Below are 72,089 nucleotides of genomic sequence, written 5' to 3'. Positions count from 1 at the left end.
TGATGGACCAATGCTGCTCGGCAGAAGGTGGATGGAGAAGATCCAGTGGAAGTGGGAAGATTTCACCCCTCCAGCGATCGAAGCCCTCTGCACTCAGAGGCAAAGCAAGCCCTCAGCTAAGGGTGGACCCAGCACCGATGAGCTGACCAGCATGGCACCCGAGACACAGACTGCTCAGCACAACTGCATGGAGATGATCCAGCTGAAACGACCCGAACCCACCTTCCAGGTTCCAGTGACAGGACTCAGGAGGGAGAAAATCGGATCCAGCAGCGACTTCCCAACTGCGGAGTCAGAACCGGGGGAGAAGAGGATCGCCGCAGTCGACATCATGGATGAAGAAAAGATGGCGCCCGCACCACGAAGCGATGCGCTGAAGATAAAGATGGCTGCGGCCAGACCACGAGGTGCAGCGCTGAATGGAGCAACACGTGGCACCAAACGGAGAAGCGAATTGGGATAAAGCAAGCAAGGATCTCTTAAAGGAGGCCTGCAACACACTACAATTAAAGGGACAATTCCACACAATTAAGCAATGTAACAAGAATTGTAAGTTAGAGACTAAAGGTGTAATGGATTATGTAATGTGTGTAACTGAATATGTAAAATGTGTAACTGATAATCGGCATTGTATACATGCAACCAGCGAGGAAAAGTCACGCGATTGTGTACAATGTGTAATTGATGATTTGAACTGTGCATATGCAACCAGCGAGGAAAGGTCGCGCGATCGCGATCGGACCCCTAGAGTGTCCATCATAAAGTAAGGAAAAACTGTGCGGTGCAGGATTCCACCACACGCAGCCAATGCAGCGGGCAGACACCCATCGGGTGCACACAGCTCCAGCAAGCTACCCAATGCAGTAGCCTGCATCCCAGGGACCAGAGTCATGCACCACGAAGTGTGGCCACAAGCAGCCAACACACACGAGCTGCGAAGCAAGCGATCTCAGCAGGGCAAAGGCAGTGGTGCTGATACCATGTCCTGGGTCGGCTCCATCTCTCAGGCAACCGATGGCACCAACTGTCACGAGCCTCAAGGAGCAGACTGCACTAAGGCCATACCCCTAGATGTTGGGTCACCTGCCACTGTTTCCCCAGAGGAAACAAGCACCGGCCAGGATCTTAAACCAAGCGACGCTCAGGCCAGCGAGTCAACGGTTCCCTGTGCACTGCTAGACGACAGCTCCTCAGGGAGCAGCTCAGACCCAGGACGTAAAGAAAAGGACGGGGGGTGGGGGGTCACAGACATCTGTGAACCTGCCCGACACTAGGGACCATGCAACAGCCCCGAGAGTAGGCTATGCGAGCCAACCGGCTTCCCACTGCCAGCACCGGGCACTGAACCGCCACAGGACTGCAGGGACACCACCAACCAGCAGCTCCAGAACTAGTGAGTCCTTACGCACCGGGCACCGCATCGACAAGGCACCTAACACTCTTGTCGCACCACGGAAGCACACAAAAAAAAATGCAAAACCCACTTGCCTGAACTTGTATGTATATGAATGCCAGGAGCCCCTGCTACACCAACGTGGGATGGTGGGGAGAATGGAGTGGTCAGGAACACACACACAAACAGCAACCACCAGCACGCTAATGCACCAACTATCCACCCAAGGTTGAGCCGGCCCGTTAGGGATCTACCATACAGAACCCATATAGAGCTAAGCCCAGAGCATAGATAATGCATAGGCGATTTGCACTGAGGGTTCAGGGGGGAGTGATGTCAGGTATCTTACATAGCCACTATTGGTACTCTATCAAGGTGTGCCACCAGAGGGCACAGCAGTGGGAGACTTGTAGGTTACCTGTACAGGTCTGCCTGGCCTAGTATAAAAGGCAGGCTACCAGGTGTGATGCTCACTCTGGAGTTACCTAATAAAGGACTAAGATCACTACAGTTCAACTACAACACACTGCATCGTGGAGTCATTGTTAGAGCATCTAAGGACACAACATGTACCATTTAGCACTGCCAAACTCCCTTGTTGTCTATTTTCTAGCCTCTGCTTCCTCTGCCTTCCAAATTCACTTTCTAATTTTCTGCTTTCCAATTCCAGCTTTGCTTCTCTCTCTTCTGAATCTACTCTCAGGTTCCCATCCTTCTGCCAAGCTAGTTTAAACCCATCCCAACAGCACGAGAAAACCCCTCCCATCCTCCCCCCCGCCCCCGCCGTAAGTATATTGGTCCCGGCTCTGTTGAGGTGTAACCCATTCGGCTTGTACAGGTCCCACCTCCCCCAGAAACGGTCCCAATGCCTCAGGAATCTAAAGCCTCTCCTCGTTCTTCATACCAAAATTATAATTTTGCACTTTTCCATGTTAAATTTCATCTGCCACGTGTCCGTTCATTCCACCAGCCTGTCTATGTCTTCTTGAACTCTCTCACTATCACTGTTAACTATACTTCACTATCCTTCTCACTGTTCACTATCCTCTAGGTCAAGGAATAGAATGTGGCACAAAGAGAAGAAAAGAAATAGACAAAAATAGCTTTAAGATAACAATTCAGGTCCTGCATGGAGTGATAAGGCACCGTCAATTAAATATTGTATGAGGAGCACATTGTTATTCCTAATCTGTAAAAATGATATTGTCCATCAAATTGAACATACTATGGTGGGATAAAATATCCAACACTGAGGTTCTGACATAGACAAATACCAACAGCATTAAGATGTCGGATGAAGAAAGTATAGCTGCACTGGATCAGCCATACAGCGTGAATAGTCAAGGATGTCATCCCAAAACAGATCTGTTATTGTGAGCTGTTATTGTGAAGGAAGGATATGAAGCCATAGTAACCAGCATAAACTGCTCAAAGACATGTTCAAGTGAAACATGGTCAACTGTGCAGAGCCAAAGCTAGGTATCTGTTGGATTCCTATTCTGTTGGATTCTATTCATGACATCATCCATGAAGGAGTGGCACTCTTCAAAATCAGTAGTTGGCAGCTTTGTAGCAGAAAGGAGAAGAGAGGAAGACTCATCTGAAAGCTCAACCTTGCAAGTATGACCACCAATGCTACAAATTCTCACACATCCATTGGCATTGCTAGCTACTTGTTGCACACTTAATGAAGGGAGAATGGAAACATTAGTATGGCCTGTGACTTTCATTGCCGTGTTCATGAAATTCAATGTACATCACTTTGAGGTATCTAATGGTGCACTGGATTAAATTATGATAATACTGGTAATTTGCCAGTTTATGAAATTAACTACTTGATCTTTGAAAATGAGTCCAGCTTAGATTAGTAGTAAATCCACCCAAATCATTCAATATAGGGTGCAAATCTAAACTCATTAAGAAGCCACTACTGTTTTTCTCAATTGGCAACAATTTAATACCAAAGTTTTGGTTTCAAAAAAGGAATTTTGTGTTGCTTTGTCATCAACAAATGTGAAAATAGTGGGTTAACACATAACTAGCTAACGTGCATTCCAATTGAACAGTTAATGGTTTCAACTCAGAAAACAGTATGGCATTTTATTGTTACACGAATATAGACAGATTGCTTATTTGGCCCGATTTTATAATCAAGTAAAAGATTTACCCTCAAGCATATTCAGATATACTTTGTGGTTTCATAATATTGTCAACTGTTCCTTTTAAGTAACTTTTAAATTACTCTCGGTCAAACAATCCTAACACTCGGAGTGACGTTAAGAAGTGGCTGAGTGAATTAGACACAGCAAAGGTTATGGATTCTGACAGCATCCTAGTTATAGTGTTGCAGGCCTGTGCATCAGAACTAGCTGCTTCCTAGCCAAGCTATTCCAGCTGTGACACTGGTACCTATCTGACAACGTGGAAGATTTCCCAGATATGTCAGGATAAATCCAACTTGGACAATTACTGTCCTATCAGCCTCCTTCCAATCATCAGCAAAGCAATGGAAGAAATCAATAGTGCTATCAAGTTGCCCCTCATCATCACTAAACTACTCACTCACACTCAGTTCACAATCCACCAGGATGACTCAGCTTCAGCTGACATCATGGCCTTCATTCAGATGTGGACACAGATGAAAACTGAGAGCAACTGCCTCAACAAAAACACAGCATTTGACCGAATATGGCACCACAAATTTGTCGTAAGACTGACGTCTATAGGAGTCAAAGCAACACCCTTTAGTGGCTTGAATCGTACCTGAAACACAGGAAAATGGTCAGGGTTGATGGAGGCCAACCATCAAAGCTCCAGGATCTTACCGCAGAAGTTTTCCAAGGCAGTACTCTCGACCCAAACATCTTCAGCTGATTCATCAATGACCTTCCCTCTTTCACAAGTTCATGAATGGGCTATTTAAAGACAATTCTACAATGCCCAGCTCCATTCACAACTCCTGTGGTAATGAAATAGCCCAAAACAGCCTTTGGTAGCACTCGAATAACACCTAGACTTGGGTGCTAAGTGGCAGATAAGATTTGCACTACATAAGTATCAAGTAGAATCTATCTCCAACAAGAAAAGGCTCACCCACTTCCTCCTGACCTTTAACAACACCGCCATTGCATGCTCCCACACTTTTGACATCTTGCAGGTCATCACAGGTCAGAAGATTAACTAGACCAGTCATATCAACAGTGTAACTACAAAAGCAGGAACAAAGGCCCCATCTCCTGACCCCTCAAAGCCTCCCAACATCTATGAGGCTCAAGTTAGGAGTGCTCACCTAGCTGGGTGCAGCCACAACAATGTCCAAGAAGCTCAAGACGATCCAGCACAAAGCAATTTGCTTCATCATTGATATAATCAATAGATTAAATATGTTCTCCTCCACCACCAGTGCATTGCAGCTTCAGCATATCATATGCAGAGCAACAACTTGCCAACCTTCTGCAACAGCACCTCCCAGCCCCACAACTTGCACCACTGAGAAAGAAAAGAGCAGAAAGATCATGGGAACACCGTCACCTCCAAGTTTCTCTCCAAATCACATATTACCCTGACTTGGAAATATGTCACCATTCTTTCATCTTGCAGGGTTAAAATCCTAGCATTCCCCACCTACCACCACCTTCAAGTAGAAGGCCCACCACCACCTGCTCCAGGCAATTAGAGATGGGAAATAAAATGTGGCCTTGCCAATGTCACCCACATCCCATGAACAATAAGAAAATTAGATCCTGTTCTCTCCAATATAATTTCTGTGCACAATACCTAATCTTAAGCCAATTACAAAAATTCAATATAAGGCTATTATTACAATGACAATATCAAATTAATTAAATGCTTGCTTCTCCACAAATTCTCTCCATCACTCTTCGCCTCCTCTGTTTTCTCCCGTAGCACACACATTGGGCAAAACATTGACGCAGCTGAGCGTTATTTTTGCCAATGCTGCTGCCATAAACTGAAAGGCTGGAAGTTTTCTGGAGTCTATGTGGACAGGATTGAAGGCGGGTCGGAAGTGAAAGTTGAAATAACTTGGAGCAGGTCGGGAACCCATCGTCATCCCGACCCCACGTGCCTTTCCCTCAGGGGCATTTGCCAGTGTGGCAGTGACCCAAACTGCAGAGGCGGCCGAGCTAATTTAAATGATTATTAGGTACTTGTCAGACTCTTAAGCATCTTTTTAACCCTACCTTTCAAGTTTCACTGAATTTCCACGGGAGTTACGCAGCTCGGGAACCATGTCTGTGAACCTGAGGTGGAAGTTCGGTGGCCATTGGTCCAACTCATTAATGGAAAGCACCATAAATACTCCCACCTGACACCTGGTTACTTTGCTAAGGCAGATACAGTTGCTGACTGCATTGTCAGCAGAGATTTAAATTTCTAGAGGTTGCAAGTGTACTCAACAAAGTCGGGGTCCATTGTCAACTCATTGGTAGGACTTCTCACATCATTGACAGATTGCTTCTGCCATTTATATTTGACCTGCCATCTATTACATCAGCATGGGTGCCACCTATACTAACCCACCTTGGTCCTCAGAATCCGAACATGATGAGAACGAACACCAGCAGCACTAGACACACCAGCAACACCAACAACAACACCACCAACCTTCTCCTCAACTACTTGATGCTCCACAGGACAGAGAGCATCAGCGCAGAGTTGCACCATGACGGAGACGGTACCCCCAACACAGGGTATACAGGGAGAGGATGAGCTTCCTCAACATGACTGAGCAGCAATGGCAGAGGAGGCTCAGGCTGTCGCACCAGGTCATCGTCTGCAAAGTCACCAGCGATGGCAACTTTGCAGATGAACGCCCGCAGATGCATCACACAGGTCACTGATGCTCTGTTTGACAAGTCAGCCAATAATATCAACTTTGCCACTGATGAAGTCAGTGTTACTGAGTGAGTGCTAAGCTTTGCCGCTCTGGTTGGCTTCCCACGGGTGCATGATGTCATCAACTGCCCACATATCACCATCAGGGCACTCCATCATCTCCCAGGAGTCTTTATCAACCGCAAGGGTTTCCACTCCCTCAATGTGCAGCTCATCTGCAACCATAGGAAGATCATCATGTATGGGTACGCCAAATTCCCTGGCAGCTGCCATGACTCTTTCGTCCTCCCTCAGCTCTTCGCACCTCCAAACAGATTTTCCAGCTGGCTGCTTGGAGACAAGGGCTATCCACTGAAGACATCGATCATCGTCTGCTGAGCACAGCACAACAAAACGCAGCTGCGGGGAATAACGATGCATGAGGAGCAAGGCTGTGAGTACACAGCCTCTTCAGTGGAGGAGGAGGAGGGAGAATAGGAGGAGCATCAGCTAGAAGATGAGGAGGGGGAGGAACAGGGGGAACCTGCGGTTCAGATCCCACCAGCACCCGAGCACATTGCTGCCCGGGAGGTCAGGGATAGCCTCATCGTGGCCAGATTTACTTAACTTCAGACATTACACCCATATGGCTCCCATTTGCTGTGCCAGGCTTCCAACACCCCACAGCAACACCATAAAGCATCCCTACAATGACCACGCCATTCCTTTTACATTGACCACCATTGCTGGAGGTAACGTTATGTCTCACCACTCACTCCAACTCACTAAGCCACTTCCAAAGTTGCAGACAGAATTGGCCATGACTGAAAAGTGGTGAAAATAATAATTTTTATCTGTGACATCAGATTAACGGAAACTTCACACAAACAGTTATTAAAACACCCTTGTGCATCGACTTGTGTTTCAATGTTCTCTGATGCATGTTTCTACGAGGTACTACCTCTGTGACTTCAGCAGAGGTAGGGGCAGCCTACTCACTTCCCTGCTGTGACTGCATAGTCTTGGAGCCTGTGAATGCCCCGTCAAAGTCTGCTCCTCCTGCAACTGTGCAGGGGCAGACTTAGCCATCACGATCCCAGGAAGCATCTGCGGCTCTGATTGAGCGGAGGCAACAGAGAGAAGTGTGAGTGCTTTGAGCAGAGCCCCCACTTACATATCCCCTCTCACCATCACCCCTCTCATGGGCCACCCACACTTCCCTGCTAGCAAGGAGGTAGAGAGCACCTTGCTGCACAGTTGTGCGGCCATGAGGACCCAAGACTACGTTGACAGGCTGCCTCCCAGAAAAGAGGTGCATGGGCATCTACCATCTATTCTCCATAGATACCATGTGTTCTTGTGAATGGCGCATTAGCTGTTCCATGCAGTTGGCTATCCTTTCCATGGAAGAGCCTACAGTTGCCATTGCCTGCGATATGGTGGTGCTCATGTTGGTGATGGACTCCTCCATTCTCTGCACATTTGCAGACATCGCGATCACAAAACCTGTCAAAGCCTCCTGCACTTCTTGCTGCATCTCCAGGAACACCCTCTTTCTGGGTGGCCCCCGAGGTTCAGCGTCTGCCGGCAGCTGAGGAGAGCTGGGAGTATCCTACACCCTCCAGCGAGGAGTCTCCACTGCTGTCCCTGTCTCCACCATCTGCTCTTGCCCACTTGTGACACACCAAGTGACAATACTACTCTATCTCACGTGGGACACACTGACTTGTGCGTATCTGCACTGGTGCTGCGTGCACTTATGTCTGTTGACAGTGCACCCTCAGAGGCTGGAGGCTCCTCTTCCTCCTGGACAGTGGCGAGGACTTTTGATGGACCTGTGGGAGAGTAAAGAGAATCCATTATACAGATGATGAACATTCACTGGCTGCTGACATCAGTCCCCATATGAGTGACTGCTGTATACCATGAGGCTGTATGAGATGTAGTTCTGTCACTAGGTTTCTGAGCTGTCCCCTTCTCTCTGTCTGTCTCCCACCACCAGCTGCTTTGCGACTCCTGATATTTCCAGGGTGAGTGCCTCTGCTGCAGTTAAGGTGGCCAATGATGGAGGGCCACTTCCAGTTCTCTCCCTCTCCCTTTTATTGTGGGCTCTCTTCTCCTGCAAGGAGGGAAAGAAGAGATGTTTGAGTGAGAGTGATGGAATGAGTGTAAGGAATGGATGGGTTACATATTTAGGGGATTGTGTGTTGTTAGTTGATATGATTGAATTAGGATGAGGATGAGTGTGAGGGTTGGTTAGTCAGATGGGGATGTGATAATGTAGATAGAGAGAGAGGGATGGGTGGATGTGCAAGGTATGTTGGTGTGAGTAAGGATGTACCGGAGCAGGCTTGGGAAGGCAGAGTGATGGGGATGGGATGAAAGGCACATCAGAATGAAGTTATGCGGCTTTGCACTCACCTTTCCTGATCCAATAAGATAGAATCATAGGGCCCCGGGTTTGGGTGACTTACCGCCGAGGTCTCAATATTTTCTGGGCGCTCTCCCTCCGAGCGACTTTGGTCAGGTCCTCACGGCGACGGGGAGAGAAGACCACTGGGGAGCGTCTGCTGGCCTCCGATGGCATGCACCAGCGTGCAACGCCCACAAAAATCCTCCCACCCGCTGAGTCCCCAGATTGGTCCGGGCGGTCCTCCGCTCCCGCAGCAGAAGAGATCGTCACGTGGAGGCAGGTCTTACTTGGACGGTAAGTATGAAGACCTGCAAAAAAAGGTTAGTGCACTTCTTTTCTTTATTTCTTTTACGGGGAGTTTGGTCGATGGGGTCCTCTGAACGATTTCTGGTCGTTTTATTTAATTGTTTTGAACATTTTTTATTTTTGCCATTTCCCCCCGCCACCCCCCCACCCCCTCCCACCCCCCCACCACCTCCTCCCACCCCCTAACCACCTCCCACCCCCCCACCACCCCCTCCCACCCCCTAACCACCTCCCACCCCCCCACCACATCCCACCCTCCCACCCCCCACCACCCCCCCACTCCCTCCCACCCCCACCGCCTCCCAACCCCGCACCCCCTCCCACCACCCCACCCCCTCCCAACGCCCCACCCCCTCCCACCCCCCGCCACTCCCCCACCCCCTCCCACCCCCTCCCAACCCCCCACCCCCTCCAACCCCCCCCCCACCACCCCCGGGCCCGAATTTATCCTCGGCGGTACTTTGCCGAGGATCGCATTTGCCATCTAGAATGGGACCTACCGCCAGCTGCCACCCAGAATCGGCATGTAAGGCCCATTTTTTCCACCAGGCGGTTTTTCCTACATTTTTTCACCAAACTTCAGCCCAGAGTACCATCAGGATCTTTGTGGTCCTTTCGACGGTACTTGGGCAGAAATTAGGTTTCACTAAACTCGGGCCCATTGAATCAGACATTTACAGCACGGAAGGAGGCCATTTCGGCCCATCGTGTCCACGCTGGCCGACCAAGAACAATCCAGCCTAATCCCACTTTCCAGCTTTTGATCTGTAGCCTTGTAGGTTATGATACTTTAAGTGCACGTCCAAGTATTTTTTAAATGTGGTGAGGGTTTCTGCCTCTACCACCCTTTCAGGCAGTGAGTTCCAGACCCCCACCACCCTCTGGGTGAAGAACGATCCCCTCATATCTCCTCTAAAACTTCCCCCAATTACTTTAAATCCATGTCCCCTGGTTGTTGATTCCTCTGCCAAGAGAAACATAAGAACATAAGAACATAAGAACATAAAAATTAGGAACAGGAGTCGGCCATCTAGCCCCTCGAGCCTGCTCCACCATTCAACAAGATCATGGCTGATCTGGCTGTGGACTCAGCTCCACTTACCCGCCCGTTCCCCATAACCCTTAATTCCCTTATTGGTTAAAAATCGATCTATCTGTGATTTGAATACATTCAATGAGCTAACCTCAACTGCTTCCTTGGGCAGAGAATTCCGCAGATTCACAACCCTCTGGGAGAAGAAATTCCTTCTCAACTCGGTTTTAAATTAGCCCCCTAGTTCTAGTCTCCCCAACCAGTGGAAACAACCTCTCTGCCTCTATCTTGTCTATCCCTTTCATTATTTTAAATGTTTCTATAAGATCACCCCTCATCCTTCTGAACTCCAACGAGTAAAGACCCAGTCTACTCAATCTATCATCATAAGGTAACCCCCTCATCTCCGTTATCAGCCTAGTGAATCGTCTCTGTACCTCCTCCAAAGCTAGTATATCCTTCCTTAATTAAGGTGACCAAAACTGCACGCAGTACTACAGATGCGGCCTCACCAATACCCTGTACAGTTGCAGCAGGACCTCCCTGCTTTTGTACTCCATCCCTCTCGCAATGAAGGCCAACATTCCATTCGCCTTTCTGATTACCTGCTGCACCTGCAAACTAACTTTTTGGGATTCATGCACAAGGACCCCCAGGTCCCTCTGCACCACAGCATGTTGTAATTTCTCCCCATTAAAATAATATTCCCTTTTACTGTTTTTTTTTCCCAAGGTGGATAACCTCACATTTTCCGACATTGTATTCCATCTCCAAACCTTAGCCCATTCGCTTAACCTATCTAAATCTCTTTGCAGCCTCTCTGTGTCCTCTACACAACCCGCTTTCCCACTAATCTTTGTGTCATCTGCAAATTTTGTGACACTACACTCTGTCCCCTCTTCCAGGTCATCTATGTATATTGTAAACAGTTGTGGTCCCAGCACCGATCCCTGTGGCACACCACTAACCACCGATTTCCAACCCGAAAAAGACCCATTTATCCCGACTCTCTGCTTTCTGTTCGCCAGCCAATTCTCTATCCATGCTAATACATTTCCTCTGACTCCACATACCTTTATCTTCTGCAGTAACCTTTTGTGTGGCACCTTATCAAATGCCTTTTGGAAATCTAAATACACCACATCCATCGGTACACCTTTATCCACCATGCTCGTTATATCCTCAAAGAATTCCAGTAAATTAGTTAAACATGATTTCCTCTTCATGAATCCATGTTGCGTCTGCTTGATTGCACTATTCCTATCGAGATGTCCCGCTATTTCTTCCGTAATGATAGCTTCAAGCATGTTCCCCACTACAGATGTTAAACTAACCGGCCTATAGTTACCTGCCTTTTGTCTGCCCCCTTTTTTAAACAGAGGCGTTACATTAGCTGCTTTCCAATCCGCTGGTACCTCCCCAGAGTTCAGAGAATTTTGGTAGAGTATAATGAATGCATCTGCTATAACTTCCGCCATCTCTTTTAATACCCTGTTTTGCATTTCATCAGGACCAGGGGACTTGTCTACCTTGAGTCCCATTAGCCTGTCCAGCACTACCCTCCTAGTGATAGTGATTATCTCAAGGTCCTCCCTTCCCACATTCCCGTGACCAGCAATTTTTGGCATGGTTTTTGTGTCTTACACTGTGAAGACCGAAGCAAAATAATTGTTTAAGGTCTCAGCCATTTCCACATTTCCCATTATTAAATCCCCCTTCTCATCTTCTAAGGGACCAACATTTATTTTAGTCACTCTTTTCCATTTTATATATCAGTAAAAGCTTTTACTATCTGTTTTTATGTTTTGCGCAAGTTTACTTTCATAATCTATCTTTCCTTTCTTTATTGCTTTCTTAGTCATTCTTTGCTGTTGTTTAAAATTTTCCCAATCTTCTAGTTTCCCACTAACCTTGGCCACCTTTTTCGCGTTGGTTTTTAATTTGATACTCTCCTTTATTTCCTTGGTTATCCACGGCTGGTTATCCCTTCTCTTACCGCCCTTCTTTTTCACTGGAATATATTTTTGTTGAGCACTATGAAAGAGCTCCTTAAAAGTCTTCCACTGTTCCTCAATTGTGCCACCGTTTAGTCTGTGCTCCCAGTCTACTTTAGCCAACTCTGCACTCATCCCACTGTCGTCCCCTTTGTTTAAGCATAGTATGCTCGTTTGAGACACTGCTTCCTCACCCTCAATCTGTATTACAAATTCAACCATACTGTGATCACTCATTCCGAGAGGATCATTTACTAGGAGATCGTTTATTATTCCTGTCTCATTACACAGGACCAGATCTAAGATAGCTTGCTCCCTTGTAGGTTCTGTAACATACTGTTCTAAGAAACAATCCTGTATGCATTCTATGAATTCCTTCTCAAGGCTACCCCGTGCAATTTGATTTGACCAATCGATATGTAGGTTAAAATCCCCCATGATTACTGCCGTTCCTTTTTCACATGCCTCCATTATTCCCTTGATTATTGTCCGCCCCACCGTGAAGTTATTATTTGGGGGCCTATAAACTACGCCCACTAGTGACTTTTTCCCCTTACTATCTCTAATCTCCACCCACAATGATTCAACATTTTGTTCATTAGAGCCAATATCGTCTCTCACAATTGCCCTGATATCATCCTTTATTAACAGAGCTACCCCACCTCCTTTCCCTTCTTGTCTATCTTTCCGAATTGTCAGATACCCCTGTATGTTTAATTCCCAGTCTTGGCCACCCTGCAACCACGTTTCTGTAATGGCCACCAAATCATACCCATTTGTAATGATTTGTGCCGTCAACTCATTTACTTTGTTTCGAAAGCTGCGTGCGTTTAGGTAAAGTGTTTTAATACTAGTTTTTAAACCATGATTTTTAGTTTTGACCCCTCGTGCAGCGCCTTTATATTCATACATATTGTCCCTTCCTATCACTTTGTGGTTTACACTTACCCCAGTGCTACTCTGCTCTGTTGCCTCCTACCTTTTGCATTCTTTCTTGGGGTCCTGTTCATCTGAGCTCTCACCCACTCTAACTAGCTCAGAGCCCTCTCCTAGATTCCGAATACAACTCGCATTGAGGCACCGATCTTTCAGGCTTGCCTTTTTATTACACTTTGACCCTTTAGAATTTTGCTGTACAGTGGCCCTTTTTGTTTTTTGCCTTGGGTTTCTCTGCCCTCCACTTTTCCTCATCTCCTTTCTGTCTTTTGCTTCTGTCTCCATTTTGTTTCCCTCTGTCTCCCTGCATTGGTTCCCATCCCCCTGCCATATTAGTTTAACTCCTCCCCAACAGCACTAGCAAACACTCCCCCTAGGACATTGGTTCCGGTCCTGCCTGGGTGCAGACCGTCCGGTTTGTACTGGTCCCACCTCCCCCAGAACCGGTTCCAATGCCCCAGGAATTTGAATCCCTCCCTGCTGCACCACTGCTCAAGCCACTTGGCTGCTGCTGCCCTCCCCTGATGAGTCATCCCCCTCAACAGTACTCAAAGCGGTGTATCTGTTGGGGATGACCGCAGGGGACCCCTGCACTACCTTCCTTGCACTGCTCTTCCTGCTGGTCTTCCATTCCCTATCTGGCTGTGGACCCATTACCTGCAGTAAGACCAACTCGCTTCACGTGCTACTCACGTCATTCTCAGCATCGTGGATGCTCCAGAGGGAATCCACCCTCAGCTCCAACTCGCAACGCAGACCGTCAGGAGCTGGAGGCGGATACACTTCCCGCACACTTAGTCGTCAGGGACACCGGAAGTATCCCTGAGTTCCCACATGGTACAAGAGGAGCATATCACGTGACCGAGCTCTCCTGCTATGACTTAACCCTTAGATACATTTAATTTGGCGACAACACTGTTAACAAGTTACTTACTGATATAAAAAAGAAAAAGAAAAGCTAGTCACCAATCACCAGCCAATCATTTACCCCTTTAGCTGTGACGTCACCTTTTGATTTCTTTCTACTTCTTTTTTGCTTTTTCTCCCGACTGGAACTGCACAAGCTCGCCTCACCACACACCTCAAGCTCCCACCTCCGATCTGCTGCCGCCTCTCGCAACCTCTGGGCCTTTATAGGCCTCTCCACGCACCTCGAGCTCCCGCCTCCGATCTGCCGCCGCCTCTCGCAGCCGCTGGGCCTTCTTATCCACTCTGTCCAGGCCCCTCATAATTTTATACACTTCAATAAGGTTTTCCCTTACAAAACTTTCCAGTCCTGGCAACATTCTTGTAAATCTCCTCTGCACCCTTTCCAGTGCAATCACATCTTTCCTGTAATGTGGTGATCAGAACTGCACACAGTCATTTCATTTCATTCCTAGGCAGTCCCTCGGAATCGAGGAAGACTTGCTTCCACTCCCAAAGTGAGTTCTCTGATGGCAGAACAGTCCGATACGAGAGCCACAGACCCTGTCACAGATGGGACAGACATTCGTCAAGGGAAGGGGTGAGTGGGGCTGGTTTGCCATGCGCTCCTTCCGCTGCCTGCCTGTTCTTTGCATTGGGACTCGAAGAGCTCAATGCCCTCCCGGATGCATTTTCTCCACCTTGGGTGGTCTTCGACCAGGGTCTCCCAGGTGTCAGTGGTGATGTCGCACTTTACCAAGGAGGCTTTGAGGGTGTCCTTATAACGTTTCCGCTGTCCTCCTTTAGCTCGTTTACCACGAAGGAGCTCCGCATAAAGCATTTGCTTCGGGAGTCTCGTAGCTGGCATGCGATCTATGTGGCCTGCACAGCGAAGCTGATCAAGTGTGGTCAGTGCTTCAATACTGGGGATGTCAGCCTGGTCAAGGACACTGATGTTGGTGCACCTGTCCTCCCAGGGATTTTCAGGATCTTGCAGAGACATCGTGGATATATCTCCAGCGACTTGAGGTGCCTTCGATACATCGTCCATGCCTTGGATCCATACAGGAGGGCGGGTATTACTACAGCTAGATGCGGGAAGAATGTTCCCGATGTTGGGGAAGTCCAGAGCCAGGGGACATAGTCTTAGGATAATGGGTAGGCCATTTAGGACTGAGATGAGGAGAAACTTCTTCACTCAGAGAGTTGTTAACCTGTGGAATTCCCTGCCGCAGTGAGTTGTTGATGCCAGTTCACTGGATATATTCAAGAGGGAGTTAGATATGGCTCTTACGGTTAAGGGGATCAAGGGGTATGGAGAGAAAGCAGGAAAGGGGTACTAAAGGAATGATCAGCCATGATCTTATTGAATGGCGGTGCAGGCTCAAAGGGCCGAATGGCCTACTCCTGCACCTATTTTTCTATGTTCTATGTTTCTATGTCTACAGCCCTGTAGACCATGAGCTTGGTGGTAGATTTGAGGGCCTGGTCTTCAAACACTCTTTTCCTCAGACAGCCGAAGGCTGCACTGGCACACTGGAGGCGATGTTGAATTTCCATATCAACGTCTGCCTTTGTTGATAAGAGGCTCCCAAGATATGGGAAATGGTCCACGTTGTCGAGGGCCATGCTGTACTCCAGCTGTGGCCTAACCAGTGTTTTATACAGTTCAAGCATAGCCACCTTGCTCTTGTATTCCATGCCTCAACTTATAAAGCATATATTCCATATGCCTTCTTAACCGCCTTATCTACCTGGCCTGCTACTTTTAGGGATCTGTGGACCTGCACTCCAAGGTCCCTTTGTTCCTCAACACTTCTTAGTGTCGTACCATTTAATGTGTATTCCCTTGCCTTGTTAGACCTTCCCAAATGTATTATCTCACACTTCTCCGGATTGAATTCCATTTGCCACTGTTCTACCCACCTGACCAGTACATTGATATCTACCTGCAGTCTGCAGCTTTCTTCTTCATTATCAACCACACAGCCTATTTTAGTGTCATCTGCAAACTTCTTAATCATACCCCCAACATTTAAGTCTAAGTCATTGATATATACCACAAAGCAAGGGACCCAGCACTGAGCCCTGCAGAACCCCACTGGATACAGCCATCCAGTCACAAAAACACCCATCAACCATTACCCTTTGCTTCCTGCCTCCGAGCCAATTTTGGATCCAACTTGCCACTTTGCCCTGGATCCCATGTGCGATTACTTTCGTGATCAGTCTGCCATGTGGGACCTTATCAAAAGCTTTGCTAAAATCCATATACACTACATCATATGCACTGCCCTCATCGACCCTGCTGGTTACTTCCTTGAAAAATTGAATCAAGTTAGTCAGACACAACCTTCCCTTGACAAATCCATGCTGACTGTCCTTGATTAATCCATTGCTTTTCAAATGAAGATTTATCCTGTCCTTCAGGATTTTTTCCAATAATTTTCCTACCACCGAGGTTAGGCTGACTGGCCTGTAATTACTCAGTCTATCCCTTTCTCCCTTGTTAAGCGAAGGTATAATATTAGCCATCCTCCAGTCCATTGGCACCACACATGTAGCCAGAGAGGATTGGAAAATGATGGTCAGAGCCTCTGCTATTTCTTCTTTTGCTTCTGTTAACAGCCTGGGATACATTTCATCTGGGCATAGGGATTTATCCACTTTCAAAGCTACTAAGCCCCTTAATATTTCCTCTCTCACTATACTTATCTCGTCTAATATTTCACACTCCTCCTCCCTCATTCCAAAGTCTGCAACGCCCCTCTCTTTTGTGAAAATGGATGCAAAGTATTCATGAAGAATCCTACCCACATTTTCCATCTCCACAGATTTCCTTTATGGTCTCTAATAGACCCCACTCTTTCTCCAGTTATCCACTTGCTCTTAAACTTTTTATAAAACATCTTTGGGTTTTCCCTGACTTTTACTTGTCAACGTTCTTTCATGCTCTCTCTTAGCTTTCCTGATATCTTTTTTAATTGCACCCCTGCACTTATACTCCTCTAGAGTTTCTGCAGTGTTGAGTTCCCGGTATGTCATAAGCTTCCCTTTTTTTCTATATCGTACCCTGTATGTCCCTTGAATCCAGGGGGCTCTAGATTTGTTAGCCCCACCCTTTTTTTTTTAAAAAAAGAAAATTCTTGTTCTATGCCTTCAGGATCTCCTCCTTGAATTCCTCACACTGCTCTGGCACTGATTTACCATCAAGTAGCCGTTTCCAGTCTCCTTTGGCCAAATCCCATCTCAGCTCAGCAAAATTGGCTTTACCCCAGTTGAGAACTTTTACTCCTGGTCCCCTTTGTCCTTTTCCATAACTACCCTAAATCTTAGTGAATTATGATCACTAGCACCAAAATGTTCTCCCACTGATACCCCTTCCACTTGCTCCTCTTCATTCCTCAAAACCAAGTCCAGAACCGTCCCCTCCCTTGTTGGGCTTGTTACATACTGGCTAAATAAGTTCTCCTGAATGCATGTTAGGAATTCCGCACCCTCTGTACCATTCACACTACCTTATTCCCAGTTAATATTAGGGTAGTTGAAATCCCCCTCTATTGCAGCTCTAGAGTTTTTGCACTTCACAGCAATTTGCCCACATATCTGTTCTTCTATCTCCTTCTGATTGCTTGGGAGTCTATAATACACTCCCAGTAGTGTGATCGCCCCTTTTTTGTTCTTTAATTCAACCAATATGTTCTCGTTTGATGACCCCTTCGAACATATCATCCCTTCTCACAGCTGTAATTGTTTCTTTAATCAATACTGCGACCCCCTCCTCCTTTTTTTTAATCTCCCTCTCTATCCCATCTGAAAATATTAACTAGGAATGTTGAGCTGCCATACCTACCTTTCTTTCAGCCATGTCTCAGTAATAGCTATAATATCGTACTCCCAAGTGTCAATCTGTGCTCTCACTCATCTGCCTTAATTCCTATACTCCTTGCATTGAAGTATATACCATTTAGTATTGCCAAACTCTCCTGTTGTCTATTTTCCAGCCCTAGTTTCCTCTGTCTTCCAAATTCACTTTCTACTTCTACTTCTCTGGTGCCCAATTTCAGCTTTGCTTCTCTCCTCACTGAATCTATTCTCCGGTTCCCATCCCCATGCCAAGCTAGATTAAACCCTCTCCAACAGCGCTAGCCAAACCCTCCTGTGTTATACTGGTCCCGGCTCTGTTGAGGTGCAACCCGTTCGGCTTGTACAAGTCCTACCTCTGCCAGAAATGGTCCCAATGCCTCAGGAGTCTAAAGCCCTCCTGCCTGCACCATCTCTCCAGCCACGTATTCATCTTCTCTATCCTCTTATTTCTGAACTCACTAGCACGTGGCACCGGCAGGAATCTGGAGATTACTATTTGAGGTCCTGCTTTTTAAGCTCTCTCCTAGCTCCCTAAATTCTGCCTGCAGGACCTCGTTGCTTTTTCTACCTAAGTCATTGTAACCGATATAGACCAAGACCTCTGGCTGTTCTCCCTCTCCCCCTAGAATGTCTTGCAGCTGCTCGATAACATTCTTGACCCTGGCACCAGGGAGGTGTCATACCATCCTGGAATCATGTCTGTGGCCACAGAAATGCCTGTCTGCTCCCCTGACTATTGAATCCACTATCACTATTGCTCTTCCATTCTTCACCCCCCGGTGCAGCTGAGCCACCCATGGTGCTGTGGACTTGGCTCAGGCTGCACTCTCCAGAGGTACCATCGCCCTCACCAGTACTCAGAACAAAATACTGGTTGGAGAGCGAGATGGGCTCAGGGGACTCCTGCACTACCTGCCTAGTACTCCTCCTCTGTCGGGTGGTCACCCGCTTCCTCTCTGCCTGCACATTCTTAAGCTGCGGGGTGACCACCTCCTGAAACATGCTATACACGAAATTCTCCGTCTCGCAGATGCACCGCGGTGACTCCAACACGGAGCTCGAATTGCTGCAGCTGGAGACACCTCCTGCACACGTGGTCGTCCAGGCTGCGCGAAGCATCCAGGACTTCCCACATGCCACAGGATGTGCAATCCACAGGACTGAGCTGCCCTGCCATGCCTGTGGTTAATAGACTCGGAACTATCAAGCCGAAATAAACTCCAAAACGTAGTAAAACATACCCAGCAATCAGTTGATTTAATTAATGAGGTTTTTTAGATTAGAAATATCACTTATCTATGTTTACTTTTTTAAGTGATTTTAATCTTCCCCAAATTACCACTCTTTCCAAATTCCCAAATAAATCACTTTGCTTAAGTCCACTCCCTTTAAGATCTCTCTGTACAGACCATTCTGTGCTCTGAAAAACTGTTGACTTTTATACTCTTTGGAGCTACACTCAATTTACGTGTTGACTCAGCTCTCCTATTCTCTGTGATTAACACCTATTCAAGACAAACACTTAAAGCTGACTGACAGTTAATTGCCACTGGCAGGCAACTTCTGTTAACTACAGTTTAACGTTCTAATTTTAAATCAAAATGTTAAACTAGATTTCACTATGTACAGCTTCTACTTACCAATACTTACCGGAAATTCCCACTCTTTCCAAATTCCCAAATAAAGTACTCTGCTTAAGTCCACTCCATTTAAGACCTCTCTATGAAGTCCTCTCAGTGCTCTGAGATCACTGAAACGTTTCCAGTACTGCACCTAGGTCCTTCTGACAGCATTCCTGCTGTTTACCACCTCTGTAATCTCCAACCATACACCTTTGGTCTGCTGGGATGTCTCTTCTGCCCATCCAAAGGAAAGAGGACCTCCTTATGTGCTCTCACTCCCTTCACAAGCATATGGAGGGAGCCATCTGAGAACCTGGGTATAGCCCTCTGTCTCTGTGCAGTCAGGTTTCCAAGTCTTTGCAATACTCCAGTGCTCCAGGACAGTGCCTACACAATCCTAGATGAACCTTCAAATGCAATGTGGCCATGGCTCCTTTCAATATCCTGGCTGAAAACATGTCAGCAATGATGTTATCAGACCCCCACCAGTTAATGACCAGGTAACGCACCATTAAGGGAAAGAACATTTATACGCTGCTTTATGATGCACTCGGGATGTCCCACGAATACTTAACAATTATTTACATTTTAAAATGTAGTCACTCTTATTATCCAGTCAAACACAGCAGCCAATTTGTATGCAGCCATGAGCAGCAAATGAAATAAATAACTAGTTAAACTGTTTTTTGCACAAGGGAGAAATGTTAGCCAGATCATCTTATCTGAAAAACAGTCACCTCCAGCAATGCAACACTCTCTCAGTACTAAACTGGTCACCTTAGATTATATGCTCAAGTCCATAGTGGGCTTAAACCCACACCTTTCTGATTCAGGGGCAAGAGTGCTACCAACTGAGACATGTTGGCATTTGCCCATTGTGTCTTAACTTAGTGCAAATTCAACTATGGCTAGTAATGAACATACAACATATTGTTTGCCTACTTTGAAGAGGTATGCCCTCCCTGTTCTCAATGACCTACATTGGCTCCTGGTCTGGCAATGCCTCGAATTTAAAATTCTCATCCTTCTGTTCAAATGCCTCCATGACCTCACCCCTCCCTATCTCTGTAACCTTCTCTAGCCCTACAACCATTCTAGATCTCTGCGCTCCTCCAATTCTGGCCTCTTACACATCCCCGACTTCCATCACCCCACCAATGGCAGCCGTGTCTTCAGGTGTAATTTAGGAATTCCCTGCCTAAACCTCTCCGCATCTCTACCCCTCTCTCCTCCTTTAAGACGCTCCTTAAAACTAACCCCTTTGACCAAGCTTTTGGTCACAAGTCCTAATATCTCCTTTTGTGGCTCGGTTTTGTATGATAACTCTCCTGTGAAGTGCCTTGGACATTTTGCTACATTCAAGGTGCTAGATAAATGCAAATTGTTGTATATTTCTAAAATCATACATAACTAAATATTTTGGAGAGTCCTTCGTGTTTATACTGGACCACAGGGAATCTTATATTAGTTATATTAGTTATTAGTTATAGTAAACAAATAGCCAAACTCTATTTGCTGATCCAAACATACTACACTTGGATCACCATTAATTCATGAAGCTGTAACATAACAGAAGGGATTTTCCCCATTGACTCAGAATGGGGAGAGGAAATTCCAGCCAATGTTTGAACTGACTTATTGGAGCCAAATTACAATGACAGCATGATCTCAATTGGATTGAACAGTGGCATATAATGATTGATACACCTGGAGAAGGATTGTTCATGATGAATAATAAAATACCCTTTCATTCTGTCACATGCTGGCAAGCTGTTGTTTACTGCACACAGATGAAATATTGAATTATAGAACTGCGTTAAAAATGTGGAAAGGTTGTCAAGTGACAAACTACAGGGGATGTTGGATGGTTTGTTCGTTTTGCAAAAATTATGCATAAAAAGATAAATGTGATCAGGGCAACAACATATTTTTCATTCTGTTACCTATTAATGTTACTTCCTATAAATTTGATGTTAAAATTCATAATACCACAGTAGGTAATCGTGTAATGGTTGTTTGAGTGGAACAATAATAGTAAGGTTCATATTATCAACATTTTATGAGACCCATGAGGAAATCTAAAAGAAATGATGCGATAGCTGTTGCTAATACAAATGTCTCATTCAGAGGAATGAAATTATCCGTGAAACAATCAGTCCAGGCAATAGAGAAAGTAAATACCCCAGTTGCTGATTTTATTTAACCACTTTGAATGCAGGATGTCCTTTCCCATTCTCAAAATATCTACAATTTAGGAGCTGTAACACCAATAAAATGACTTCATGTCCATCTCTAATGCTATAAAGTAGAATTAATGTAATCTATAAAATCACAAACCATTTCTCAATCATTTTTCTATGGGTGTTATTAGATTTCTTTAAACAATTATTGTTGTTTTCAAGCACCTTCTTGTAGCATAGGCAGCAGAGTGTCTGTGTCCTCACCAGATGGCCTACATTCAAGTACTCACGGTTGAGCTCACCGAACCCCATTAATACACTCATTATGTTTCAAGGAGTGCAAGTTTTGTACTTTAGTGAAAGAATCGATTAAAAGAAAAGGGAATTATTATGTTCAAATATTATTTAGCTATAGAAAGTGTGAATGAAAATACTTGGGCTACACTGCCTATAAATAAATAACATCTCGGGGAATGTAAAATGTGACTTAAATCACCTTCCCCAAGAGTCCACCAATTAGATAATTCATTTCAGGAGGGATGTGAAGAAATTGAAGAAGACACATAGGAGTATTATTTTTGCTATTTCAATGCTACTTGATAAAGTGCAGATTTGTACCTACTGTACAATGGAGTACAATGTTGGAAAGTGTGAGGTCATGCACTTTGGCAGAAAAAAATCAAAGAGCAAGTTATTATTTAAATGGAGAAAGATTGCAAAGTGCTACAGTACAGCGGGACCTGAGGATACTTGTGCATGAAACACAAAAGGTTAGTGTGCAGTACAGCAAGTGATCAGGAAGGCCAATAGAATCTTGGCCTTTATTGCAAAAGGGATGGAGTATAAAAGCAGGGAAGTCTTGCGACAGTTATACAGGGTATTGGTGAGGTCACACCTGGAATACTGCGTGCAGTTTTGGTTCCCATATTTACGAAAGGATATACTTGCTTTGGAGACAGTTCAGAGAAGGTTCACAAGGTTGATTCCAGAGATGAGGGGGTTGACTTATGAGGAAAGGTTGAGTAGGTTGGGCCTCTACTCATTGGAAATCAGAAGAATGAGAGGTGATCTTATCGAAACTTATAAGATTATAAGGGGGCTTGACAAGGTGGATGCAGAGAGGATGTTTACACTGATAGAGGAGACTAGAACTAGAGGGCATAATCTTAGAATAAGGGGTCGCCCATTTAAAACTGAGATGAGGAGAAATTTCTTCTCTCAGAGGGTTGTGGATCTGTGGAATTTGCTGCCTCAGAGAGCTGTGGAAGCTGGGACATTGAATACATTTAAGACAGAAATAGACAGTTTTTTAAACAATAAGGGAATAAGGGGTTATGGAGAGCGGGCAGGGAAGTGGACCTGAGTCCATGATCGGATCAGCCATGATCGTATTAAATGGCGGAGCAGGCTCGAGGGGCTCTATGGCCTACTCCTGCTCCTATTTCTTATGTTCTTATGTATAAAGATTTGAGAAACAAAATTTTCTTTTTGGAAATGTTATTACAACTTGGTAGGTTAGCCAAGATTAATTTGAGGCCAATGGTGCTGCAATGTGGGACACCATGAATTAAAACAGTCCCTTTAAACTGCGACTTCCTTCTAAAAACATCTGGAGGAAAGAGGAAGAAGATTGAAGAAGGTTTGGGAGAGGGGAAAGGGACCCAGTTTAATGCCCATTTCATTTTTTGTAACTCCAGCTATTACAAGGTGTTGAAAGAAGGGTCCAGATAGTAAACATCTTGATGCTGAATATTTGGTTGTTGAAGTGACTTACTGATGTCCTCAGTATATTGTCTATCAGTCTGATTTTCAGAACACTTGTAACCATGAGCTACAGATGTGACTCTTCTTCAGGCATCCGTCAAACGCTGTAAGAATGATTTTGAACAAAAATTAGATGTAAAACACATTAAGACTATATGAATAATGTTCAGCTGTCTCCTTTGAAATTTTAGTTGGACTGTGAACAATCTGGAATATTTCCATAATGTTGCAATAGTTTTCCTATGCTATTTTATGCTCCAGGTACTTGCTTTTACATGGTTCTTGCCTACTTACAAACTCAAAATGGTTGATTATGTTGGCCTAACTTAAAGGGTATGTAAATCTTGGATTCTTTTCAATCAAATTTGCCTGCTGAAGGTCATTCATTATTGCTGAAAGCTAACATTGAATTCTTAATTGAAGCGCCTACTGAGAAGTTTACTATAAGTGTCAGTCTGTTTTGTGTCTCCTGGAGCAATTTGTGAAGTTTTATACCATGTGGGTGACAGTTTGGAGCAGATAAATTGTTTCCTACATTACTGAAGATGAACACATTAAATTCTACGCCTGGTACATTAAGGACATTTACAGGAATCATTGTTTTGAATTTTTAATGATAGTCCTTGGGAGGAGATATTCTTGACACCTGCAGGCGAGTGAGCACATGCATAGGATGCCAAGAAACTGCAGCTGTGGCATTTAAGCACATTTATACTACTGCTAGGGTTCTAGGAGAGCAACACTCAAGCAATGCCCAAACTCCACTCTGCCTTTTATACTATAGCTATGTGTATGAGGGCCATGAACTCATTGAATGGCGGTGCAGGCTAGAAGGGCCGAATGGCCGACTCCTGCACCTATTTTCTATGTTACTATGTTTCTAATAAAAAGAAGCCCACGTTTTCTAAACCTCCAATGGTTGCACTCTGGGCAATGGAATGTCTTGTCCTGGATGCCTTTAGAAACAGAAGGTTTGTACCTTTTATATTATACTGTGCCATCTGCTTTGGGAGTACAATATGCCTGCCATCATCTACTTAAGTAGAGAAACAGTTGAGTGATTTCACTTTTTTATGTGATTATTTGATCATGGTATGTTTGGCACATGACTTACTTATAAGATTTTGTTTCTTGAACATGTATTTTGATTTGTCACAAATTCCTTTGAATTATGTCTCTTCGAGTAATTTGCCTGTATCTTGTTTGTCCTTCAGTAATTTGTTTATCTTGCTCTCTAATTTCATTTGCTTTCATTTATAATTACAAAAAATCCCCAGTCTATCTTAGTAATTAAATAATTTATTGCAGATATTTTTCAGTCAGTGTTAGGGTTAGTAATAATCAGGCAGGGATTGAATTACTGCCCTTCCCTAGCTATATATTCTAACTTCCTTTTTTTGTGTCTTGCCTGTTCTTCGTTGAAGAACAAACAGCCCTCTATTTTTTGAGATACACCCAATTTAGCCCGCCTCACTGAAGCTATTGTGCAGCTCTACTGCTGTTCACAGTAGTCCCTCCAGGTCTGTCAACCATGGCTCAGTGGGTAACACACTTGTCTCTGAGCCAGAAGGTCCCACTCCAGAAACTTGAGCACAAAAATCTAAGTTGATACTGCCATGAGATGTTAAACCCAGGTTCCATTCGTTCTCTCAGGTGGATGTAAAAGATCCCATGTGACTATTTCAAAGAAGAGCAGGGGAGTTCTCCCTGGTGTCCTGGCCAATATGTATCCCTCAATCAACATCACTAAAACAGATTATCTAGTCATTATTACATTGCTGTTTGTGGGAGCTTGCTGTGCACAAATTGGATGCCGCGTTTCCTACATAGCAACAGTGACTACAACAGCACTTCAGAAGTACTTCATTGACTGTAAAGCGCTTTGGGATATTCTGAGATCATGAAAGGCGCTATATAAATGCACGTCTTTCTTTTTAGGGCTCTTTCAGTGATTGTTTCTTCCTCTTATTTTAACAAAAAGAAAAACTCCTAATCTCACCAAAAAATAACTTTCTCCCAAGTTAAATCCAAAAGGATACCCCTCGACTAGAAAGAAAAATAACTCTCCTCAACCAGAAATGAAGGGATAGAAATTGGTTCAGACCCTTTTTCAGGCTTAAAATAGGCAACATAATGCAAGCATGGGCCAGAAGCCGGAGGCCTGCCTCTCACCCAAAATTGGTTCTCCACTCAGCGCTGACATCCTTTGCTGAGGGGTCCTTAAACAGCCTATTTAAGGCAGCCAGCTGGGAAGCCTGGAAATTGTTTGAGGCCAATAAGACATTGGATGCATTTCAGGTGTCCTTGGGCTGTGAAATTGGTTATTTATGCCCCGCCCACACATGCCCCACCCACACACACCCCCGCCCTCCCCGCCTGGAAATCGGGTAGAACGAGAAACAATTTCTACCCCAAAGACTATCCTTCAACCAGATAAGAATAGAGAAACCGAGTACATTGCAGTACGTTGGTGATTTAACTGCTGCATCATAGAGTGATACAATGTGGATTTTCATGACTTATTCACACTTTTAATTTGCGATCTCAGAGGTAGGCTTAGAAAGAAGATTTATGTTTATATAGCACTTTATCGCATTTCTAAAAAAAGGTCTCAGCTACATTGAAAAATAGTGATTGTACTATTGGCACAGAATCCCACAAGGCCCCACAAACAACTTTTAAGATTAATTTTTTTTGGTCTTCATGGAACTAGCTGACGGGGAATGCTGAATAGAATACTGGGAAAACTCCCTGTTCTCCTTCAACCTGGTGCCACTGGATCTTTAAGATCCATCTGAATTACTGGAACGTGAAGACTAAGGGGGAGAAATTGGAGTCATTTGCACCTCCCATTAGCACTCCCGGAGATGCTAACGGGGCACCAACGACTTTTCGACTGGGCACGATACCACTAACGACTCTCGCTAAATTCTGCGGGAGCGGCCCGTTTTTGCCCCGGAGCGAAAATTCTGGACCACCCCCTGAAGCTGCGCCAAGCGATATCAGCGACAGCTTCATTGGGGCGCGTACGGGGCTGTAGGCTGTTCGGGGGGGCACTAGTTAAAGGGAAGGTGGCATTCGTAAAAAAAAAGTCCGACATAACACAGGGTCCGTCATTCCGTTTGAGTGCCGGGCTGATGTCACTGCACCCCGCTCCCAGGTGGTCCAAGTAGGGACCCACAGAGCCGGCAGCTTGGCCCTCCCCTTTAATGAAGGATATGGGGTCCTTCTACGTGACAGTGCCATGTGTCCCAGTGCGTAGTGCTGCGCCCCCCCCCCCCTGCCTCTGTTGTTTTCCGCCCAGCTCACACCCCACAGAGCAAGTGGATCACGTTATTTTGCATCCCATTTGCTCTCGGGGACGGTAACCCCAATATCGCGAGCAGGGCGGAACCTCCGCGCCTGACGCAGGAACTCCCGCCTCGTGGCTGTTACCGCCCCCAAACGAGGTGCTACGCAATTTCCCCTCCAAAGCCTTAGGGTAAACATTTCATCCAAAGGCAGCACTTCCAACCTTGCAGCACTCCACTACACTGCCAGAATAGAGTATGGTCTTGAATTCTAGAATGGGGTTTAAATTGACAACTGTCTAACAGAGATGCAAGAGTGCTACCAACTGAGCCAAACTACCAGAGCTTATCAAGCAGCAAGAAAATCAGATACAATGTCCTGAAACCACTCACATGTGACCATTCATAAGTGGTTATAGGCTACCAGTGTCAGAGGACTGGGAGAAAATTGATTTCTATTTCCCAAGAAACATGTATTGAGCAGACAGATCAAATGATGGAGGATGCAAATAAAATATTATTTTTAATTCTCCAACCCAATGCTATTAAAACAGTAGGATAACTATCTTCATTTTTTTTTAGCAAATTTGCACACAAATAATACATTGTGATGCCGCAAATTGTATCAAAACACAATAACACATCATATGCAGTTGATGCTATTGTGACAAATTGGATGTATGGCTCTTTTCGTTTATGTGACTTCTCAAACAAAAGAAATGCTTTGCCAAACAGGTTTTCAGAGAGATACTGTTACTTTTACTTCAATGAATTACTATTTGTGACAGTTCTATCTACAGCAGTAGAGCTGGGGGCAATTTACTATTTACTGCCATTGGATTCCTATAATGTTGTCTTGAGCTCTGCCACTGTCATAATCCCTAATGACAGTAAGTAATCCGGTTCAGGTTTATCCACTCATCACTCAAATCCATAAGACTCACTGAGTACCAGCTGTAACAGTTTTTGTCTCTGGCCCCTATTTTGTAACGCAGGCAGTGGATCAGCCCTTTATCTGCGACTGAAGTGTTGTACTACTTCTCCTCTGCAAGGATGTGAGAGTCATGGCTACTGATCAATTCAGTTGTTAAAGCAGTGTGGATAATTCAGTGAGTCCTTGAACCACTGCAGCAAAGCTCATTATCGGCTTGCCCGCAGCAACCTCAGTGACCTGTCCATCGCCCCTGCGGCAATAACCGTAATAGAAGAAAGGCAATCAGTCTAAAGCTTCTAGTATACATTGTTATCTAAGAAATGAAACAAAATCGCATGCAGGAGTCCTAAAAATACTTCTTTATGTGCATAATGAGGAGGGCATTTCCTATTGAACTTCTCATTATAGCTATATCATAGGACGTGGTGATAATATAAGGTACAAAATAATATTTTCTGCTCTGAATAAAAAGGTCCAAACTCAGGATCTGCATAATTCATCCTCTTCCTTCTGTTTCATATGTTCTTTTCTTGCTCTATTCTTTTAATCTTCAAAGTGTTATAATTTTTTCTACAGTGTGGCTTAACTGTTCATCCCTCCAAGGTTAGTATTTTTCCCCTCGGTAGTCACAGAAAAAGGAGAGCATACACACATGTGGCCGTTGCCCTTTTTGGTTGCAATGTATTAAGTCTAAGCATGTGACAGAGGTGCCCTTAAGAAAATTGATTATAGCCGGTGGCATCATGAATTTACCTGGTGAGTGTATGATCTTGTTCTACCATATTCCCTTGGCCAGCAGCTTCCACCATCCATCATTGTTACCCTCTGTCAGGTCAACTATAATGCCACATAATGATACTATGCCGTATAGAATATAATAGGTAATAAAATCCTTAGACTTTTTAAAAATTGGTGTGAGGACATGAAAGAGCCTGGAAAAAACAAAGGTCATTCATGCCATCAATACTACGCAGGGGGATCTCAGAGATGCAGTAATCGTGACCATCTTTAAAAAAGGGGACAAGTCTGACTGCGGCAACTACAGAGCAATCTCCCTGCTTTCAGCCACTGGGAAAGTCGTCACGAAAGTCCTCCGCAACCGTCTTCTTCCCGTGGCCAAGGAGCTCCTCCCAGAGTCACAGTGCAGATTTCGTCCCCTACGGGGCACAACGGACATGATTTTCGCAGACAGCTACAGGAAAATTGCAGGGAACAGCGCCAGCCCTTATACATGGCCTTCCTCGACCTTACAAAGGCCTTTGACACTGTCAACTGCGAGGGTCTATGGAGCGTCCTCCTCTGTTTCGGATGCCCCCAAAAGTTCGTCACCATCCTCTGCCTGCTCGACGACGACATGCAGACCATGATCCTTACCAATGGATCCATCACAGACCCAATCCACGTCCGGACCAGGGTCAAACAGGGCTGCGTCATCGCCCCAACTCTCCTCTCAATCTTTCTCGCTGCCATACTCCAGGATGAGAAGAGATCTCATAGAAACATATAAAATTCTGATGGGACTGGACAGGTTAGATGCAGGAAGAATGTTCCCGATATTGGGGAAGTCCAGAACCAGGGGACACAGTCTAAGGATAAGGGGTAAGCCATTTAGGGTCGAGATGAGGAGAAACTTCTTCACTCAGAGAGTTGTTAACCTGTGGAATTCCCTGCCGCAGAGAGTTGCTTGATGCCAGTTCATTGGATATATTCAAGAGGGAGTTAGATATGGCCCTTATGGCTAAAGGGATCAAGGGGTATGGAGAGAAAGCAGGAAAGAGGTACTGAGGGAATGATCAGCCATGATCTTATTGAATGGTGGTGCAGGCTCAAAGGGCCGAATGGCCTACTCCTGCACCTATTTTCTATGTTTCTATGTTTCCACTTCACAGTCAACAAGCTCCCCGCTGGAGTGGAACTAAACTACAGAACCAGTTGGAACCTGTTCAACCTGCGCTGTCTCCAGGCCAGATGCAAGACCATCCCAACCTCTGTCGTTGAGCTACAGTACACGGACGGCACCTGCGTCTGCGCACATACAGAGACTCCAGGAGACAGTCAACGTATTTACTGAGGCGTACGAAAACATGGGCCTTACGCTAAACATCCGTAAGACAAAGGTCCTCCACCAGCCTGTCCTCACCGCACAGCACTGCCCCCCAGTCATCAAGATCCACGGCGCGGCCCTGGACAATATGGACCACTTCCCATATCTCGGGAGCCTCCTATCAACAAGAGCAGGCATCGACAACGAGATACACCACCTCTAGTGCGCCAGTGCAGCCTTCAGCCGCCTGAGGAAAAGAGTGTTCGAAGACCAGGCCCTCAAAACTACCACCAAGCTCATGGTCTACAGGGCTGTAGTAATACCTGCCCTCCTGTATGGCTCAGAGACATGGACCATGTATAGTAGACACCTCAAGTTGCTGGAGAAATATCACCAATGATGTCTCCGCAAGATTCTACAAATCCTCTGGGAGGACATCAGCATTCTCATTCAGGCTAACATCCCAAGCATTGAAGCACTGGCCACACTCAATCAGCTCCGCATGCCACACACAAGACTTCCAAAGCAAGTGCTCTACTCGGAGCTCCTTCACGGCAAACGAGCCAAAGGTGGGCAGCGGAAATGCTACAAGGACACCCTCAAAGCCTCCCTGATAAAATGTGACATCCCCACTGACACCCGGGAATCCCTGGCCCAAGACCGCCCTAAGTGGAGGAAGTGCATCTGAGGGGGGCGCTGAGTACTTTGAGTCTCAACGCCGAGAGCGTGCAGAAATCAAGCGCAGACAGCGGAAAGAGCGTGCGGCAAACCTGTCCCACCCACCCCTTCCCTCAACGACTATCTGTGGCTCTTGTATTGGACTGTTCAGCCACCAAATAACTCACTTCAGGAGTGGAAGCAAGTCTTCCTCGATTCCGAGGGACTGCCTATGATGATGATGATGATGACTACTCCCTCCACAAACCACATTAGCTCCAACCCACTCAATATCCCAATCAAGCAAAACTCCAGACTACTAATCCAAAGTTAAACAACACTTTTATAACATTCACTAGTTGCAATGCACAGATGATTCAATCATGGTTCCAACAGTACAAGAGGTGGGTTACATAGGCGGAGAGAGCGAAGTTTTCGAAGACGGGTTTCTTTTGTCATTGACAGGTTCGCCATCTGGAAGTCAGCCTGGTTGACGGGTCTGCCTTCCAGTCAGGTGGGGAGCACGTCGGAGAAGGCCGCAGGATCAGGTAGGTCCAATCCAAACCCCAAGTAAGAGGGTTCTGATCCCCAACCCGGGGAGTCCAAGCCCAAGGTCTTATAATTGGGGTGGGGGCGGTCTGATGCGGGAGAACTTGGGGGGGGGGGGCTGGTGGGAACACTTCTACTCCTCCCAGACCACAAGCAGTGTTGAAAAGCAGCATACCTTCCCCCCGAAGCTGTCCTCACCTCCCTTAAGCTGCCAGGTTTCCCGAGGCCTGGGAAACCCAGCTGGCCACTGTAAAACCTGCAAAGCAGGTTAAATCAGAGGTTTAATGTCTGCAACATTAAAATATTTGAATTGCCAACACGTCTTCTGGGAGCAGTTTGGCTGCCCACCACTTGTCTCGCCTCCGTCAAACCCAGAAGTGGCTGGGTTGGAGGCATGTTGAGGTCGGAGTTCATATCTTTTAAATTTTAACATCTGTCCCGACCCCAACCCACCCGTTTTTGGCTGTTAAAATTCAGCATTTGACCATCTATGTCTATCATTATCCCTATAATCATTAATCCAATTTGTAAGCACTTCAGTTAGTTTTCAAAAGTAAGCCAATAGACAGAAAATTAAATTGCCAGTATTCTGGCTCCAGCACAAGGTTACAAATTGTAACTTCTGTGGGTTCTTTAAATAAAAAGTAATATTTTGGATTTTATAAACTGTAGAAGGTGTTTCTCTGTAACAACAACTTGTATTTATATAGTGCCTTTAACATAGTAAAACGTCCCAAGGCGCTTCACAGGAGTATTATAAGACAAAAAATATGACACCAATACCCGAAGCCGTCCAGGGCATCACTTAAATGACCATTCCTCATGTGTAAAGCTTGTCAGTAAATGTTGACAGGTGTTTGGTTACGAGGAATGGGGTTATCATAGCTGATCCACATCCTTCCCTCACCTTTGCACTTTTGCACTTTTAGTTAGGGACCACTAAATAGCAATCAGGAATAGGAATTTTGACTTATTATTTTCACCCAGGGATACTGCCGCCAACCTTCACTTCTCCAACAACAACAACTTGTATTTATATAGCGTCTTTATCGGAATAAAACATCGTAAGGCGCTTCACAGGAGTATTATGAGACAAAATATTTGACACCGAGCCACATAAGGAGAAATTAGGGCAGATGACCAAAAGCTTGGTCAAAGAAGAAGGTTTTAAGGAGCATCTTAAAGGAGGAAAGAGAGGTAGAGAGGCGGAATGGTTTGGGGAGGGAATTCCAGAGGTTAGCACTTTGGCAGCAGGAGGCATGGTCACCAATGTTTAAGCGATTATAATCAAGGATGCTCATGAGGGAAAAATTAGAGGAGCGCAGATATCTCAGGGGGTTGTGGGGCTGGAGATGATTATAGAGAAAGTGAGGGATGAGGCCATAGAGGGATTTGAAAACAAGGATGAGAATTTTGAAATTGAGGCATTGCTTAACCTGGAGTCAATGTAGGTCAGCGAGCACAGGGATGGTCAAAGCCTCCTTGATAAAGTGCAACATCCCCGCTGACACCTGGGAATCTCTGGCCAAAGACCACCCTAAGTGGAGGAAGAGCATCTGGGAGGGCGCTGACCACCTCGAGTCTCGTCGCCAGAGGATGCAGAAAAGAAGCGCAGGCAGCGGAAGGAGAGTGCGGCAAACCAGACTGCCCATCCACCCTTTCCTTCAATGACTGCATGTGACAGAGACTGTAATTCCCGTATTGGACTGTAGTCACCTGAGAACTCACTTTTAGAGTGGAAGCAAATCTTCCTCAATTTCAAGGGACTGCCTATGATGATGGGTGAACAGGATTTGGTGCGAGTTAGGACACTGGCAGCTGATTTTCGGATGACCTCAAGTTTACGTAGGGTAGAATGTAACAGGCCAGCCAGGAGGGCATTGGAATAGTCAAGTCTAGAGGTAATAGAAAGGTATATAAAGAAATTCTAATGCAATGAAACATGAGCTGTCCCTTGGGAAAATTAAAACATGTACTGAGTGCAAAATATGACTTTATAGAGCAAATGAAGTACGTACTTGTTATATATGTGGACTTGTATTTACTCTGTCCAGCCACCAGAGAGCTCATTCCCCAGAGTCCCAAGGGATCCCATAATCCCTTGGGAGCACAGGTATTTAAGAAGGCTTCACAGGTTAGAGAGGCACTCTGGAGAACTGTAATAAAAGACTACGGTCACACTTTACTTTGAGCTCACAGTGTTCAGTCTGACTCTTTCTCCATACACTACAATTGGCGATGAGATACAGATAGTGAACCCAAAGATGCAGAGAACAGTGGGCATCCTGGAGAAATTTTTGGAGGGAGATGATTGCGAAACTTTTGTGGAGCAACTTGACCAATACTTCATGGCCAATGAGCTAGATGGGGAAGAGAGCGCTGCCAAACGAAGGGTGATCCTCCTCACCGTCTGTGGGGCACAACATATGGCCTCATGAAGAATCTGCTCACTCCAATGAAACCCATGGAGAAATCGTCCGACAATTTGTGCACACTGGTCCGAGAACATTTGAACCCGAAGGAAAGCGTTCTGATGGCGAGGTACCGGTTCCACACCGACAAAAGATCTGAAGGCCAGGAAGTGGCAAGTTATGTCGCCGAGCTAAGACGCCTTGCAGGACATTGCGAATTTGAAGGATATTTGGAGCACATGCTCAGAGACTTTTTCGTACTTGGCATTAGCCACAAAACCATACTTTGCAAACTTTTGACTGTAGAGACCTCAACCTTGAGTAAGGCCATAGCGATAGCCCAGGCATTCATTGCCACAGTGACAATACTAAGCAAATCTCTCAGCACACAAGTGCTGCTACAAGTACGGTGAACAAAGTGATGTTGTTTTCGAATCGTAACGTACAGGGCAGGTCACACATACCTGCAGCTACACGTCCGCAGATGTCTCAGAGTCCACCATCAAGGGTGATGAATGCAAGGCCATTAACACCTTGTTGGCGCTGCGGGGGTAATCATCGTTTCCATTCATGCCAATTCAAAGGATACGTTTGCAAGGGCTGTGGAACAATGGAACACCTCCAACGAGTGTGCAGGCGAGCTGCTAAGCCTATTAAACCTGCAAACCACCAGGTTGCAGAGGAGGATCACGACGAAACAGAGCCTCAGATAGAGGAGGCAGAGCTACATTGGGTACAAACATTCAGGACGAATTGTCCCCCATAATGCTGAATGTTGAACTAAATGGACTCCCGGTGTCAATGGAGCTGGACACGGGCGGAAGCCAGTCCATCATGGGCAAAAAGACTTTCGATAGGTTGTGGTGCAACAAGGCCTCAAGGCCAGTCTTAAATCCAATTCGCACGAAACTAAGAAATTACACAAAAGAACTAATTCCTGAAATCGGCAGTGCTACCGTAAAGGTCTCCGACGATGAAGTGGTGCACAGGCTACCACTCTGGGTGGTACCAGGCGATGGTCCCACACTGCTCGGCAGGAGCTGGCTGCGAAAGATACGCTGGAACTGGGACGACATCCGAGCGCTATCGCCCGCTGACGACACTTCGTGTGCCCAAGTCTTAAACAAATTTCCTTCGTTGTTCGAACCAGGCATCAGGAAATTCCAAGGAGCAAAAGTGCAGATCCACCTAATTCGGGGGCGCGACCCATCCATCACAAAGCGAGAGCAGTACTGTACATGATGAGAGAAAGGGTAGAAATCGAGCTAGACCGGCTACAAAGAGAGGGCATCATCTCACCGATCGAGTTCAGCGAGCGGGCCAGTCCTATTGTCCCAGTCCTCAAGAGAGACGGCACCGTCAGAATCTGTGGTGATTACAAAGTAACTATCAATCGTTTCTCCCTGCAGAACCAATATCCACTACCAAAAGCCGATGACCTCTTTGCAATGCTGGCAGGAGGAAAGACGTTCACGAAGCTGGATCTGACTTCAGCCTACATGACACAGGAACTGGAGGAATCATCGAAGGCCCTCACTTGCATCAACGCTCACAAATATCTTTTTGTTTATAACAGATGTCCGTTTGGAATCTGATCAGCAGCGGCGATATTCCAGAGAAACATGGAAAGTTTACTGAAGTCGGTCCCGCATACCGTGGTCTTCCAGGACGACATCTTGGTCACAGGTAGGAACATAGTCGAGCATCTGCAGAACCTGGAGGAGGTTCTTAGTCGACTCAACCGCGTGGGGCTCAGGTTAAAGCGCTCGAAGTGCATTTTCCTAGCGCCTGAAGTGGAGTTCCTGGGAAGGAGGATTGCGGCAGACGGCAATAGGCCCACCAACATGAAGACGGAGGCAATCGAGAACGCATCGAGACCACAGAACGTAACGGAGCTGCGGTCGTTTCTGGGACTCTTGAACTACTTTGATAACTTCTTACTGGGTCTCAGCACCCTGCTAGAACCACTACGCATCTTACTACGAAAAGGGGGCGAATGGGTTTGGGGCAAAAGCCAAGAAAATGCTTTTGTAAAAGCGAGAAAATTGTTACGCTCAAACTAATTGCTTGTGTTGTATGATCCATGTAAGCGTTTGGTACTAGCATGTGATGTGTCGTCATATGGCGTCGGGTGTGTATTGCAACAAGCTAATGATTTCGGGAAACTGCAACCGGTTGCTTATGCATCCAGGAGTCGGTCCAAGGCTGACAGAGCCTACAGCATGATTGAAAAAGAATCGTTAGCAGGTGTCTATGGGGTAAAGAAAATGCATCAATATCTGTTTGGGCTAAAATTCGAATTGGAAACTGACCATAAGCCACTTATATCCCTGTTTTCCGAGAGTAAAGGGATAAATACCAACGCATCGGCCCACATCCAGAGATGGGCGCTCACATTGTCCGCATACAACTACGCCATCCGCCACAGGCTAGCCACAGAAAACTGCGCCGATGCTCTCAGTAGGCTGCCATTACCCACCACGAGGTGGAAATGGCGCAGCCCACAGATCTAGCCATGTTTATGGAAGCATTTGAGAGTGAACAATCACTCATCACTGCCCGGCAGATCAAAACCTGGACAAGCCAGGACCCCTTATTACCTCTAGTCAAAAGCTGTGTGCTTCACAGGAGCTGGTCCAGTGTCCCAGTGGAGGAGATAAAGAAATTCTAGCGGCGCAAAGATGAAATGTCTATACAGTCAGACTGCCCTCTGTGGGGCAGTCGAGTAGTGGTCCCCAAAAGGGCAGAGACACCTTCATCAATGACCTCCACAGTACCCACCCAGGCATCGTAATGATGAAAACGATAGCCAGATCCCACGTATGGTGGCCCGGTATCAATGCGGATTAAGAGTCCTGCGTTCACAGATGTAATACATGCTCGCAGTTAAACAATGTACCTAGGGAGGCGCCACTAAGTTTATGGTCTTGGCCCTCCAAACCGTGGTCTAGGGTTCACGTTGACTATGCAGGCCCGTTCTTGGGTAAAATGTTCCTTGTGTTTGTAGACGCGTACTCCAAGTGGATTGAATGTGAGATAATGTCGGCTAGCACGTCCGCTGCCACTACTGAAAGCATGCGGGCCATGTTTGCCACTCACGACTTACCCGATGTTCTGGTGAGTGACAACGGGCCATGTTTTACCAGTGCTGAGTTCAAAGAATTCATGACCCATAACGGGATCAAATATGTCACATCTGCCCCATTTAAACCAGCGTCCAATGGTCAGGCAGAGAGAGCAGTGCAAACCATCAAGCAAGGCTTGAAGAGGGTAACTGAAGGCTCACTGCAGACTCGCCTATCCCGAGTCCTGCTTAGCTACCGGACGAGACCCCACTCACTCACTGGATCCATCCTGCTGAACTGCTCATGAAAAGAGCACTTAAGTTCACCCTGATCTACATGAACAGGTAGAGAGCAGGCGGCTTCAACAAAGTGCATACCATGATTGTGCAAATGTGTCACGCGAGATTGAAGTCAATGATCCTGTATTTGTATTAAATTATGGACACGGTCCCAAGTGGCTTCCCGGCACTGTCGTGGCCAAAGAGGGGAGCAGGGTGTTTCGGGTCAAACTTTCAAATGGACTCATTCACCGGAAACACTTGGACCAAATCAAACTCAGATTCACCGACTACCCTGAGCAACCCACCTTGGACCCTACCTTTTTTGATCCTCCAACATGCACACTAGTGGCAACCGACACCACGGTTGACCATGAAGCAGAACCCATCATCCACAGCAGCCCTGCAGGGCCCAACACATCAGGCAGCCCAGCAAGGCCAGCTGCACAGCAGCCCAGCGAGGGCCCAACAAATGATTCAACAACACCAGCTTTCACACCCAGACGATCAACCAGGGCAAGAAGGGCCCCAGATCGACTCACATTGTAAATAGTTACCCTATTGACTTTGGGGGGGTGGGGGGGAGTATTGTTATATATGTGGACTTATATTTACTCTGTACAGCCACCAGAGGGCTCATTCCCCAGAGTCCCAAGGGATCCCATAATCCCTTGGGAGCACAGGTATTTAAGAAGGCTTCACAGGTTGGAGAGGCCCTCTGGAGACCTGCAATAAAAGACTAAGATCACACTTTACTTTGAGCTCACAGTGTTCAGTCTGACTCTTTCTCCCTACACTACAGTACTATCAAACGCAATTAGACTCAAGCCAATTGATGTTAACTAATCAACCTCTTTAACCTTAGACTATTTTGTTTTTACTTGGGAATGCCTGAATTAAATGCAATCTTTTTCAAGGTAACACTTCAACCATTTGGTCATATATGCTCAGTGTAAGACTGCTGATTTTAATACAATGTGATTACTTCACTAAAAACAGTGTATGGAAAGGGAACTGACATCAAATCACCCAGCAGTTCTAATGAAAGAATGCTGGACTTGATGAAGATGTCAGGAGTAAGACACTATTCTATTTTCTTCAGGCTTCAGCTTTGGTGTCCATGGGCCCAATTTTGGACATGCAGTTTTTTTGGCACACTGACCCGTTGTGTGCTGACTTTATGCGCTATAAACTGCCCCGAAAAAAATGGCCCCATCCTGACCGCTCTACAGAGCCTCCAGTGCCCTGGCGCAACGCAGATATATCAGTGGGGGGAGGAGCTACAGGCCTGCGCCGAAACGAGTGCTGGCAGCATCGCGCATGCGCAGTGGTGTCAGCCCCGATGATTGCACATGCGCAGTAGCGCCGAAACTTGGCACTCGGCCATTTTTGAAGTGCATGGGGATATACTACACTTAACTAAATCCAGAGAGCTAAGACATAGCTTGGCACATGATACCACTGGAGTTTAACAAGCTGAAACTGCGCAGCCTACTGATGTGCATCACTGATAAGCTTCCAACTAGCTATGCAGGTAGGACCACATTATCTATTAGGGAATTGGCTTGCAGGGATATCTGTAGCCAAGTGGAAAGAATCTTAGCTCGCAATGTCAGATCTACTAGTTCAGATTCCACTGAGGAAATCAGATTCATATATTTGTTCTGGCACAGAATACATACATATATGCAACCAACCACTAACCTAGCATGGATATTATGTTGTATTTCAAATAAATGCCTTGCAAAACTAATCCAAACCAGCCAATTACCACCCTATCAGCATATTCTCAATCATCACAGAAGTGATGAAAAGAGTCATCAATGCTTTATCAGCAGCACTTATTCACCAATAATCATCTCACTGATGCTCAGCATCACTTCACTCCATACCTCACTACAGCCTTGGTCCAAATACAGACACAAGCTGAATTCCAACTGAATGCCTGGCACAAAGCAAATAATTGTGGATGTTGGAGGCCAATGATCTCAGCCCCAGGACATTGCTGCAGGAGCTCCTCAGGGCAGTGTCATAGGCCCAACCATCTTCAGCTACTTCATCAATGACCTTCCCTCCATCATAAGGTCAGACGTAGGGTTTTTTGCTGAACTGCAGAGTGTTTAGCTGCAGTCGCAATTCATCAGATAATAAAGCAGTTTATACTTGCATATAACACGACCCAGATAACATCCAAGCTGTGGCTGATTAGTGGCAAGTAGCATTCATGCCACATAGTGCCAAGCAATGACCATCTCCAACAAGTGCGAGCCTAACCATTTCCTTTTGCCATTCAATTACGTTTCCATCACTGAGTCCCACCATCTACATCCTGCGGGTCACTCATTGATCAGAAATTCAACTGGACCAGCCATATAAGTGCCGTGGCTACTAGAGCAGGTCAGAGGCGAATGGCTCACCTCCTGACTCCCCAAAATATCTCCAACACTGACAAGGCACAAGTCAAGAGTCTGATGGAATATTCTCACCTTGCCTGTATAGGTCATCATCATAGGCAGTACCTCGTATCGAGGATGACTTGCTTCCAAGCCAAAAGGGATGAGTTCACAGGTGTTTCAATGAAGGACCTAAAATTCCAGATCGCGAACTATATCCTGAAGGGTGGAAGACACCTGTGCATGGATTTTTTTAATGTGTGGTGGCTGTTGCACACCAGCCATCACACAGGCTTGACAGAGCTAGGTCTTGGTCCAGTGGCAATGGTTAACCAAGGCGACTGGAGACCAGCTCTGTTGTACGGACCTTGTGTGCACACATATCACAGTGTGGGCTGGCCCATGCTGCCCCTGGGCCCACGCCTCATCTGGCCCCAAACTCACGCCTCTGCTGGGCCCCGATCGCATTGCTCCACGATCACTCACCAGCCTGCGCCCCAACCTCGCCGCTCCTGCTGTACCTGCCCACGCTCCAATCACCGACCTGGACCTTGATGATGTTCAATCCAGTCGCCCTCTTCGCTGCCGTCGCCCGCCTGCACCAGCTCACACTGCACCTTGTAGTGGCATGCCACCACACTGCTCCAGGTCGCCGCTCGCCTTTAATGGCCCCGACCTGCCTCTGGTGGTCTCTCGCAGGTCGGGGTCTCCACACCTGTATAGGTGCAGTCACAACAACACTCAAGAAACTCAATACCATCCAGGACAAAGCAGTTTGCTTGACAGGCACCTCATCCACTAGCATAAACATCCGCCATCAGTGTGCTATGACTGCAGTATGTATTTTCAACAGCATGTACTGCAGCAACTCTCCAAGACTTCTTCGGCGGCACCTCCCAAACCCGCGACCTCCACCAACCTAGAAGGACAAGGGCAGCAAGTGCAGTGGAACACCATCACCTCCAAGTTCCCCTCCAAGTCGCACACCATCCTAACTTGGACATATTTTGCCATTCCTTCAGCATCCCTGGAACTCCCTACCTAACAGCATTGTGAGAGCATCTTCAACACATAAACTGCAGTGTGTAAAGGAGAACAACCACCACCTTTCCAGGGCAATTATGGATCTGCAATAAATGCCAGCCTTGCCAGCGATGCCCATATCCCGGGAATGAATAAAAAGTCAATCAATCAATAAATACCCCAAAATCACCGAGAACCACAGGAACCAGGTTTGTAAAAATGTACTATTTTTAATTTTAAAAATCTATTTGTTCTGTAGGTTGTAGCCACCTATGCCTAAACCAATATAACTAAAGGGATAAATTATGCTAAACTATAGGTTTTGTGCCTTAATTTTTAAAGGTACCTTAATAATTTGAAATGTTCCAAAATGGGTAAAATATAGGTGAATCGAACTGAAATTACTCCATAAGATCCCCTTAAACTTTTATTCTAGATCAGGCTGCAGTGGTAGACACGACTTTGACTTGCTGTCTTCAAATCAGGAGAACTGTATGATGGGCGGCCGATCCAATATCGCTTGTTTGACATTATCGTGCAAAGTCAAAATTACCCCCAATAGGTCTGACTGTGAGAAAAGCTGGATTGGAATTTCTCATCACTTTGGATATGTCAATGCCCCACACCATTATCTCTCTCAACATCCACCACCATGACTGCAGTATGCATTTTAATCCGAATCTACTGCCACAACTCTCCAAGATGTCTTCGGCAGCACCTCCTAGACCCACGACCTCCAGAAGGAGAAGGACAACATCAGGAGATAAAGTCAAGGATTTCATAAAAACTGAAAATGAGGTAACTTTTTTATTTAGGAAATTGAAAGCAATCAAAAGCAGAACAACTCTGTGAAGTTTGTTGTGACTGAGTTCTATTCCTGATCTGTGTGTTAGCTCTGTTGTCATCTTGTGTTACTGGACCAGAGGGATTAAAGATTGAAATCCAAACAAAATATCAGGAACTATAATCTTCTTTATTTGATAGGGGCTAAACAAAATAAGTGCAGTCTTAATCAAATTCCACTGAAACTGGATCTAAGGCATAAATTGCTGTCAAGCAATTGTTGTCTAAAAGGCATTAATTTGTCGATATCAGTGAAATAAAGCAAAGAAAAAAGAATGCTAAAAAAAGGTAGTTTATACAATCTTAAGCCAATGCACTTATAGCAATGAGCGCATTACATAATTTTCTGTTGCTAAATTGATGAAGGCATATTCCATGTTGGTTAATAAAGAATCTTTTAATTGGTTATCCAGTGTTGCTAACCTGTTGAAGTCACAATTGTTCAGTATCTGCTTTTCTTTTGACGATATCATAAGAGAAAGACACAGCGTGAGATTTCAGTTTCAAATGCAATAATATACAGAGAAATGAACAAGCACGCTCTAACGGGGTCCTTTCTGGCCTCACTAATAATTGATATGTTGTACAAGTGCAGAAGAGATGCTTTGAATTTAAGACTAAAGTTCAAAGAGATGATGGAGGAGCTGCATTGCAGCATATTGATGTAAAACTGACCTTCGTGTTAGATTCTGTCAATTGCCTCTGAGGGAAAAATGTTCTATTTCTTTTCATTATCATTAATTTTCAAAAGCATTTTTACATTAAATTGGAAACAAATATAATTATTACCAATAAAAACAGAAAATGCTGGAAATCTCAGTGGGTCAGGCAGCATCTGTGGAGAGAAAAACAGAGTTAACATTTCGGGTCGACGACCCTTCGTCAGAATTGGCAAATGTTCGAAAAGAGCACATTCTTAAGAAGCACTGAAAAGGGGAGGGGAAGAAAGAACAAAAGCGAAGGTCTGTGATAGGGTGTTGCTATGGGAACTCATATGGGTCCGAGCTATGCCTGCCTTTTCGTGGGATATGTGGAACATTTTTTGTTCCAGTCCCACTCGGGACCCCTCCCTCACCTCTTCTTCCGATACATTGATAACTGTATCGGTGCCGTTTCCTGCTCTCACCCTGAACTAGAAAATTTCATTCACTTTGCATCCAATTCCCACCTTTCCCTCACCTTAACATGGTCTATCTCCGACTCTTCCCTTCCCTTCCTCGACTTCTCCATTTCTGGGGACAGGCTTTTAACCAGTATCCACTATAAGCCCATTGACTCCCAAAACTACCTGGACTACACTTCCTCCCAACCCGCATCCTGTAAGGACTCCATTCCATTCTCCCGGTTTCTCCATCTCCATCGCATCTGCTCTGATGACGCCACCTTTCACACTAGTGCCTTTGACATGTCTTCCTTTTTCCACAACTGAGTATTCCCCTCTGTCATGGTTAATATGGCCCTTGACCGTGACCGTTCTATTTCCCGCACCTCTGATCTCACCCCTTCCTCTCCCTCTCAAAACCACGACAGGATTCCCCTTGTCCTCACCTTTCACCCCACCAGCCTTCACATTCAACGGATCATCCTCCGCCATTTCCAGAACCTCCAGCTTGATCCCACCACCAATCACACCTTCCCCTCCCCTCTCAGCATTCCGAAGGGACCGCTCCCTCCACGACGCCCTGGTCCATTCCACAGTCACCCCCAGCATCCCCTCCCCTACCCACGGCACCTTCCCGTGCAAGTGCAGGAGATGCAACACCCACCCTTTTACCTCCTCCCTTCCCACTATCCAGAGCCCCAAATACTCCTTCCAGGTGAAACAGCGATTTACTTGTATTTCTTTCAATTTAGTATACTGTATTCGCTGCTCACGATGTGGTCTCCTCTACATTGGGGAGACCCAAGCATAGATTGGGTGAACACTTGCTAAACACCTCCGTTCAGTCCGCAAGTGTGACCCTGAGCTTCCGGTCACCTCTCACTTTAATTTGGCGCTTCATTCCCACTCTGACCTTTCTGTCCTCGGTCTCCTACACTGTTCCAATGAAGCTCAACGCAAGCTCGAGAAACAGCACCTCATCTTTCGTTTAGGCACTTTACAGCCTTCTGGATTCAACATCGAGTTCAACAATTTCAGAGCGTAACCTCTGCCCATCTTTGGCTCCCCCCACCCAACCCCCCCCCGAACTTATGTTTTTTTCTCTTTGTCTCCAATGGCAACTGGTCATTATTCTGCCATTCACACCCTATCTAGACTAACCTTTTCCTAACTCCTGCCATTACCATTTCAATTCGGCCCATCATCCCTTATGTCTCTAATCTCTCCTGCCTTCCACCCTATCACAGACCTTCCCTTTTATTCTTTCTTCCCCTCCACCTTTCAGTACTTCGGAATGTGCTCTTTTCGAACATTCGGCAGTTCTGACAAAGTGTCATCGACCCGAAACGTTAACTCTGTTTCTCTCTCCACAGGTGTTGCCTGACCCGTTGAGATTTCCAGCATTCTCTGGTTTTAGTTCAGATTCCAGCATCCACAGTATTTTGCTTTTATAGTCATTACCAACTTTTTTGTGCCTGAAAGGCAAAAAAAAAGTTTTCTTTTAAGACACAACGTGGTATTATATGCAGATGAGGAAAATTAATATGTAGGGAAGAGGTTTTTATTTTAATGCAGGACTGATATACTGTGCCACGGTGATAGAATTTAATTTTGGTAAACAGCTACAAGTTCTCAAGCAGTGCCCTGCAGATTTCCAGTTGCCACATTGGGGAGTAGTTCTAATCACTGGGGAGAAATAGACAGACCCTATACATTTAATAAAGGTGGCATAAGGACAGAATTGGCAGAGGCTTATCCTGTGACGATGGTGTTGGATGTGAAAAAACCTGAAAGGAGTAGGTGCGAAAAATAATTACAAAATTGAAAGGACAAAATTAGGTGGGAGGAAAGAATTGATGGGCAGGTTTTCAGGCAAAATATATCAGTCAACCTTGAACACAGTCAATAGTTTTTTTCCAGAATTATAATACCAGTATTTGAAAACTAAATCTTCTTGCCTTCTACTGATCAAATTTAGAAAACACAGTCTGATTCAATCCGGCTTACCTATGTTTTTCTTGATTCTTATAAAGGAGGCACCTGTATATATTATCAACAGGGTATTTGTGCATTAGTTTAACTGTTTTCAAATCCTGGCTTTGATAATAAAACAGCTACAATGTAAAGCCCCTTAGGTTTGGTAATAAACTAATATGTACCTATTATGGCTTGATCGTATTAAAAGAGATAATCATATTTTGAAAATAAGGTGGCATCTCCGAGGGTTATTGACTGGAGCAGTTGGGATTATCAACACTGAAGTGTGACTGTTCTTTCTATTTGCTGGGCCTTATGTAGCATTCAAAGGTTTCAGCCTTATTCAGAAATAAACAATGTTTCATTAACTTGGCATGACTCATGATATGAAAGATGGGATTCGAGTTTGTCTACTTTTTATCGCTGTCAGTTAAAAGCTTCAATTAATCTTGTGTAAATTCTTTATGTTAGAATATTGAAATGCTCCACTCTACCACAGCAAACTAAAATGGAATTGTTGTGTATTATTTACTTTGCATTGAAAGTGTAATTTTGAGAAGTATACTTTATTAGATATTGGAATTAAAGATCAGTAAAAATAAAAAGGCAAATTATTTCAGCTGTTGCAGTGAGTATTGGCTTGTTCTTAATTTTATTTGAAATTCCATCCACAGATCAGCCTCGTATTGATCAGCAACTACAATGCATCAGATGGTTGCACAAAATTGCTTGTCAGTAGCACAGAGCTCCCTAACAATATGTGATCCTGCAGATGCTAAACAGATTAAAACATCAATGAAAATACTGAATCAGAGCTTTTGCTAAATCATTAGTACATTGTAAAGATACAAGCAAGAGGTCAGTTAAACCCATATTTTAGATAGATTCGTGGAAACAAGTGGCCTAGTTGACAAAGACCTTGGATATGAATGAATAGTAAAAATCCCACGTTCCTAATCAAACATAGCCAAAGCCAAAATCACCATGTGCAAATTCTTAATGGAAATACATGTTTCCATGTTCAAAGAATGTTAAAAACCTTACATCCTGCGATGGTAACATTGAATATTTCACAATGTTTTATACTGGAATAGGGGCTTGAACTAATTAAAATACTTGGCTATGGATCATGATTTAACCACCTCCCGGAAACAAGTTTCACCATAATAAGAACATAAGAACATAAGAATTAGGAACAGGAGTAGGCCATCTAGCCCCTCGAGCCTGCTCCGCCATTCAAAAAGATCATGGCTGATCTGGCCGTGAACTCAGCTCCACTTATCCGCCCGCTCCCCATAACCCTTAATTCCCTTATTGGTTAAAAATCTATCTATCTGTGATTTGAATACATTCAATGAGCTAGCCTCAACTGTTTCCTTGGGCAGAGGAATTCCAGAGATTCACAACCCTCTGGGAGAAGAAATTCCTTCTCAACTTGGTTTTAAATTGTCTCCCTCGTATTTTGAAGCTGTGCCCTCTCATTCTAGTCTCCCCAACTAGTGAAAACAACCTCTCTGCCTCTATCTTGTCTATCCCTTTCATGATTTTAAATGTTTCTATAAGATCACCCCTCATCCTTCTGAACTCCAACGAGTAAAGACCCAGTCTACTCAATCTATCATCATAAGGTAACCCCCTCATCTCCGGAATCAGCCTAGTGAATCGTCTCTGTACCCCCTCCAAAGCTAGTATATCCTTCCTTAAGTAAGGTGACCAAAACTGCACGCAGTACTCCAGGTGCGGCCTCACCAATACCCTGTACAGTTGCAGCAGGACCTCCCTGCTTTTGTACTCCATCCCTCTCGCAATGAAGGCCAACATTCCATTCACCTTCCTGATTATCTGCTACACCTGCAAACTAACTTTTTGCAAACAAACACTCATTCTCACCAAAGTAATAATTTTCACCTTCTGTATCAAAAACAACATGTGTTGTAAATACACGTCCATCAGCGCCTTTTAAGAGAAATGAAAGATTAACATTTCAGGTCTACAACCTTCCTGTTCTGTCTTTTCGTTTCAGATTTCCAGCATTTGCAGGGTTTCTTTTTCTTTTTCCTTTCTGCTTTTATATTTTGCTGCTCATCGAGAATATTTGTAAATGGCAGTTCTAAGTAATGCCCCAAAAAATTCTTATACGGTTTCAAGGGTATTTTTCTGATTAGTGGCAGTGATTAAATGTTACGCAATATTTTAATTAAATGAGTAACACTGAGCTATAACAGATGGTAGATGTGTAATATAGTCATTAAAATTCAACACTTTTTAAAAAATCTGTATTTCTTGTGCTGGAGAATGGAACACTTGCCGTTTTCAGGCAACTTGTGTCAGTATTAAGTGCTCAGGTCATATGCATAGCTCAGCTAGACAGAAAGGAAAAGGAAAGGCTTTGCTCTGTTCTCACAATAAGCTGCAATCTTATTGCAGTAACCCCTACTGTGCCAGTGTAAATTTTTCCACACCAGCTATTCTTATCATCGTCATCATCATAGGCAGTCCGTCGGAATCGAGGAAGACTTGCTTCCACTCCTGAAGTGAGTTCTTTGGTGGCTGAACAGTCCAATACGAGAGCCACAGACTCTGTCACAGGTGGGACAGATAGTCATTGAGGGAAGGGGTGGGTGGGACTGCACTCTCTTTCCGCTGCCTACGCTTGATTTCTGCATGCTCTCGGCATTGAGTCTCGAGGTGCTCAGCGCCCTCTCGGATGCACTTCCTCCACTTAGGGCGGTCTTGGGCCAGGGACTCCCAGGTGTCAGTGGTGATGTCGCACTTTATCAGGGACGCTTTGTAGCGTTTCCGCTGCCCACCTTTGGCTTGTTTGCCGTGAAGGAGCTCTGAGTAGAGCACTTGCTTTGGGAGCCTCGTGTCTGGCATGCGGACTACGTGGCCTGCCCAGCGGAACTGATCGAGTGTGGTCAGTGCTTCAATGCTGGGGATGTTAGTCTGGACAAGGACGCTGATGTTAGTGCGCCTTTCCTCCCAGGGGATTTGTAGGATCTTGCGGAGACATCATTGGTGATATTTCTCTAGCAACTTGAGGTGTCTACTGTACATGGTCCATGTCTCTGAGCCATACAGGAGGGCAGGTATTACTACAGCCCTGTAGACCATGAGCTTGGTGGCAGTTTTGAGGGCCTAGTCTTCAAACACTCTTTTCCTCAGGTGACCGAAGGCTGCACTGGTGCACTGGAGGCAGTGTTGTATCTCGTCGTCGATGCCTGCTCTTGTTGATAGGAGGCTCCCAAGATATGGGAAGTGGTCCACGGTGTCCAGGGCCGCGTGGTGGATCTTGATTACTGGGGAGCAGTGCTGTGTGGTGAGGACAGGCTGGTGGAGGACCTTTATCTTATGGATGTTTAGCGTAAGGCCCATGCTTTTGTAGTCCTCAGTAAATATGTCGACTATGTCCTGGAGTGCAGCCTCTGTATGTGCGCAGACACAAGTGTCGTCCGTGTACTGTAGCTCGACGACAGAGGTTGGGGTGGTCTTGGATCTAGCCTGGAGACGGCGAAGGTTGAACAGGTTCCCACTGGTTCTGCAGTTTAGTTCCACTCCAGCGGGGAGCTTGTTGACTGTGAGGTGGAGCATAGTGGTGAGAAAGATTGAGAAGAGGGTTGGGGCGATGACGCAGCCCTGTTTGACCCCAGTCCGGATGTGGATTGGGTCTGTGATGGATCCGTTGGTAAGGATCACGGCCTGCATGTCATCGTGGAGCAGGCGGAAGATGGTGACGAACTTTTGGGGACATCCGAAATGGAGGAAGACGCTCCATAGACCCTCGCGGTTGACAGTGTCAAAGGCCTTTGTAAGTTCGAAGAAGGCCATGTATAAGGGTTGGCGCTGTTCTCTGCATTTTTCCTGTAGCTGTCGCGCTGCGAAAATCATGTCCATTGTGCCCCGTAGGGGACAAAATCTGCACTGTGACTCCGGGAGAAGTTCCTCAGCCACGGGAAGAAGTCGGTTGAGGCGGACTCTAGCGACGAGTTTCCCAGTGGCTGATAGCAGGGAGAGTTGCCGCAGTCAGACTTGTCCCCTTTTTTAAAGATGGTCACGATTACTGCATCTCTGAGATCCCCCGGCATGCTCTCCTCCCTCCAGATGAGAGAGATGAGGTTGTGTATTCGCGCCAACAGTGCCTCCCCACCATATTTCAATGCCTCAGCAGGGATTCCGTCCGCAACCGTAGCCTTGTTGTTTTTAAGCTGAGCCTTGTTGTTTTTGAGCTGTCTTATGGCTTTTTCTACTTCGTGCAGTATTGGGGTCTCACTGGGGTGGTGGCAGGTAGCATGCTGCAGGATGGAGATGAGAACACTCGAGTCAAAGGCAGAGTCTTGATTGAGGAGATCTTTGAAGTGCTCCTTCCAGCGGCCCTGACTGCCTCGGTGTCCTTGATGAGTGTTTCCCCGTTCTTGGCCAGCAGTAGAGTGGGGCCTTGGGAGTTTGGACTGTAGGTGGCCTTGACTGCGATGAAGAATCCTCGCACATCATGGTTGTCGGCCAGCTGCTATATCTGTGCTTTCTCCATCCACCACCTGTTCTTTAGGTCCCGGGGTTTTTGATGAATCTCAGCTTTGAGCCGTCTGTAATGCTGCTTTGCAGCTCTCTCTGAATACTAATTTACCTCTCTCTGAATACTAATTTACAACAGCTTTTGTACTTTGAAACCTTGTCCACTAAAGACAAGATTGAGAGTAGCTCATATTCATTTTGCTTTGAGCCCCTAACAGCCATCAGGGAGAGAGAGTAGGTTCATCCCATCAGTCTGAGCTGGATTCAAAGCTAGGTCTCAGAGTCAAAGGACTGTTTTAACTTCCTGCACCACTTAGTCAGCAGAGTTGCAAACATGTGTGAAGAGTTGGGGGAGGGAGCATGAGCTGCAATTCCAGGATTTGGAGAAAAAAAAACCCTTTGGCTTCCTTTTCATCGCTCCCAGTGGTTGTTTGTGCTATGTTTAACACGTCCTTATGTTTGGCAAAAAAAGTTGTAGAGAATTGTGTAATATGATAATACATAAATTCCTGTTTGCTTCAGGCCTGTTGCATAATAAGTGGAGTCATCCTGTATGTGAATCATTATTGTGTGCAAGTTTCCGATATATCTGATTTCTGAAACTCAAACACCCAGGGGTCGAAATTCGTTTTTTAACGCCACCCATTGCCACTGGAGGGGGGCGGCTAACGGGCGGATATCTCCTTACCGTCGGCGGCGACTGGGTTCCTGGGCTGACTGGAAATTTAGTTGAGAGGTGGGGGTGGTGGCAAGACGTATCGCTGCACACTTGGCCGCCAACCACGTGGTGACATCATCGAGCGTGCAATGCCCCCTTGCCGCCTTGGCTCCAAAATTAGGTGAATACGGTGGCGTTACCGGCAGGCGTCCGTACAGACTGGGAAAGGTGGTGGGACATCAGGGATCCTGGGGCGGTGCCGTCCAGGGATCATGTTTATGTTTATTTTTTTTTGCATTTAGATATAAATGGGATCAGTGGGGAAGTGTGTGTGTGTGTGTGAGGGAAAGTGTCGGAAACGTTTTATTTCTTTTTTTTTAAACTTGCATGCCGGCAGCCTACTGACAGGAAATTCAGTAGGCCTCCTGAGATGCAGCTCTGTTGGCGGCCGAGGTTGAGTGTTCAACGTCACTTTTAGCGCTGCTCTCTCATCTTTTGGCGGAAAAGCTGAATTTTGCAGTTTGAGGCAGCACCTACCACCTGGCGTTAAAATCAGCACTCAGCCGGTGTCACTGCATCAAAAGCAACGGGACCGAATTTTGACCCCCCAGCACTCTTAAGGAAATTGTTTTTTAATGATTTTAAGAAACTTCTCTTGTACATTTGCAGTTGTTCCTGCTATCTGTTGATCTGTACACTCGAAGATCCTGTTTTACAACATTGCCACTTTTCAAAGTTTTTTTCTTTCTGTACATACGTGGTTTCTCTCTTGTACAATATCTCATCTTAGACTATTTTTATTTTATATTAAATAATGCCTCCCATACTATCATTGGCTGTGGTTCATAATCGGTATAATATTAAGATAATAATCTTTTACGTAGAAATTACAGCACAGAAACAGTCCATTTGGCCAAACAGGTCCGGGCAGTGTTTATGCTCCACACGAACCTCCTCCCACAGTATTTCATCTAACCCTATCAGCATATCCTTCTATTCCTTTCTCCCTCAAGTACTTGTCTAGGTTCCCTTTAAATGCATCTATTCTATTCACCTCAATTACTCCGTGTGGTTGCAAGTTTAACATTCTAGCTGTTCTCTGGGTAAAGGAGTTAAAGTTACAGTCACAATCTTAAGATTTAAAATCGACCATGCTGTGTCCTATTAATTATGTTTTTGCGTACACTGCAGCAGAAAGATGGGAGTGGTGTGAGTAGGCATGAACTACTAAGAATTTGGTAAACTGTTGGGAAGGTGTGCACTCAAATTGTGCCTCCAGGCAGTTTCTAGTCCATTCAGCATACCCATCCTATTTATCAAATCCTGCTGATGCCAGCTGCTAGATATACGTGTGTGGATGTGTGTGTGTGTGTGTGTGTGGATGTGTGTGTTGGTGTTTGTGTGTGTGTGTGCATGTGTGTGTGTGTGTATGTGTGTGTGTATGAGTGTGTGTGTGTATGTGTGTGTGTGTGTATGTGTATGTGTATGTGTGTGTGTATGTGTGTGTGTGTAGTCACCGCACATCTTTACATTGAAAAAATACTATTTCAAATGAGTCCCTGCACCTGATATAAATAGATAGTTAGGTACAATTATTCTAACCTGCTGAATGCAGATATACATCACCCGACATGAGTAGAATTGCTCTATTTTTTTAATCACCATAGTGATGTTCAAACATACCATTATATCATTAATCTCCCCATCTTTTCCAGGCCATCCTTTGCAGACACTGGACTCCCCAGTCTCAGCCAAGGAGATCCAAGTGACAAAATAAAGCCACCAGCCTGCGAAAGCTCCACACTCGGTGACTACTTCAGGTAAGTTTAACAAGGCTCACTCAACAACATTTTTCCACAAGATCAAGGACTTAGGGAGGAACTTTTCAGGGAGTCTGCGGGCGCGATTGGCGGGTCAGGTGGGAAAGTATTTTTTTTGTCAGCGGGTCAGGATCTCACTGTCAACCCACTGCCACGCGCCTTTATGAAATGCCGGGTCTGTCAGCACTTGAGCAGACCCGATACGCAGTAGCGGGAGTGGCAACTCAGATCATTAGTAGTTTGTTTACAGCCACTTAGCAATGCTTTTTTCCAGATTTTTGTATTTAACAGGTCGCCCACTACTTTCGCACTGTCCCTAAACCTCATCTGTGAAGCTGAGCCGGGAGGTCAGTGGTCATTGTTTCGGCTGATGAGTTGACAGCTTCAAATGTCAAGTCAAAGCTCCGAGCTGATTAAGAAATGTTCCATTAGCTTCTCTAAACTGCATTTCCACTGCAGATTCAGAATGCTGCAAACCTTTACACAAGTCTCCGTCCAGTCTGACCTCATTACCTCTTCCACCATTGACAGATTGCTTCTGTCATCTCTACTTCACCTACCATCTATTTCATCAGCATTGGTGCACTTTATACTCTCTCACATTGATCCTCAGAATCCCACCACAATCAGCCCCAACACCAGCATCACTAGGCACACCAGCAATACCAACAACAACACCTTCTCCGAAATCAACTGATGCTGCATAGGAAGCAAGGCATCAGCATCCGAGCACATTGCGGCCCGGGACGCCAGGAATGGCATCAGCGCAGCCAGATTTACTTCATTTGACACTGTACACTCTGGCTGCCACATGATGTGCCAGGTTAGCACCACACCACGCCAACAACATAAAGCATCCCTACAATGCCTAGGTCATTCCTTTCACACTCATGACCGTTATGTCTCACCAGTCACTGCAACTCACTATATCACTTCCAAAGGTACACAGAAATCTGTCCAAGACTGCACAATGTTGAAAATAAAGATCCCAATGTTTGACAGCAGATTAACAGAAGCTCCACATGAACATTAGCTAAAACACACAAGTGCCTAGTACACTTGTGTGTCGTTAGATGGTATGATTGGACTAGGATGAAGATGAATGTGAGGGGTGTCTAGTGAGATGGGGAAGTGATAATGTAGATAGAGAGGCATGGGTAAGTTAATGTGAGTAAGGATGTACAGGGGTAGGGTAGGGAAGCCAGAGTGATGGGGATATGATGAGAGGCACAGCAGGATAAGGTTGAGTGGCTTTGCAGTAACATTTCGTGATCTACTGAGAAAATTGAAAGGTTTGCACCTCTGCACCCAGGTCCTCCTGGCGACATCCCTGCTTGTGCCTTCCTGAGCAATGTGCAACCAGGGTGCTTTGGTCTCCTGGGAGTTCTCTTCTACCCATTGGAAGGGAAGAGAACCTCCCTGCATGCTGTGACTCCCTCCATAAACATGTGGAGGGAGTCATGGGAGTGCCTGGATGCAACCGTGCACCTCTATGTAGTGCTCAATCCTGTAGACCACTGACAGCACAAATGTTAAAATAAATATGTGCTTGGTCCCTTTAAGGAAACCAGATGATGACACGTCATCAAATGATGTCATCAGACCCGCTTCCTACAATTGGCCGTTTAACGCGCTGGACGTGCTTAACAAGCCCAACCAGTGGAAAATCATTCTCCACCGCATGTCAGACAGGAAGCAAAGAGTAGGAGTAAATGGGGACTTTTCAGAATGGCAGGCAGTGACTAGTGGGGTACCGCAAGGTTCTGTGCTGGGGCCTCAGCTGTTTACACTGTACATTAATGATTTAGACGAGGGGATTAAATGTAGTATCTCCAAATTTGCGGATGACACTAAGTTGGGTGGCAGTGTGAGCTGCAAGGAGGATTCTATGAGGCTGCAGAGCGACTTGGATAGGTTAGGTGAGTGGGCAAATGCATGGCAGATGAAGTATAATGTGGATAAATGTGAGGTTATCCACTTTGGTGGTAAAAACAGAGAGACAGACTATTATCTGAATGGTGACAGATTAGGAAAAGGGAAGGTGCAAAGAGACCTGGGTGTCATGGTACATCAGTCATTGAAGGTTGGCATGCAGGTACAGCAGGCGGTTAAGAAAGCAAATGGCATGTTGGCCTTCATAGTGAGGGGATTTGAGTACAAGGGCAGGGAGGTGTTGCTACAATTGTACAGGGCCTTGGTGAGGCCACACCTGGAGTATTGTGTACAGTTTTGGTCTCCTAACCTGAGGAAGGACATTCTTGTTATTGAGGGAGTGCAGCGAAGGTTCACCAGACTGATTCCCGGGATGGCGGGACTGACCTATCAAGAAAGACTGGATCAACTGGGCTTGTATTCACTGGAGTTCAGAAGAATGAGAGGGGACCTCATAGAAACGTTTAAAATTCTGACGGGGTTAGACAGGTTAGATGCAGGAAGAATGTTCCCAATGTTGGGGAAGTCCAGAACCAGGGGACACAGTCTAAGGATAAGGGGGAAGCCATTTAGGACCGAGATGAGGAGGAATTTCTTCACCCAGAGAGTGGTGAACCTGTGGAATTCTCTACCACAGAAAGTTGTTGAGGCCAATTCACTAAATATATTCAAAAAGGAGTTAGATGAAGCCCTTACTACTAGGGGAATCAAGGGGTATGGTGAGAAAGCAGGAATGGGGTACTGAAGTTGCATGTTCAGCCATGAACTCATTGAATGGCGGTGCAGGCTAGAAGGGCCGAATGGCCTACTCCTGCACCTATTTTCTATGTTTCTATGTTTCTATGTTGGAGTCGGCAGTGGGGCCGGGACCCACCACCGACATCATCCGCCATGGACCTGCCGAAGTAAGGGAAATCGCGGCCTTAGTCTTCTCTCAGGATACAGATGAGACTGCACACAGGGAGGTTAAAGTAACAGTGACCTCAGTCTTTATTAAGACACACCAGAGTGAGGAACAGGCCTTAGGGGCCGGCTTATATACCAGTGCTACCAAGGGATGCTGGGATCCCTTGGGACTTCAGGGGATGCACTCCCTGGTGGCGGAACATGGGAGTGCATGCTTTATAGATACACAACATCACTCCCCCCACAAAGTCAAAGTGAAAACTATTTACAAGGTGAGGCGGTTGGAAGCCTTTCTTTCCCTGGTGGACCGCCTCGGTAAAAATGTCTGTTCTGGTGTGTTGGCTGTGCCCTCGCTGGGCTGGCATGTTGTTGGCCCTGCAGGGCTGTTGGGTGAGCCTGGCATTGCTGGGCTGTTTGGTGTGATGGGTTCGATTTTCTGGTCTGGGGTGGTGTCCTTGATCCTTTGGGTTCCGAAGAAGGTGGTGCCTGCTTTGGGTTGTTCAGGACGGTCTGTGAACCGCAGCCTCGTTTGGTCCAGGTGCTTTCTGCAAATTTGTCCATTGTCTAGTTTAACTACAAACACTCTACTCCCTTCTTCAGCTATCACTGTGCCCGCGATCCACTTGGGACCATGTCCATAGTTTAGCACATACACAGGGTCATTCAGAACAATTTCTCATAACACAGTGGGGCGACCATCGTTTTCATTTTGTTGCTGCCGCCTGCTCTCTATCTGATCATGCAGGTTGGGGTGAACCAGCGAGAGTCTGGTTTTAGGTGTCCTTTTCATGAGTAGTTCAGCCAGGGGCACTCCTGTGAGCGAGTGGGGTCTCATGCGGTAGTTGAGCAGTACTCGAGACAGGCAGGTTTGGAGTGAGCCTTCTGTGACTCGTTGAAGGCTCTGTTTGATTGTTTGTACTGCCCACTCTGCCTACCCATTGGAGGCTGGTTTAAACGGGGCCGATGTGACATGTTTGATTCCATTGCGGGTCATGAATTCTTTAAATTCAGCACTGGTGAAACATGGCCCTTTGTCACTGACCAGTATGCCAGGCAGGCTGTGGGTGGCAAACATGGCCCTCAGGCTTTCAATGGTGGTGGTGGCGATGCTTCCCGACATTATTTCACATTCAATCCATTTTGAAAAAGCATCCACCACCACCAGGAACATTTTACCGAGAAACGGGCCCGCATAGTCGACATGTATCCTCGACCATGGTCTGGAGGGCCAGGACCACAAACTTAGTGGTGCCTCACTGGGCGCGTTGCTCAACTGAGCACATACGCTGCATTGCCATACACAGGACTCTAAGTCAGAGTCGATACCGGGCCACCAGACGTGGGATCTGGCTATCGCTTTCATCATTAATATACCCGGGTGTGAACATAAGAACATAAGAACATAAGTATTAGGAACAGGAGTAGGCCATCTAGCCCCTCGAGCTTGCTCCGCCATTCAACAAGATCATGGCTGATCTGGCCGTGGACTCAGCTCCACTTACCCGCCCGCTCCCCGTAACCCTTAATTCCCTTATTGGTTAAAAATCTATCTATCTGTGACTTGAATATATTCAATGAGCTAGCCTCAACTGCTTCCTTGGGCAGAGAATTCCACAGATTCACAACCCTCTGGGAGAAGAAATTCCTTCTCAACTCGGTTTTAAATTGGCTCCCCCTTATTTTGAGGCTGTGCCCCCTAGTTCTAGTCTCCCCGACCAGTGGAAACAACCTCTCTGCCTCTATCTTGTCTATCCCTTTCATTATTTTAAATGTTTCTATAAGATCACCCCTCATCCTTCTGAACTCCAACGAGTAAAGACCCAGTCCACTCAATCTATCATCATAAGGTAACCCCCTCATCTTCGGAATCAGCCTCGTGAATCGTCTCTGTACCCCCTCCAAAGCTAGTATATCCTTCCTTAAGTAAGGTGACCAAAACTGCACGCAGTACTCCAGGTGCAGCCTCACCAATACCCTATATAGTTGCAGCAGGACCTCCCTGCTTTTGTACTCCATCCCTCTCGCACTCAAGGCCAACATTCCATTCGCCTTCCTGATTACCTGCTGCACCTGCAAACTAACTTTTTGGAATTCATGCACAAGGACCCCCGGTCCCTCTGCACTGCAGCATGTTGTAATTTCTCCCCATTCAAATAATATTCCCTTTTACTGTTTTTTTTCCCAAGGTGGATGACCTCACACTTTCCGACATTGTATTCCATCTGCCAAACCTTAGCCCATTCGCTTAACCTATCTAAATCTCTTTGCAGCCTCTCTGTGTCCTCTACACAACCTGCTTTCCCACTAATCTTTGTGTCATCTGCAAATTTTGTAACACTACACTCTGTCCCCTCTTCCAGGTCATCTATGTATATTGTAAACAGTTGTGGTCCCAGCACCGATCCCTGTGGCACACCACTAACCACGATTTCCGTGTGCTGTGGAGATCCGAGATGAACGTCTCCATGCCCTTTTTGGGTTACCCCACAACAGGCAGTCTGCCTCAATGGACAGCTCATCCTTTCGCTGCTGGAATGGCTTGATTAGCTCTTGCATTTCAACGGGGATGCTGGCCCAGCTCTTGCATTTCAACGGGGATGCTGGCCCAGCTCCCAGTTTTTTACTAGGGACAGCAGAGGATCTTGGCAGGTCGAAGTCCTAATCTGGTGGGCCGTGACAGGTGATTTATCATTTTCAAACGCTTCCATGACCATCAACAAGTCTGCGGGCTGCGCCACCATCAACAAGTTTGCAGACTGCGCCATTTCCACCCGCATGGTGGACAATGGTAGCCGACTAAGAGCATCTGCACAGTTCTCGGTGCCTGGCCTGTGGCAGATGGTATAGTTATATGCTGATAGCGTGAGTGCCCACCTTTGTATGCGGCTGAGGCATTAGTATTTATCCCCTTGTTTTCAGCGAACAGGGATATGAGGGGCTTGTGATCGGTTTCCAGCTCAAATTTGAGGCCAAATAGGTACTGATGCATTTTCTTTACCGCAAACACACACACTAATGCCTCTTTCTCAATCATGCTATAGGCCCTCTCGGCCTTAGACAAGCATAGGCGACAGGTTGCAACTTCCCCGCAACGTTAGCCTGTTGTAATACACACCCAACTCCGTATGACGACGCATCACATGCTAGCACAAGTCTTTTACATGGGTTATACAATACAAGCAGCTTGTTGGAGCATAAAATGTTTCTGGCTTTCTCAAAAGCAAGTACTTGTTTTTTTTCCCCATACCCAGTTCTCACCTTTACGCAATAACACATGTAGGGGCTCTAAGAGGTTGCTTAACCCCGTCAGGAAGTTACCAAAATAGTTGAGGAGTCCCAGAAACGACCGAAGCTCCGTGACGTTCTGTGGCCTGGGCGCCTTCCTGATAGCCTCTGTCTTGGCGTCTGTGGGCTGAATGCCGTCCGCTGTGATCTTTCTCTCCAAAAACTCCACTTCTGTTGCCATGAAGACGTATTTCAACCTCTTCAGCCACAGCCCTGCGCAATCCAGTCGCTGGAGGACCTCCTCCAGGTTTTGTAGGTGCTCCCGACCCGTGACCAATATGTCATCCTGAAAAACCACCGTGCGTGGTACTGACTTGAGTAGGCTCTCCATGTTTCTCTGGAAGATCGCTGTAGCCGACCGAATTCCAAACGGGCATCTGTTGTAGGTGAACATCCTTTGTGCGTGTTGATGCAGGTGGGGCCCTTTGAAGACTCCTCCAGCTCCTGCGTCATGTAGGCCAAAGTCAGGTCGAGCTTGGTGAACGTCTTGCCTCCTGCCAGTGTCGTAAATAGGTTGTCTGCCTTACATAGCGGGTATTGGTCCTGTAGCGAGAAACGATTAATAGTTACTTTATAATCGCCGCAAATCCTGACCATGCCATCACTTTTGAGTACTGGAACAATCGGCCTGGCCCACTCGCTGAATTCCACTGGGGAGATGATGCCCTCGCGTTGCAGCCTGTCCAGCTCGATTTCCACTCTCTCCCTCATCATTTAAAGGTACCGCTCGAGCCTTGTGGTGAATGGGTCGTGCCTCTGGGACCAAGTGGATCCGCACCTTTGCCCCGGAAAAGTTTCCAATGCCTGGCTCAAAAAGGGAAGGAAATTTGTTTAGAACCTGGGTACATGAGGCCTCATCGACATGTGATAGCGCTTGGATGTCATCCCAGTTCCAGCAGATTTTGCCCAGCCAGCTCCTTCCAAGCAGTGTGGGGCCATCGCCCGGGACAATCCAGAGTGGCGGTTCGTGCACCATGCACTCGTAGGTGAGCTTGACCATGGCGCTGCCCAGGACAGTGATAAGCTCTTTGGTGTACGTTCTCAGTTTCGTGTGGATGGGGCTCAGGGCCGGTCTGACTGCCTTGTTGCATCACAGTCTCTCAAATATCTTTTTACTCATTATGGATTGGCTAGCGCCAGTGTCCAGTTCCATAGCTACGGATAAGCCATTCAATTTTACATTTAGCATTATAGGTGGACATTTCATTGAAAATGTGTGCACCCCGTGTACTTCAGCATCTGCCTCCTCTCTCTGAGGCTCGAAATTGCTTTGATCCACCATGGACCGATCTTCCTCTGCCACGTGGTGGTTAGTCGGTTTTGCAGAGCTTGCAACTCTTCTGCAAGCTCGTTGGAGGTGCCCTATTGTTCCACAGCACTTGCAAACATACCCTTTGAAGCGGCATGAATAGGCTGAATAGAAGCCTCCACAACGCCAACAAGGTGTGAATTGCCTTGCATTCATCCTTTGTTAAGGACTCTGAGTCATCTGGGTCACCTGAGGCCGACTGGCAGTTGCAGACTCGTGGTTTCTGCCCTGTACATTTCTGCTCACAAACACAGTTCCAGTTAATTTATGAACATTGTTAGTGCTTGTGTGTTGAGAGATTTGTTTGGTGTTATCACTGGTGGACATAAACGCCTTGGCCTTACTGAGGGTCGGTGTCTCTACAGTCAAAAGATTTCGTAGGATGGTCTCGTGGCCAATGCCAGTACAAAAAAGTCTCTGAGCATTTGCTCCAGGTAGCCATCAAACTCACATTGTCCTGCAAGTCACCTTGGCTCGGCGATGTAGCTCGCCACTTCCTGACCTTCAGATCGCTGGCACGTGTAGAACCGATACCTCGCCATCAGCAGACTCTCCCTCGGGTTAAGATGCTCTCGAACGAGTGTACACAGCTCCTCATACGACTTATCTCTGGGTTTCACCGGAGCCAGAAGATTCTTCATGAGGCTGTAGGTCGGTGCCCCACAGATCATGAGGAGGACCGCTCTCCTTTTTGCAGTGCTTCCTTCTCCGTCCAGCTTGTGGGCTGCAAAGTACTGGTCTAGCCGTTCGACATAGGCTTCCCAGTCCTCACCCTCTGAGAACTTCTCCAGGATGCCCACAGTTTGCTGCATCTTTGCGTTGGATTCGTATACTCGTCGCCAGTTGTGTTCCTGACACAGATGAGACTGCACACAGGGAGGTTAAAGTAACAGTGACCTCAGTCTTTATTAAGACACTCCAGAGTGAGGAACAGGCCTTAGGGGCTGGCTTATATACAGTGCTCAGGGGATGCATTTCTTAGTGGCGGAACATGGGAGTGCATGCTTTACAGATACACAACAGATCCAAACTTAACTATTCTGAAATGGAGGACATGTCCCCTGCACAGAGCATTTCCAGAGAAATCCACCAGTGCTTTCAATTTGCTTCTTCGGTTATGGATTTACTAAATTCCTGGGGTTTGTAGTAACTGAAAAATTCACTTACTTTACAAAAAAATACATATTTCTCTTTCCGCCCCCTCCCAGCATATCCTGGCCAGAAATATGCTTCAGATGCTGCCAATCTGGGTCCCAGTCCAAAAATTCAGGAACTTTTTTTCTTTCCCTTCTCCGTCGTCTTTTTCTTCTTAATCTTATTCTTCTATTAGCACTACTGCAACAACAACAGTGATAGGTGAGCGAGACAGTGGAAAATAGATTACAGCAGCAGAGTTTTGGATTAGCTGAAGCTTATGGAGGCTGGAGCATGAGAGTCTGCCCAGGAGAGAATTGGAATAGTCAAGTCTGGATGTGATGAAGGCATGGATGAGGGTTTTGGCAGCAGATGGGCTAAGGCAGGAGTGATGTTACGGAGGTGGAAGTAGGCAGTCTTTGTGATGGAGACAATATGGGATCAAAAGCTCAGTTCAAGGTCAAATAGGATGCCAAGGTTGCAAACAGTCAGCTTCAACCTGAGACGGTGGCCAGGCAGGAGAATGGAATATGAGGGAAGGGAACAGAGTTTGTGGCGGGGGCTGAAGACGATTGCTTTGGTCTTCCCCATGTTTTAACTTTGCTCATTATTTGAAGATTGCTCTCGCATATTATTTACCATCTGAATAATAAACAGTCAACCATATCTTCAGGCACATCCTTAGACAATTCAACTACTATGTTGAGATTCGCAGGTGTGTCACAGTAAATATAGAATAACATGATTGAGAAGAGTGTTAAGGTGATATACATGACTGAGGGGTTCAGATGATATATTACTGTGAAAGCAAAATTCTATCCATTCTTAAAAGCATATTTTACTGGGGCTTTTTTCCTGTGCAGAGATCAAAGGCAACTATCTTTTTCAATGTTTTCTTCTCCTTTCATGAAGTCAGTAATTCACACTTGGATACATTTCCACTGATACCAGAAGCCCGCCAGGATGTCACTTAAATGACCATTCCTCATGTGTAAAGCTTGTCAGTAAATGTTGACAGGCGTTTGGTTGCGAGGAATGGAGGTATCATAGCTGACCCTCATCCTTCCCTCACCTCTGCACTTTTGCACTTTTAGGTAGGGACCACTAAATAGCAATCAGGAATGTGAATTTTGACTTATTATTTTCACCCAGGGATAGTGCCGCCAACCTTCACTTGTCCAACAACAACAACTTGTATTTATATAGCACCTTTATCATAGTGAAATGCTGCAAGGCGCTTCACAGGAGTATTGTGAGACAAAATTATTTACTACCGAGTCACATAAGGAGAAATTAGGGCAGATGACCAAAAGCTTGGTCAAAGAGGTAGGTTTGAAGGAGCGTCCTAAAGGAGGAAAGACAGGTAGAGAGGTGGAGAGGTTTAGGGAGGGAATTCCAAAGCTTAGGGCCTAGGCAGCAGGAGGCACGGTCACCCATGGCTGAGCGATTATAATCAAGGATACTCAAGAGGGCAGAATTGGAGGAGCGCAGATATCTTAAAGGGTTGTGGGGCTGGAGTCCTCTCACTCACAACAGGTCAGGAATTGAACTGAGGTCTATACTGGTTTATATGGCTGAGTATCAAACCGCACGGTGCACTGAACCACCAGAAGATACAGATGCAATATTGAAATCTTGACAAAGATATTTTATATAATAACATTTGTCAGGCAATTAAGCTCCTAGCTGTTGAAACTTAGTAGCCTAGATACTGTATTGGTGGCAAGAGGTTATCAGTTGACTGCATTTTGATGCCCATTTAATTTATTCTCAAAGTGGTACTGTCAGATTTTCAGCAGGAAGATCACTAGCTCTGGATCTGCTTCGTGCTTTTCTAAGTAAACAGGTAATAATATTAATATTGTAAAAAACTAAACTGCGTATGTATATCTCAAACTATTAGCATCAAAGAAGATATCAGTATAACTTGCATAGACCAAACTGGATTATAAAGCTATACAAAGCGTGCTTACAATGTTAGCCCACAAACCAGCAGGATAAGGGTTAACCCTGGATGTAGTTTTAATGATACACTTGCATTTCAGTTATGACACTAGAAGTCATGATTGTTCATGTACCTCCCTCTTAATGCCTAGAGCAAGAAAGTACATTGAGTCAATGATTCAACGTGCATAAGTCTCTTTTGAAGTTTACTTGCTCTAGGGCAATACACCCAATACTCAGGGTGTGCTGCACTACTGTTCTGCATCAAAAGATAGATTACAACTGCAAAGCAGCAGCTGAAGATCCATCTGAAGTTTATTTTTCAAACTTAACCTTTTCTCCTTAGGATTGGAGGAGGGTGCAGTTGTTTATGTACAGAAAATACTTGATATATCTAGTGTATATGCTCAGTAATTATCATGACGGAAGACTTTTGAGAGCAGTTTCTGTTAGAATGTACACTTTTTGAGGTCTTTTTTTAGGCTTGTGTGCCTTTAATCACTATCATGGAGCTCTTGCCATGATTAAGTTTATTTTAATAAGAGGTTTGGTAGATTGAGTTAGAAATAACAAGGTACTGCTGTATTTTATCCTTTCCATCTTTTAGATATGGCATGTTTTCTAACATATGCAACAACAATAACAACTTGCATTTCTATAGCACCTTTAATACAGTAAAACATCCCAAGCCTCTTCACAGGAGCGTTATCAAACAAAATTTGACACCGAGCCACATAAGGAGATATCACGGCTGATGGGTGTAGTATCTGCAAAACAGATTTTCAGCAGATCTAATGTAGAATGTTATATCTGAATTAGAGAAAATTATGGAAACAAATTAGATTTCTTAATTTACACAATTCTCTATCTTAAAAAATTGTAATCATGTCAGTTTTCTTTGCTTTTTCATTGGTTAATGGCACCTACATAGGAAGGCATCTGGTATCTACTCAGTGCCTTCCCATAATGTCAGTAAATCACCATGTTGCCCCTTGGTAATACTTTCCATAAGCATGAGTCAGCTATTGTGTATGCTGATGATACCTCTCCATCATTATCCTTGAATCTACTGACAAACTGACTGCATGTCTAACATAAAGTCACAGATAAACCAGAACTTTCTGCAGCTCAACATTCACAAGACCGAAGCTGCCCTATTCGGCCCCTGTCAGAAACTCTGCACCCTAGCCCCTGTTCTAGTCATCTTCCTGAGCCTGCTCAAGCTCAATTCAATGGTGGCCTGCTGGTCCTCAAACTGAGCTCTTATTCAATCCATCACCAAGATTATCTTCTTCCACCTCCAAAATATCACCAATCTCTATCCACCTCTACCTCATCCTCACTGCTGCTGAAACCCTCGTTCATGCATTTTTCACCTGCAGACTCAACTTTTCCAATTCCCGCCATGCAGTCCTCACGAGCTCCTTCCTACATGTCCTAGTGTCAGCTGTGGCTCAGTGGGTAGCACTCTCGCATGAGTCAGAAGGTTGTGGGGTCTAGTCCCACTCCAGGGACTTGAGCATAAAAAAATCTAGGCTGATACTCCAGTGCAGTGTTGATGGAGCACTCCACTGTCGGAGGTGCCGCCTTTCGGAAGAGACGTTAAACCAAGGCCCCGTCTGCTCTCTCAAGTGGATGTAAAAGATCCCATGGCACTATTTCGAAGAAGAGCAATAGAGTTATCCCCGGTGTCCTGGCCAATATTTATCCCTCAATCAACATAACAAAAAAACAGATTATCTGGTCATTATCACATTGCTGTTTATGGGAGCTTGCTGTATGCAAATTGGCAGTCATGTTTCCCACATTACAGTAACTACATTTCAAAAGTACTTCATTGGCTGCAAAGCACTTTGAGATGTCCAGTGATCGTGAAAGGCGCTATATAAATCCAAGTCTTTCTTTCTTTACATAAAATGAAACTCATCAAAAACTATTGCCCCTCCCCACTCTATCTTATACAAAGCGCCAATAACCTACAACACTTATCCTTGGCTTCCCTTTCCTCAGTGCATTAACCTCAAAACCCTCATTCCCAGAAACAAATTTCTTTACCTATCTCTGCAACCTCCTTCAACCCTATTTGTATCCTTTGTTCTTCCAATTCTGATATATTGTGTGTTCCCTCCTCCCTATGCTCTGTCCTAATGCTGTCTCCCTTTCTGTAAATCTCTCTTTGTCCTGTTATTCTTTTTGTGGGCTAGAAATTCCATAATTAGCGCTATGACCGTTTATTGGGCTTTTCTTTTAGTGCCCGGAATACTGCTATGGTTGGAGGTGGCAAAATTCGGCAAATGGTGACCAACGATAGCGGTAGCAGTAAAATATGGCCTTGCACGGCTGCATTTGTGTGGCGGAGCTGAATTCAGCGATCTGGAAAAAAACGGACCTTCTGCGCATGCGCAATTTTTTTCTTCCGATTTTTTCCCCCCCCTGAGATTCTGGTCAGGTGTCAGGGTACGCCCGTGCATGCGCAGTACACCCAGCTCTCAATCTGTCATTTTTCACAGACAAGACAAGATGCAGTAGGTTGATCATAGCAGGCAGAGGGCCAGCAAATTTCATTCTGATGCCAATGACGCACTGATAACAGCAATTGAGAGTAGATAGGGGTCAAAGTAAACCCACCCCCTCCCTCATCCCCCCCAGCTGTGATAAGGAGATTTTGGACCTGTATTGCTGAGGAGGTCTCCTCAGTTGATGACATTCCCAGGGACCACCATCAATGCAGAAAAAGGTGGAATGACCATTGCAGGGTCATGAGAGTAAGTAATATTTTTATTCATGCACTCCTTGATTACTTAAATTGTAAATCTGACTCGTGTTGCTGTAGGTAGGCTTAGTGTCACACCTTATTTACCATGAATGATCGTTACACATTATTAAGATTGCTTTTTGACATCTAAAAAGATGTTTCTGCACGTTGATGCCTTCCTCATGAACCACGTGCAACTATCAAGACCATTAGGGCTGGGACAGGCGGCTGTATTAAATGCACACAGTATGGTATAAGTGCTATCTGTGTGTGCCACAAGAGCAGAAGGGCATTCTTATTGTAATTTTTGCAGGAAAAGTTGTCCCACAATCGTCGCAATGCACAGGCGGCAGTCCGCCCCAAACACATCCATTAACAGACTTGGAAGAAACCTGGTTTAATTGGTGCCTCCGGGAGGTCAACTACCCATGCGGGTGCAAAGCCCTTGTTCTGAACTGACGGTAAGTCCTGCAAAATCCCCGGGCTGGGTTGGGGCAATGTGATGCAGTGTCTGTGGACTAGGGTTGGGGCAATGTGATACAGTGTCTGTGGACTAGGGCTGGGGCAATGTGATGCAGTGTCTGTGGACTAAGGTTGGGGCAATGTGATACAGTGTCTGTGGACTAGGGTTGGGGCAATGTGATGCAGTGTCTGTGGACTAGGGTTGGGGCAATGTGATACAGTGTCTGTGGACTAGGGCTGGGGCAATGTGATACAGTGTCTGTGGACTAGGGCTGGGGCAATGTGATACAGTGTCTGTGGACTAGGGCTGGGGCAATGTGATACAGTGTCTGTGGACTAGGGTTGGGGCAATGTGATGCAGTGTCTGTGGACTAGGGCTGGGGCAATGTGATGCAGTGTCTGTGGACTAGGGCTGGGGCAATGTGATGCAGTGTCTGTGGACTAGGGCTGGGGCAATGTGATGCAGTGTCTGTGGACTAGGGTGGGGGCAATGTAATGCAGTGTCTCTCGACGACATATAATGCAGTAGTGGTGGTCCTTCAAATAAGCCTGCGCTATGTGACCTTCCTCATGTCACCCTGCCCCCTCCCCTGCTGCTAACCACTCGTCTGTTGCTTTCTATTTTGCAGATGAGGATTCTGAGGCGCCACATCGTCCTATGGAAGCCTCCACCTCAGCCCATCATGTGTGGGTTGAGGAGGAAGATGAGGGCCACACTGAGGAGCTACCACCGGAGGAACAACATCATGAAGCTGTTGCGGGGGGGGGCGGTGGGGGAGGGCGAGGGGTTGGCGATGGTGGGGGTGGAGGGGGTGGTGGGGGTGGAGAAGGCGATGCAGTCAGCACTTCTTTTAGCTGCGGCCACAAGTTTCGCGGAGGAAGCCACATTCACAGGCTTTGTCCCATCCGAGGCAGCAGGTCAAAGTCATGTTGAACCCTGTATGCCATCTCTTTAGAGGTTGAGTCGGCAAAGCCAGTCTGCTGAAAGACAGGCAGACACACACCTGGACATGGGACTGTAAAAGGAGAGCGTCGAACTCGAGAGTTCCTCCAGGCCCGAGGTGGCATTTCTGGCAACATCGCCGCACAATCTGCAACATAATCTGTGGACATGTCGCAGATTGCAGCTGCGATCCGGGAGAACACCAAGGTTGTCAATGCCCTGCGGCAATTGATGGTCTCGTCTTTTGGCTCTGCGGCCCCCAGTGTCATACCACCCAGACCGACAGCACCTGTGAGTGGGTAGGCCAAGCAAGAGCCTTGCCACTCAGAAGCCGGGCCTTCCATATCCCGAGCTTCTCCAGGGGGTCCAATGGCGTCTCCATTGTCTCTCCCCCAACAACAGCAGCACTCTGCCCGCCTTGCTGCACACTGTCTTGGTCCCAACACGGGTAGGTGCAAGAAGCAAAGGCAAGGTGGGAGGTGTTAAGATCGGTGGGGTGGGGCGGGGGGGGAAAGGTGGCCGCAGTTAAAAGATGTTCGGTGCAGGGGTTGTTGCTGTTTTGCTGTAGTTTTCCTGTTTTCTGTGTTCAAGTTAAAAAATTATTTAAGTTTCAAAATTAAAGTTTACAAAGTTTCAAGAATGTACAAATGTTTCATAAGTTTACAAATGCTTTATAAATTCTTTTGTTCACCTTCACCATTCTTGTGCAGTGTCTCATTTGTAGAATTAGAGGAGGAATAGTCAACATGGTGGGATCGAGTAGGCAGGCAACGGTGAAACGTGCCTTTCACTGTTCAAGCAAAGCGTTGATTTATGAGCTGCTGACGTAAGTCTTTCACAGTGGTGAAAGCTCAATGAGTCCTCCCCTGTAGTGGTGGTGGGGGTGGTGGCATGGGTTCATCGCCACGCTCCTCATCCCCCTCCTTATCCTCCTCATCATTGTCAGCCTCCTCCTCCTCCTCCCCTCTCTCCTGAGGTGGTCCTGCAGTCCCCAGTGGCAATTCCTGTCCCCTCATGATGGCCAAGTTGTGTAGCATGCAGCACACCACAATGAACCTGGTGATCAGCTGAGGGGAATATTGCAGGCAGCCTCCAGAGTGGTCCAGGCATCGGAAGCGCTGCTTGAGCACTTTAATTGTCTTTTCGACGATGTTGCATGTGGATACATGGCTGCCATTATACTAATGCTTGGCTTCTGTCTGAGGATTCCGGAGGGAGGTCATAAGCCAGGTGGCGAAGCCATAACCTTTGTCCCCCAGCAGCCAGCTCTGGCCTTGTGGCTGACGCTCAAACAAATATGAGACACTGCTCTCTCGCAAGATGAAAGCATCATGGATGCTCCCTGGAAATTGGGCATTGACTGTCATGATGTGCTGAGTATGGTCGCAAGTGATCTGTACGTTCAGGGAGTGGAATCCTTTTTGTTTCAGTAAACCTCTGGCTCCTGTAAAGGTGCTCGCAGAGCGATATGCATACAGTCAATGGCACCCTGAACCTTGGGAAAACCAGCCATTCATGCAAAACCCACAGCCCTCTCATTCTGTGCCGAGTTGGTCATTGGGAAGTTTATAAAGTCCATCCTGTGTGCATACAATGGGGCCAAGTTTCGTCCTGAGTTGCTCCTGTTTTTTTGGAGCAACTGGTTCAGAATGGAGTATCTTAGAAATTTGAATTCTCGGCATTTAGTTTGCTCCAGTTCTAGTCAGTTAGAACAGTTTCACTTTGGAACAGAATTTTTTTTTCAAAAGGGGGCGTGTCTGGCCACCTATGCCTATTTTCAAAGTTTAGGCAGTGAAAACTTACTCCAAACTAACTTAGAATGGAGTAAGTGAAGATTTTTGTACGTTCGAAAAAACCTTGTCTACACTTTAGAAAATCAGGCGCGAGTCCAGGGTCGGCGAGAGGCCTATAAAGGCCAGCGGGAGTCGAGCAGTTCGAGCAGTCAGTCGAGGAGGCGGGAGCTCGGAGCAGCGCGAGTCCGGGGTCGGCGAGAGGCCTATAAAGGCCAGCGGGAGTCAAGCAGTTCGAGCAGTCAGTCGAGGAGGCGGGAGCTCGGAGCAGCGCGAGTCCGGGGTCGGCGAGAGGCCTATAAAGGCCAGCGGGAGTCAAGCAGTTCGAGCAGTCAGTCGAGGAGGCGGGGGCTCGGAGCAGCGCGAGTCCGGGGTCGGCGAGAGGCCTATAAAGGCCAGCATGAGTCAAGCAGTTCGAGCAGTCAGTCGAGGAGGCGGGAGCTCGGAGCAGCGCGAGTCCGGGGTCGGCGAGAGGCCTATAAAGGCCAGCGGGAGTTGAGCAGTTCGAGCAGTCAGTCGAGGAGGCGGGAGCTCGGAGCAGCGCGAGTCCGGGGTCGGCGAGAGGCCTATAAAGGCCAGCGGGAGTCGAGCAGTTCGAGCAGTCAGTCGAGGAGGAGGGAGCTCGGAGCAGCGCGAGTCCGGGGTCGGCGAGAGGCGTGCCGGTGCAGCTGCAGGGAGAAGGCAAAGAAAGAAACAAAGGTGACGTCACAGCCTAGGGGGTAAGTGATTGGCTGGTGATTGGTGAGTAGTTTTTCTTTTTCTGATATTAGTCAGTAACTTTTAACATTGTGTTGCCAATTTAAGTGTATCTAAGGGTTCAGTCATGGCAGGAGAGCTCGGTCGGGTGTTATGCTCCTCCTGTACCATGTGGGAACTCAGGGACACTTCCGGTGTCCCTGACGACTACGTGTGTGGGAAGTGTATCTGCCTCGAGCTCCTGACGGTCCGCGTTACAGAATTGGAGCTGAGGGTGGATTCACTCTGGAGCATCCACGATGCTGAGAATGACGTGAGTATCACGTGTAGTGAGTTGGTCTTACCGCAGGGATAGGGTCCACAGCCAGATAGGGAATGGAAGACCAGCAGGAAGAGTAGTGCAAGGAAGGTAGTGCAGGGGTCCCCTGCGGTCATCCCCCTGCAAAACAGATACACTGTTTTGAGTACTGTTGAGGGGAATGACTCATCAGGGGGGGGCAGCAGCAACCAAGTTCATAGCACCGTGGCAGGCTCTGCTGCACAGGAGGGCAAGAAAAAGAGTGGGACAGCAATAGTGATAGGGGATTCAATGGTGAGGGGAATAGATAGGCGTTTCTGCGGCCGCGACCGAGACTCCAGGATGGTATGTTGCCTCCCTGGTGCAAGGGTCAAGGATGTCTCGGAGCGGGTGCAGGACATTCTGAAATGGGAGGGAGAACAGCCAGTTGTCGTGGTGCACATTGGTACCAACGACATAGGTAAAAAAAGGGATGAGGTCCTACGAAACGAATTTAAGGAGCTAGGAGCTAAATTAAAAAGTAGGACCTCAAAAGTAGTAATCTCGGGATTGCTACCAGTGCCACGTGATAGTCAGAGTAGGAATCGCAGGATAGCGCAGATGAATATGTGGCTTGAGCAGTGGTGCAGCAGGGAGGGATTCAAATTCCTGGAGCATTAGGACCGGTTCTGGGGGAGGTGGGACCAGTACAAACCGGACGGTCTGCACCTGGGCAGGACCGGAACCAATGTCCTAGGGGGAGTGTTTGCTTGTGCTGTTGGGGAGGATTTAAACTAATATGGCAGGGGGATGGGAACCAATGCAGGGAGACAGAGGGAAACAAAAAGGAGTCAAAAGCAAAAGACAGAAAGGAGATGAGGAAAAGTGGAGGGCAGAGAAACCCAAGACAAAGAACAAAAAGGGCCACTGTATAGCAAAATTCTAAAAGGACAAAGGGTGTTAAAAAAACAAGCCTGAAGGCTTTGTGTCTTAATGCAAGGAGTATCCGCAATATGGTGGATGAATTAATTGTGCAAATAGATGTTAACAAATATGATGTGATTGGGATTACGGAGGCGTGGCTCCAGGATGATCAGGGCTGGGAACTCAACATTCAGGGGTATTCAACATTCAGGAAGGATAGAATAAAAGGAAAAGGAGGTGGGGTAGCATTGCTGGTTAAAGAGGAGATTAATGCAATAGTTAGGAAAGACATTAGCTTGGATGATGTGGAATCGATATGGGTAGAGCTGCAGAACACCAAAGGGAAAAAAACGTTAGTGGGAGTTGTGTACAGACCTCCAAACAGTAGTAGTAATGTTGGGGAGGGCATCAAACAGGAAATTAGGGGTGCATGCAATAAAGGTGCAGCAGTTATAATGGGTGACTTTAATATGCACATAGATTGGGCTAGCCAAACTGGAAGCAATACGGTGGAGGAGGATTTCCTGGAGTGCATAAGGGATGGTTTTCTAGACCAATATGTTGAGGAACCAACTAGGGGGGAGGCCATCTTAGACTGGGTGTTGTGTAATGAGAGAGGACTAATTAGCAATCTCATTCTGCGAGTCCCCTTGGGGAAGAGTGACCATAATATGGTGGAATTCTGCATTAGGATGGAGAATGAAACAGTAAATTCAGAGACCATGGTCCAGAACTTAAAGAAGTGTAACTTTGAAGGTATGAGGCGTGAATTGGCCTGGATAGATTGGCGAATGATACTTAGGGGGTTGACTGTGGATGGGCAATGGCAGACATTTAGAGACCGCATGGATGAATTACAACAATTGTACATTCCTGTCTGGCGTAAAAATAAAAAAGGGAAGGTGGCTCAACCGTGGCTATCTAGGAAAATCAGGGATAGTATTAAAGCCAAGGAAGTGGCATACAAATTGGCCAGAAATAGCAGCGAACCTGGGGACTGGGAGAAATTTAGAACTCAGCAGAGGAGGACAAAGGGTTTGATTAGGGCAGGGAAAATGGAGTACGAGAAGAAGCTTGCAGGGAACATTAAGGCGGATTGCAAAAGTTTCTTTCGGTATGTAAAGAGAAAAAGGTTAGTAAAGACAAACGTAGGTCCCCTGCAGTCAGAATCAGGGGAAGTCATAACGGGGAACAAAGAAATGGCAGACCAATTGAACAAGTACTTTGGTTCGGTATTCACTAAGGAGGACACAAACAACCTTCCGGATATAAAAGGGGTCAGAGGGTCTAGTAAGGAGGGGGAACTGAGGGAAATCTTTATTAGTCGGGAAATTGTGTTGGGGAAATTGATGGGATTGAAGGCCGATAAATCCCCAGGGCCTGATGGACTGCATCCCAGAATACTTAAGGAGGTGGCCTTGGAAATAGCGGATGCATTGACAGTCATTTTCCAACATTCCATTGACTCTGGATCAGTTCCTATCGAGTGGAGGGTAGCCAATGTAACCCCACTTTTTAAAAAAGGAGGGAGAGAGAAAACAGGGAATTATAGACCGGTCAGCCTGACCTCAGTAGTGGGTAAAATGATGGAATCAATTATTAAGGATGTCATAGCAGTGCATTTGGAAAATGGTGACATGATAGGTCCAAGTCAGCATGGATTTGTGAAAGGGAAATCATGCTTGACAAATCTTCTGGAATTTTTTGAGGATGAGTCCAGTAAAGTGGACAAAGGAGAACCAGTTGATGTGGTATATTTGGACTTTCAGAAGGCTTTCGACAAGGTCCCACACAAGAGATTAATGTGCAAAGTTAAAGCACATGGGATTGGGGGTAGTGTGCTGACGTGGATTGAGAACTGGTTGTCAGACAGGAAGCAAAGAGTAGGAGCAAACGGGTACTTTTCAGAATGGCAGGCAGTGACTAGTGGGGTGCCGCAAGGTTCTGTGCTGGGGCCCCAGCTGTTTACATTGTACATTAATGATTTAGACGAGGGGATTAAATGCAGTATCTCCAAATTTGCGGATGACACTAAGTTGGGTGGCAGTGTGAGCTGCGAGGAGGATGCTATTAGGCTGCAGAGTGACTTGGATAGGTTAGGTGAGTGGGCAAATGCATGGCAGATGAAGTATAATGTGGATAAATGTGAGGTTATCCACTTTGGTGGTAAAAACAGAGAGACAGACTATTATCTGAATGGTGACAGATTAGGAAAAGGGAAGGTGCAACGAGACCTGGGTGTCATGGTACATCAGTCATTGAAGGTTAGTATGCAGGTACAGCAGGCGGTTAAGAAAGCAAATGGCATGTTGGCCTTCATAGCGAGGGGATTTGAATACAGGGGCAGGGAGATGTTGCTACAGTTGTACAGGGCCTTGGTGAGGCCACACCTGGAGTATTGTGTACAGTTTTGGTCTCCTAACTTGAGGAAGGACATTCTTGCTATTGAGGGACTGCAGCAAAGATTCACCAGACTGATTCCCGGGATGGCGGGACTGACCTATCAAGAAAGACTGGATCAACTGGGCTTGTATTCACTGGAGTTCAGAAGAATGAGAGGGGACCTCATGAAAACGTTTAAAATTCTGACGGGTTTAGACAGGTTAGATGCAGGAAGAATATTCCCAATGTTGGGGAAGTCCAGAACCAGGGGTCACAGTCTAAGGATAAGGGGTAAGCCATTTAGGACCGAGATGAGGAGAAACTTCTTCACCCAGAGAGTGGTGAACCTGTGGAATTCTCTACCACAGAAAGTAGTTGAGGCCAATTCACTAAATATATTCAAAAGGGAGTTAGATGAAGTCCTTACTACTCGGGGGATCAAGGGTTATGGCGAGAAAGCAGGAATGGGGTACTGAAGTTTCATGTTCAGCCATGAACTCATTGAATGGCGGTGCAGGCTAGAAGGGCTGAATGGCCTGCTCCT

At 46.1% G+C, this 72,089-nt stretch overlaps 1 long non-coding RNA gene across 1 annotated transcript; it reads left to right on the top strand.

Moving 5' to 3' along the window:
- The first annotated feature begins 37,871 nt into the window (after positions 1-37,871).
- On the top strand, positions 37,872-65,290 carry LOC139257251 (uncharacterized). The gene is made up of 3 exons (XR_011592233.1): positions 37,872-38,012; positions 50,702-50,806; positions 65,163-65,290. It is a non-coding gene; the product is annotated as an uncharacterized lncRNA (long non-coding RNA).
- Positions 65,291-72,089: the final 6,799 nt, after the last annotated feature.

This window comes from Pristiophorus japonicus, chromosome 3, assembly GCF_044704955.1.
Source record: "Pristiophorus japonicus isolate sPriJap1 chromosome 3, sPriJap1.hap1, whole genome shotgun sequence".
Classification (NCBI taxonomy): domain Eukaryota; kingdom Metazoa; phylum Chordata; class Chondrichthyes; family Pristiophoridae; genus Pristiophorus; species Pristiophorus japonicus.
This window is presented reverse-complemented; position numbering and strand designations above follow the sequence as displayed.